This window comes from Globicephala melas, chromosome 7, assembly GCF_963455315.2.
Source record: "Globicephala melas chromosome 7, mGloMel1.2, whole genome shotgun sequence".
Classification (NCBI taxonomy): domain Eukaryota; kingdom Metazoa; phylum Chordata; class Mammalia; order Artiodactyla; family Delphinidae; genus Globicephala; species Globicephala melas.
The window spans coordinates 90,098,150-90,170,238 of NC_083320.1; positions in this window are offsets into that span (position 1 = coordinate 90,098,150).

Sequence of the window (72,089 nt, forward strand, 5' to 3'; positions counted from 1 at the left end):
ATACACATATATATTTACACACACACACACACACACACACACACATATATATCTCCTCTAGTGATTCATAGGGAGCCCAAACCGTTATAAGTAGGTAGATTTCTACTAATGGGTCATAATATAGACCAAATATTATTTATCTCTCTTTCTGTATCTGCTGGTCTATTCTTTATAACTCATTTTCCTTTATGCCCTTAAGGTTCAAAATATAATGCCAATAAGCAGCATTTTACAGCATTTTGCAGCTGTATTTTTGTATTTTGCAGCAATTTACAGGTTTCTAAATATTTTCTGGAATCCTGCCTAGCCCAACACATTTCCTTTCCTTATCGTTTGTCTTGAAATGTGTAGAAAACAATTAAGTGGATGAAATGATTATATATGTGCATATTTGTGTATGCATACACACATTTATCTTTCACTCAAAATAATAGGTGCTCATTAAATATGTTTGTCAAGGATGGAGGTAGAATTTGATAAACTGTGAGTATGGTGCAGTCACACTTAATGAATTTTAGTAAGAAAAGTGCTGTGTTCAAAACCGTGTGATAAAAGCTTTAAAGAACAAAAAACTAAATAAGATATAAGATCTTTTCTTCAAGGAACATAGAACCAGATAATACCAGGAAGCTTCAATAAGGGTCACAGCACTTGAGCTAGGTATTGAAAGAAGTTAGTTATTTTACCAAGTAAAAATCTCAACCCAGGTAAAGGAAAAAGTATAACTAAAGTCCTCAAAGCAAAAGAGCAGGTGCTGGTGGCAAGAAACGGATCCCAGAAAGAAGAGTTAAAGTCAGCAATGGGGGTGGGGCTAGAATTTTTAGGCTTTGGGGAATTTGGTATCAAAAAATTCCAAAGTTGTTCCAAAGTAACAGCTCTAGAAATGTGGAAACCGAAGTTTGAAACTGCACCTAATTTCTCATGTGTTTTGTATTTAAGCTGCAGTGACTTTGGGGCATGTGTTCATAGTCACCAGGGATATGAAAGTTTGGAGAGTCCAAGCAAAAGTTATTTTCTGCCTTAGGGATGTTTAGGTCTATGCTCAGCTCAGATAATTTAAGTGCTTAACTTTTACTGGTTCACTTAGTAGAAGTTGCTGTTAAAAAAAAAAAAAAAAAAAAAACGGAAAGAAAGAAAAAACCCACTGAATCTCAATTATTATATGACCTTTTGGGGATTTAAGAGATAGTCTTGTCACTGGGTTCAAAAGAATCCCTTGCCCTTTTAGGAAACTTTTTCTTCATAGAAGGAAAGGCTTCCCTCTCTTTATTCACAGTTGTGTGTTCTCTAATAAGTGTGCCTTTTCCTTTAGGGCTGACCTGCTTTCACTTCAGTGCATGTTGTTTTCAAAGAGCCATTTGATGTACAAGAAACTTTTTGCTTAAAAATAAAAAAGGAAGCCGGAAGAGTGAAATAGAAAGAAAGGGATGGAGGGAAAGAGAAAGAAATTGTTTTGTCATGTTTATTTTTGTATTTGAGGATGAGTGGAGAGATAAATATGAATGCAAACTTTTGCACTAAAATGCTCAAACTTCCAATTAAACTGCAAACTTCAGGTATGTATTATTTCATTCTTCTGTAATTCTGTGCCTCACTTTGACCAAGCCAGAAGGATATAAACAGGCAAATTCCGAAGAAACTATTCTTTCTTTTAAAATGCAACAAGAAAGGAAGAGAAATTATCTCTTTATTGTCTATTTATAAAATTCAAACCCTTTCACACAACCTTTGGAAATCCCCAGGTATGCCTGTGCCCCACCCAAATATATTTCCTGTATCTTGCTCTGTGAATCTGGCAACCCTGATTTCTGGTATCTCTGCTCCAGTAGGGTTGATATATTTATTGTAGATATATGGCTTGCTTTTGATATTGCCATGGCTACTGTATAAAACATTCTCAACTTCAAAAATATTCCCTCCATTTTTTTCTATTCATCTAATTCATCTACTCAAGACCTATCTTGTCCAGGAGACCTTCCTTATTTTACTTTCTCTCTGTAAACTAACTTTATTTTCCTACATAACAGAATTAATGAACTCCAGATTTCATATTCTATATACTATAAAGCATATTAAGTATTTTTAATTCATATTACATATTTATTTCTTTAATCAGATAATGTTTTAAGAACAGAAACAATGTCATGTCCCTCTCCCATCTCCCTTCCCTAGCCCCTATTTAGTTCATAACTTGTTATTTTAAATTGGTGTCCTTCCATGCTATTAACAGGAGAGAAACTGGTTAATACTTTTTAAAGGCTTAGAATCAACCAAACATAATTCAGACACAAATACACACAGACCACTGAGCTTACTCCAGGTCTCTATTTCCTTTGTGCTTTCAAATTCTTCACTTAGTGGGGCTTCCCTGGTGGCGCAGTGGTTAAGAGTCCACCTGCCGATGCAGGGGACACGGGTTCATGCCCCGGTCCGGGAAGATCCCACATGCCGTGGAGCGGCTGGGCCTGTGAGCCATGGCCGCTGAGCCTGCATGTCCGGAGCCGGTGCTCCGCAACGGGAGAGGCCACAACAGTAGAGGCCCGCGTACTGCCAAAAAAAAAAAAAAAAAAAATTCTTCACTTAGTGTATGAGTTTCATACCGTGATCCTTTGCAAAACTGTAATCAGGATTCACTTACATAGACACTTGTATCCTCTACCAAGGATAGTATATTAATCACTCCTCCCATCACTCTACACTGTGCTCTTTGCCAATAAACTTACAGGCAGCTTCAGAATCATTTTCAACACAGCAAAGTGCATTGTAAGGTAGGCTCCAATAATTAACTGAAATTGACTTGAGAAACAAAACCTATTTTTAATTTCTGCAAAACTGCCAGCTTCTTGAGGTCAAACACCATGCATGGTTTTTTTTGTTGTTGTTGTTGTTTTGTGGTATGCGGGCTTCTCACTGTTGTGGCCTCTCCCGTTGTGGAGCACAGGCTCCGGACACGCAGGCTCAGCGGCCACGGCTCACGGGCCCAGCCGCTCCGCGGCACGTGGGATCCTCCCGGTCCGGGGCACGAACCCGTGTCCCCTGCATCGGCAGGCGGACTCTCAACCACTGCGCCACCAGGGAAGCCCACCATGCATGTTTTATTCACCGTATCAGCCTGGATTGTATTTGGCTGCATATAAGAGACACTTAAGCAAGAGAAGCTTAAGCAAGAAAAGCTTTTTTTTCAGACAACAAAAAATCTGGAAGTAAGTAGTCCAGACATAGTCCAGATACTCAAGGAAGTAATGAAGAACCCAAGCTTCTTTTCATCTCTCTGTTGTGCTATCTTTGCCTTTTACCTTTATGATCACAATATGGCTGCTACAGCCCCAGGCACTGCATGCCAGTTCTAGGCAGGAAAATGGGGAAAGGACAAATGACAAAAGCATGGGCCAGCTGAATCTAAACCTTTAAGCGGAAAGACCCTTCCTGCAGACATTCACTTCCATCCTATTGACCACTACTATATCACACGGCCAACTGTAGTTGCTAAAAACCCTAAAAGATCAAGTTTTCTTTTGCTTTGATCTAAGCACATTACCCTAAACACATTCAGTTTTTGGTTAGTGAAAAAAACAGGAAAAAATCCATCTGGGTAGATAACCAATAGTTTATTTCACAATGCTGAACTTTGAGGGCATAGCACAGTGCCTGTTGCAAAGGACACGATCAAGAATATAATGAATGAATGAATCAGTAAATTATGAACACATATAGTGGTTATGGTACATTTAACAATAGGGTTTTTTTTGTTGTTTTTTTTTTATCCACACAAGGTTTATTGAATTGTGTCTCTAAGTTGTTATGGCTCAGATATCTAGAGCGCCAGGTATTTTATGTACCCTCTTCATTCTTCTTAAACAGTATTTATTATGGGATTTAAAAAAATTTTTTTAACATATTTATTAGAGCATAATTGCTTTACAATGGTGTGTTAGTTTCTGCTTTATAACAAAGTGAATCAGTTATACATATACATATATCCCCATATCCCCTCCCTCTTGTGTCTCCCTCCCTCCCACCCTCCCTATCCCACCTCTCTAGGTGGTCACAAAGCACAGAGCTGATCTCCCTGTGCTACGAGGCTGCTTCCCACTAGCTATCTGTTTTACCTAACAATAGGCTTTTAAATGTGTTTGTCTACAGTGTCTCAAAGCCCAATTAAAAGATCCCAAATGACAAGTACTTAAAAAGTTGTTTAAGACTTTATTTTTAGTCCATATAGCACAGTATCACACATGATTAGGCATTTTTTTTAAGTTTTCTGAATGATTATAATGGTGAAAATTCTAAAAGAAATTGTTTTCTTTCTCTTCAAACTCACCTCAGTAGCTCTAGACTGTATCTATTAGGAAAAGCATACTTTCTTTTTCTGTCCTGTGTTATGGATTCATTTCCAGTTAAAAGGACATACTTATTTCTTCACAGAAGTGTTTCAATCTATGTAATGATTACTTGTGTTTCAGGAAAGGACACTCATTATCTAAATGTGAAAGTATCGTTTACTCAGAGTAGGCAGGTGTAAATCTATTTGCTGATATGACACATCAAGATTCTTTAGTCTTGAACAGTTTCATTACTTTATGTTATCTCTTTGCAAGCAGGAATTTTTCCCATTGAAGGGAACTATGTCCCTACTACTAAGTACAAACTGATTTAATTTAGATTATTCTTTTAAAATTCTTTTAAAAAAGAAAATGAAAAAGAAGTTTTAAAAAGACATTGTTTTTAAAATAGAGAAGACATTTTCTCACATGCACACATATTCACAGCAAAGGAAGTTACAGTAAAAATAAAGCATAGAAAAATCCAAGATCTCTGGGAACAGATCCAGAAGGATAAGGCAAAAATCACGTGTTTTTGTATAAAAGTAAGAATAGGCAATGAATATAGAATTTACTGAGTAAGATAAAATAGAAAAGATAAGACAAAATTATTTCCCATGTCCCTCCACACTGGACCTCCAAGATACCAAAACTGCTGCCAGTGTATCTTTATCATTTTTTCATGTCAATCAACTAATGAATGTAGAGGACACGGGGTTCCATGGGTCTCTGTCACTCCTGAATACACAATTTCAAATGACATATATATCAGCAGGCACTGTTTCAAGTGATTTACGCATATCACCTCATTTAGCTCATATAACCTTGCGATGTAGGTATTTTGTTATCACCATTTTACAATTGAAGCACTGAGGCTTACGTCATTTGCCCATCTGCCAGATGGTGATGTGGCATGTAAACGCAGGAGTCTAGCTCTAGAATCAAGGCTCCCAACCACTATACTGCACTGCCTCGCCATACCTGCAATGATGCAATGCTCTTAGTCACCATATTTGAAAAGTCATTCTTCAGAGTGATTATTAATACTTTATGATAAAAAGTATAATATATATACTTTAAAGCATTATTAATACTTTAAGGCTAAGAAAGAAGAAAAACAAGGCAAAAGCAATAACAACAGGTGTTGGCTGTGGACTGTTTCTAAGGGTGAGCCATAAAGGATATCATGATTCCCAGGAAGCAGGGACGTTTAGAAATTCTCTTAATCATTTTTCAAGTATGTACTATCTACATTTCAATCAAATAGACACCAATTCCATTTACTGCATAATAAAAACTGGTCTCCCTGCTTTTCAAGTTTATAAAGCTTGAAAACACTACTCTATTCTTTGAATCCTAAGAGAATATTATGGCTAGTAGAAAGTCTAGAATGAATACTTTAGGACAGAATTGAGAGTGTGTGAATACTTGTATTACAAAAGAATAATATAAAAGGGTCTTTAACAATCACATTGCAGCTCTGAAGCTGTAAACTCAGTTTTTCTAACCCCAGATAAAGAGCAGGGGAAGTCTCTTTACCACCCCACTAAGTGTTTAGCCTCTACATTTTTGTGTGTGTGTGGGTATGTGTGTGCATTGAGTGAGGAGCCCTCCTCAAATTAATTAGAGACAGAGGAAAGTCTAATGACAGAAATATTCAGGCACACCTTCCTGGACATTAATAGTGAGGTGTAGACATGGAATGAACAATTGTCCTTGCACCACCTCAGTGCTGGAGAATTGACTAGTAATTAGTAGAATTAGAACTGATTGGCACAGGCCCTAGGTGGAAATGATGAACTACGGTTGCTCTTGTGAACTCTGATGAATCAGGGGTGAGCACTCAGCTACACGCAACCTGTTGGGCACTTAAAATAGCTCCATCACTAGATTCACCTTTCTGGACCACATCCCCTCTCCTTTCTTCAATAAATACTCTGGAATAAATTGTTATTTGGGCACCAAATAGAGCAAGCTTCTATAATCATTCGAAAGAGATGGATTCCAAGATCAAAAGAGTTTGAGAACTGCCTGGAATCAGGAATTACAAGTCTCCTGGTCACAAATCCACCAGAAAGAAGAAATGGAACTCCAGTTACCAGGAGTCTTTGTTTTTCTCCTTCATTACATAAATGCGACACGTAATTTTCTAGTGAGAATGTGTTGGGAGCTTTTATTCACTTCCACCAGACCACGGCAACATGAGAAGGAATTTTCTAAGGGGTGAATCTTGCTGTGTAAAAGGAAGACTCATGGTCATAAGTGAGTTAGGGAAATCAACTTGTGCCAGTTGGTCTTGGATTTTTCTGGTTCCAGCACAGGATGTCCCATATACCAGGTAACCCAGTTTCAGACAAACTGGGATGGTTGGTCACCATAAGGCTTGCTTATACACACTAACATGTATACACATACATCTCTCATACACACATACACACATCACATACACACACACACACACACACACACACACACACACACACACCAGAATCTTCCTTGCTTTCCCATCATTTCATTGACCATCATGCCATCACATAAAGTCTTTATAACGCTGTATTTCCTTCTTTTCCTAACACAATAAATCCTGGTGGATTATAAAACCAAAAGCCTGAATCAGTAGCAGTCCTCCCCCTCCAACAAAAGAAAACAAAGGCTTTCTTTCCTCAAGAGTAAGGAAAGCGTATTTTCAAATACTCCATAAGCAGCAGAGAGCAAAATAAAATTGCCTATTGAAGCAGGTTGAAAGTTTCTGTCCTATCATACACAAGGGAAGGTCCCCAGGAATATATGGAATCACGAGTACACACACCACAACTATATCCTTAAGAGACTTCCTATTAAAGAGTATGATGTTGACCATATTTAAAATTATGCTGCCAAACAAAAAATACACCATTGTTCTGAATTGTGCATCCAAATGTGACAGAGAGTTCTTTGAGACCCAAGAAACCCAGGGATCTCTATCTTCATTAGTTGATTGACATGAGAAAATGATAAACTAAAGATACACTGGTAGCAGTTCTGTCTTGGAGGTCCTGCTAGAAAGCTCCAGTGTTGGAGAGACCCAGGAAGTTATCTTATTTTCCAAATTAATATTTTAACATTAAAAAATAAAAGAAGAATTAAGACATGAACAGACTTTCTAGTTGCACAGACTTTTCATGTGACAGGATCAAATGAGCATAACTTCTGGTGTCAAATTACAGACAATACTGAGTCACTTAAGAAAACTGGAAAACAGAAGCTCCAGGTTAATTTTAGCAAAGGTAGGAATCCTCCTGCAAGTTGCCTAACACTAAGCCAGGGGCTTAAAACTAAAAAGACTACAGGGACCAAGACACCAGGGTCACAGCCAACTGGAAACTCCGTATCATATCTAAAAAAGAATATGTTCTACTCAGCCCCAGCTAATGGTTGCCATGGTCCAGTATGTCAAATTTTCTTTTCTTTCCTTTCTTTTTTTCTTTAACTGTTTTTACTGATTAATTCTATATAAAAAAAAATGTGAAAGTAAATTGAAATTGGTGATATTTCTAGTGTAGCTGAAAAATCCAGCTTTTTTGTGAAATCATCTGATATGTTAATTTTAGCAACTAATTCAACACTTGCAAAAATGTTGTGAATGTCAAAACACACCTGCAGGCTGTACCTGACCCAAAAGTCACTTTTGCTATTTCTGCTTCTAAGGCTTTATTAGTTTGATTAAATAGAATTAGAGGAGAAAGGAACCCAGTGGAACATCTAAGAGTATCCAAGGGCTCATGGAGAGTGATGGGGAAGCTAGAAAGATATACTCCACAATCAGCCTTCTCTTCTAGATTCTCTCAGATGATTCCAATGACTGATGTCTAGTGGTTACACACAATTTTATTATTAAACCATGGTTATACAACTGTAATAAATTAAATAATGATTTACTTCAACACAATACTTCATTTTACTGTTAAAACAACTCAAAGTTAGCAGCACACCTTAGAATATAACCCAGAGCTCTTGTCTTTCATTCCAGTACCATTTCCAATAATTTCCACAAAATTAGGATTATCACCTTCCTATACCAAAGTCTCATTTGAGGGACAAAGTAAGATAACATATATTGAAAATATTTATAAACTGCCAAGTGCTATGCAAATTGTAACTTACTGTGACACCAGGAAGATCAGAAATAATGTGGCTTGTCATCTAGAGCATTTGGATGGAAAAGCTTAAGTTAATGTTTTAGGAGAGAAAGTCCTCAAAGACAGCTATAAAATCAGGCATGAAGGTAACCGAGATGTGTAGCCTAAAAAAGAACCACTTTGGGAATTCCCTGGCGGTCCAGTGGTTAGGACTCCGTGCTTTCACTGCCTAGGCCCTGGGTTCAATCTTTGGTCAGGGAACTAAGATCCTGCAAGCCGTGCAGCATGGCCAAAAAATATAAAAAATAAATAAATAAAAGGACCACTTTGTAAGCCTCTGCAAATATGGACAATGACAATACTAAGAAAAAGAAGAGCACATAAATTTTCACACAGAAGTAACCAAAGGGCATTTTAGTAAGGAAGAGAATAATTAAAAATCATTGTCATTAGGGCTTCCCTGGTGGCGCAGTGGTTGAGAGTCCGCCTGCCGATGCAGGGGACACGGGTTCATGTCCCGGTCCAGGAGAATCCCACGTGCCTCAGAGCGGCTGGGCTCGTGAGCCATGACCACTGAGCCTGCGCGTCTGGAGCCTGTGCTCCGCAGCGGGAGAGGCCACAACAGTGAGAGGCCCACGTACCGCAAATAAAAAAAAAAGTCATTGTCATTAGAAGGCAGCCATACAGAAATTAAATTGCTCAGACTTAAATATGAGACAAGAACTCTCATGGTTTCATTTAATTCTCTATTACACCTCCTTTCATTACAACAACAAAACAAGACATTCAAACTTATTTCTAAATATCAGCGTTCAGGAGGGGAAACAAGCCAGGGCTCAGGAGCTCTCTGAAACAAAGCCACGGTCGTCCAACCACACTGCAGGTGAACTGTTTCCTTAACACATACATTTCTAATTCAATGAAATTACAAATTTTTTTTTATTTCTTCTTTTTTTTCTTATACAGCTGCACACTTTCGAAAACACAGGTGCAGCAGAAGAACAAAATAAATATGTAAATGGTATTTCTTTTGGTGAATGTTAGACACGGACCTAAATAATTTTCTTTACAATTGATACCTATATAATTATCACACCTATTTTTTTTCAAGCTGCACCATGCATCTGGATTTAATTAGATAAGCAAGAAAACAGCATCTGGAGAGAATGAGGCCAGCCTGTTCTTTGGTATATTAGAAACATTAAGAGTGAAAATTCCCTTTATGCCAATACACTACTTCAGAAACAAGACTTAAATGAAGTTATAAAATGTTCCACTCTGGCTGATATGACATTCATATCTTTCCAACGATGGCTATTATAACCCATAAAAGCCTCTATTATGAGTTTTCACAATTCTGTTTAAGTGCTCAAAAATGTCTTCCTTAGAAACTCAAGTCTGTGATCATGTCAGAGCCAAGTGTCACTGGCCTGTGGGTTGAAATAGGACCCCTCTGTTCAACTCTAATCCTGCCACCGGCTCCCAAACCTGCTCTCCATCTCTTGCCCTTCTCTTCACCGATTATCTTCTTCTTCTCCTTCTATTAGCAGGTTCCCCATCTCATTTTTGAAAAACACAGTACATAATTATTTTCAAATACTCACCATTAAAAAAATCTTCATCTCCCCCTTTGTTCTACCACCCTCTTCCTCCTCTCTTTCCTTGACAAGCTTTGGGAAAGACCAGCCAACACTCAATGTGTTCATTTCCTCTCCTCCGCTCCTCAGCCTGCGGCACCTGACTTCTGCTATCACCAAGCAACAAAACTTCTCCCGTAACATGGCTAATATTCTATGTATTGACCAAATTCAACAGTTAGTTTTCTGACATTTTTGAAAAATCTTGGTGGCATTTGAGACTATTTTTCTTGACAATCTTGATCGAGATAACACTATTCTGATTTTCCTCCCATTTGTCTTGCTATATTTTCTTCCTCGCACCAAATCTTAAATGTTGATATTCCTTAATATTCCATCCTTAGCCTTCTGCTTTTGTCACTTTACATATAGGCTGTTGACTCGGTAAAGTTTTCTCTAATTCATATCTCAACTTCTAACTAGATATCGTCACTTGAAGACATCCGAAGGATATAAACAAAACTTCCTTTCCTATTCAAACCTGATCTTCCTTTGCTTCCATATTCCATTTTTTTTGATGGAGGGCGGGTGGGATAGTATCAGCAGACACTCTCTCAAGAAAGAAAGATGAGCATTATTAAGGATTCTCCATTTTCTTTACATTCACTTGTTTATCCATTGATAACAATTTATTTTCTACCTATCTTTTGTTTCTGTCTCTTCTCCAATGAATTATCGTCATAATACCAATCATGTAAATTGAAACATACACCCCCCCCACCAAATCTTTCAACGGGTCACTTTATTTGAAAGATGAAGTTCAAACCCCTTGCTGTTACATAAAAGGCACTTTAGAATCAGGCACCTGCTCACGTTGCTAGGTAAATACCTGTCAGTTTCCCACGTGCACCCAAAAATTTAACTACATAAAACTGTTTGAAGGCTCCCAACCATAGCTTGGTCTCCCATGCCTTTATTCTTCCTTACTCATGGACTGGTCTTACCCCTTCTCCATCAGTGTATCTGTTTCAAGACTCAATTCAAAGCTCACCCCCTCAAAGAAATATTTTCTGATGTTCACTTACCCTCCTCAGAGCTCTCGTCACCTTCTAGTGTTAGAGCTGCCTATTATCATTCCGACAGTAGTTATAAAAAGTCTTTTCATGAATCCCGGCTACTGGGATCTTGAAAGCTGGTTTAGTTGCTATCTATCCTTGTAAAATCCTGGTTGTTCATCTCTTTCTTGAATATGAGCTACCTGGTCTCCTTGCAATAAATTTATTTTGGCTTAAGACAGGCAACCAGCAAAGGCTGTGTAGTATGACTGCATGACTGCACTAATGTTATTAGTGTGATCTTGAAGGTGATTGAACCTGTTTAAGATTTAAGTACAAGATAGTTAGCCCAGCTCCTGGGCACCTCAGCACCCAGCACGTGAGACGCTTGTGATTCTCCGGGCAGAGCACATTGCACACTTATCACATTGCATCTCATGGCAGGTTTTGTTGCCTGCCTCGTCTGCAGCCTAAGCTCCTCGTTGCCAGCAGTGCTCATTACGTAGTACATACTCATTCGATGTTTTGATGAGAAATATTCACGAAAAAACTGACTTTCTTAGTGTTTGTCTGTTTTGGGCTCTCCTGTACCTATTTCTCCCTCTTTATTGAAAAGTTTTCCTAAATTTCCATTAGACAATCATCTCTCCCAGATCCTGAGTCCACGTCATTTTATCCCACACCTCCGGCCCCAGGGAAGAGCCCTGATTGGATTAAAACTATGGAGTATCATTTCCCTGATTGCAGTGGTTAATTCATAGAGCAACACATAAAGAAACAAAGCAAATCAAATATGAAGAGACATTTATCAAGGAATTCTGGGGTCATTCACTTCCACAATGCTACCATTCCCTCCCTGGCTCTTTTGGTATGAAATAGGAAATTTAAAATTAAAAATTCATTGTGTTAACATCAAACAGGATGTCTGGAGCTGCCAGGGCCATGCAAGACCAAGAAGAGACGCAGAGAAACCAGATCATTTCTGAAATCTTTAGAGCTGTAAGATCAAGTTTTGCCTCAAACTAGTTTTTGTCTTAAAGTTTTGCCTCCAAACCAACTTATGAACTTTTCAGTTATGTGAACTGATGAATTTCTTTTATTTAAGCCACATTGAATTTTTTCCTCTTATCTGCAACATACAGAGACATGACTGATATAACTTATTCACTCATTGTCCTATCTCTGTAGTTTCTGGTAGACTCATTTTCTTTAGAAAATACCTCTGCCTTTAGCAAGTCACTAAACTCTGATCCTCAGCTTCCATATTAATTTGTTTAGTGGCCTGTATTTGACTCATATAAAGAACACTTTAATAAAACCTCTATTATATTGATATTCAGGGATACATTGCTACTTTCATATAGTCTGAGATGCATTCTTTCTCTCTTTATGGAATCGTATTTTCAAAGCTGGAAGGTTTCTTAGAGATTACTTTATTCAGTGATCTTATTTAATATACAAGGAAATTGAAAATCAGAATGTTAAGTATTTTTTCCAAAGCCATACAAAATGCCTCAGTTAAGAGAAAAATGTCTACCCATATTTATGCTAACTAATCAACTGTTTGGCTTGAGTACACTGGTTATTCCTTACAAACACCTAATTTATTTTTTCCACGCATTTCTCTACCTACATCAAAGAAAGCAATGCTATTTATCTGGAGCTTACAGTAGAAAAGGAATCTGAGCCCAGTGATGACAGCTAGAAATAGATGAGTGGGTGGTTCAAGCTTTCAGGAGATATTTCCAACACATACAGAATAGAAGCACCACAGCTGGATGCCATAGGTGTTACCCTGACCACGAACATATGCCACTCAGCCAGGTCCTGTTCATATGACATCTCATAAATACTCACAACTGTACTATGAAAAAAAGCACAAATTCAATATATAAACAAAACCCAGATGGGGCAAGAGAAGTATACAAGCACGTTTGAACTGTGATATATTCTCAAATTTCCAACTCTTTTACTAAACTTAGGTAAAACAAAAGAAAACTAGGTACTGACCAACTCTTCTTTATCAAAGAGTTAGGGTTGGGAAATGAGGCTTTCTACCAGTAGAAAGAAAGATCAGACTTTCCTGGGTCCTGAAATTGACAACATTGATGGGTTGTTGCCCTCTTGTACATTAGACTAAATGTACCAGAAATGTTGCCACTGAGACAAATTGTGGCCCATTCAATAGTGGTGTCTGTATTTCTTCTGTCATTCACTTCGAGCGCTGGCTAACATTTTTTCAGAGAATACTGAACATTGTATCAAGGGTACCATCAATTAGAGCCTTAATCATCATTTTGCAAGACTCTGCTTATAACTTCAGAGACTATTTCATACTTATTGCCTTTTCATGAAGACAGTGCTAAGATGACGCCTTGATGCCTGACCTGCAGGGAACACTGGCAAAGAAGCATCACATTACAGCAGACTTGAGAGGAGCAAAGCACACTGTGCCTAAAGTTCAATAGAAATTACAAGATGACATTTCCTGTCATTTAAAGCTGAAAAAACGGTAGGGGATCTATAAACAGAAAAACATCTATATACAGTGATAGTCACCCATGCTATAATGTACCAAATTCGCATCCCTGCCGTTTTCAAAACCTGTTAAAAGACATGAACTGTGAGAGATCAGAGAGCGTATACATGAAACCTTGGAGAATGTGACCAACAGATTGCACTGACACACACTAAATTCACACCAACCTCCTCTATGACAATCCACAGATGTGGCTCTCTCCACGCTGCTATATTAATTGTGGCTTCTCCACTCTCTCCACAATCCTTTCCTCACTTTACAATCCAGTCCCATTTATAATTTCAGCCAAATAATATTAACCTCAACATTCTGAAAGACAAAATTCTTTTCAATCAAGGAAAGACTCTAAAGTCTGCATGAAAATGTTTGAAAATATTTTGGTTCTAAATTTGGATCTCAACAACACAGCAAAGATCCTGTCTCCCAACAAGACAAATGTCTTCCAAAAATTTAAAGAGAAATAATGACAATCTTTTGTATTTGTTCACTACGTGACAGAGGCTGCTCCAGCAGAAGGCTCTATAATTGCTTTGACAATTAAAAACATACAAATACCAAGCTACTGAAAGAAGATTACCTAAATCCAGTAATTTGCTGTTCTACTTAGCATACAGACTGTTGAAGGGTAGGCGTATCACAAGAACATACCATTTGTCGTATAATGGTGGTGACATTTTCAGCCATTATTATTTCTATAGATAAAAGTCAACCAAATGTATTATGTCAAACACTAAGGTGGTGATGGTCTGAATTTTAAAATTATATTTAAATAAGAACTGGTGAAATGATCATGAAGAAATCCAATTTTTCCCCTTATTTTAACAGCACCATATTTGAGTTAACAAGCCAAGCTTAACATTTCATAGGTACTAACCTGTGAATTTATTTCTCATAGATGGTTAATATAAAATGTTTTCATTTCACATTTATCAAGCATCCATATAATTATACTATATGCTGAGCTTTTTGAAGATATGAAAGACAATTTTTAACATAATCTCAGTAATTCTCTAAGTTCACGCTGGTAAAATTTTAGAAAACTTGATGATTTTTTTCCTATCATTTTTGTTAACATCAGGATTTGGGGCTTACTTCCTAAGAGAGGTGTGTATTAACACAATAAAATATCTTGGAGATGATGCACTTATTATGATATCACCTATAGTATACAAGGAATATAATCAATTTCTCTTCATCAAAAGGAAGAACAGGACTTCCCTGGCGGTCCAGTGGTTAAGACTCCATGCTTCCACTTCAGGGGGCACGGGTTTGATCCCTGGTTGGGGAATTAAGATCCCACATGCTGCGCGGTGTGGCAAAAGAATAAAAAAGGAAGAACAATAATAGCTAACATCAATTACGACTTTGTCCTAAGTCAGACACTATACTGAGGACGTCACGTCACTTAAACCTCAACACAACCATATAAGGTGGTACTATAGTTATTCTCATTTTATAGGACTGTTAACTTAGACACAGAGATGTTACCTATCTTGTCAATAGTCACACGGGTGCTAAAAACTTAATCCAGATAAAGTTAACCCAATTACATTACGTCAAAGGAAGCATACACATATTCATTCATCCAATATTCTCAAACAACTTCTATGTTCTACACAGAACCTTTGGTGTCACTGCACCGGGCACTGAGGAAACACCATTTTAAACAAGACAAAGAGTTTCTGCTCCCACAGAGCTTAAGCTCTACGGGGAGAGAGACTGATAACTAGGTGATGTCGATACCAACCATGCTTTCATTTATTGTACTTATTATAATTGAAAGAGTTAGTTAACATTGTTATATCTGGCTTTTACAGTTGAAGATACTACAGCAAAAATCAGACCTTGCAAGCTCCCTTTTAAACATACTGTGGTGTATTTAAGGAAACTCTGTAACGGTATAACTTTTTGTTCTGCATAAAGTTTGGCTTCTGACACTGGAAATCTCAAAAGGGAGCCAAGGAAAAAAATATATGGGAACTTAGTCTGGAAATCCGTATGGATCTCTCCTGTTTTGCCTCTCGAAAAGCATTGGTTTCTATTGGGCAAATTTATTTCTGTGTTAATTTTTATAGCCATAATCTGGTTCTGTCACGTGATTTGTGAACAAAAGTGACTATGCAGAATTAATGTTGATTTGATTTTTTGGAAGTACGTGAAGAAGAGTTTTATCTGTTTCTTTGTTTTATTCTAAGCATGATTAGTTCAAGTCAGAGTTCAGGAATAAAAAGGGTCTCCAATGTTTGCAGCAAACCATTTTATAAGTCAGAGTTTTGGGAGACTTCCCTGGCGGTCCAGTGGGTAAGATTCCATGCCTCCACTGCAGGGGGCGTGAGTTCAATCCCTGGTAGGGGAACTAAGACCCTCATGCCACATGGTGTTGCCCTCCCCCCAAAAACAGTCAGAGTTTTGGGTATGCCTTTTCTCCATCCTGCATGCCAGATCTCCCTAATTCTGGTTCTCTGTCAGTCTATGCCTAGCATCAGGGCATCTACCACACATATTCTCTCATCTTCTCCATCCCATCAACCACCTGTGTATTCCATTCACCTGGAAGCATATTCAGTAACTATCAGTTACTTGACCAGGACAACACATTTACATTCCATCACAGACATCCAGGGCTTTAAGGCCAGGAACCAAAAACATTATTAATTCTAGCTCAGGAGAGAACCTGGAAGATAATTTGAAGCAGAAAAACCTCAAGTCTTTTTTTTTTTATGTTAGTAATACTCAAATCATCTTCTATGAATGTACACAGTAGTACGCTAGTGGCAGCTTATACCAATTTATGGGAGCCAACCTTTAAGCTTTCAGGAATACTGTTAGCCTGTTCTTAAATACAGCCATTATTAAAAGTAAATAAAAGCAAATGACATAAACTCATAATTGAGTAATTTATAAAAGCAAAATGAATACTCAAAATTCAAACTTCCTAAATACCTTACTATTATCTATACTCAAGATAAATAACATCTATTGTGTCTGTATAGTGTAAATACTATATACTGGTGTGCTACCATGCAATTCTTCCCAACGTTGGTAGTTTGAAACTGACCATGGTAGAAGGGTGTATTTATGCCCCCAAAATGGCAAATACTAAAAATCAGAGCTTTTTGTTTGTTTGTTTTTTCACAGAGTCTGTTGTTAAACGTTTACCATCACGCCACTGAATACAGGTTTCTTTTACCTAGACAGACACTTACTTTAGGTGGGGGAAGAGTCTGAAATTAAGTGCTAGAGGAACAAAAATCCTTGAAATAGATGTTTTAGTACCACCGGTTTTTAGTCACAAGAACCAGAACAATCACTCTATCAGGCAAATACAAGTAAGGAGTATTTTGGATAAGATTTTAGAAAAAGAAATGAATAACATTTGTTTTTTTTGCTGAGAACCTTACCTTGACCAACCCTCACTTTAAGAAACCAATCAACTAATACCCAGCACTAAGAGCTTCTGAGCCCAACCCATAAGCTATATAAGCCGTACATTCACTTCACATAACAAGGTGCCATCTCAGAACTGTGTGATCTTCACTCTTGCTGCGGTGAGTCAGTAAAACTCAGTTTGTTTACACCATAACAGGTGGGATTTTTGTTTTGTTTCTTTTGTTTTGATTTTAGAAGATGGCTTTCTAATCTCCAGTCTGTGGACGGGTTTTACTATGGAGATGTGTTACCATTAGTCCGTGGGAATTAAGGTCATAATCAAGATACAACCTGACAATTCAATCCCAGGTAGGACGTTTAGCCCCATATTGAATGTTGCCTTCAAAATTCCTCCCTGTCAATGCTGCACACTCCCCGTATCTGAAGGTTTCTTTCTTCTTTCTCTATTGGCAAATCAGAATGCTCCCGTTTTACACATTATCAAGACTTTCACTAATAAGATCCCTTTCCGGTTCCATAGAAGTTTATATGTCTGTTATTCCTTTAGCAGCCTCTGGTTTCACCGTGTATTAGCCATGGAGCAGGACCCAGCATACGGTCCCAGTTCCCAAAATCAAATACGCTTCACAAAGCATTATTGAATATTATAGATTCAAATTAAAAATTGGGGGTGGGAGGAAGGAGAATATTACAATGCATACCACATGGTGAAATAATCATTAGAAAGTTCTGTCTCCCGCAAAGGCCTAATTTCACTGAAAATCTCAGTCTTCATTGTTTTAAATTGACTCTTCTTTCATCCAATCATCAGATCTTTCTACCCCCACTGCCCTTCTTTATCCGTCCTTTATTATGCAGACATTTCAACTAAAAGGCCATTTCCTAAGAAAAAACTTAGTTATATCAACTGCCAAGAAAATACTTTCCCCATAGTTTACACAATATGACCTAGATCAGAGCTCCCCAAAATACGCCTTGTAAGATATAACTAAGGAACAAACTTATTCTATGGTTAATTCAGTTTGGGAAAAAATAGGTGCAAAAATTTTTTTAATGATAATCCTTTCACTTTTTTTACTGTAAATTTCTTGGAGTCTTTACTCTACTAATATACATGGTGAATCTCTAAGATAGAAAATTCTCAAATTTGACTTTAGAAGCCTGTTTTCTGTTTTTAAAGATCATATTTTGTGATACTTTTCTTGCACTAAATACACTTTAAGAAATGCAGTACTGACATTTCTAGGCTGAAGAGATAGCAAGGGAGCTCTGTGGACTCAGGTGCTCTCTCTGATACTGGAAATAATGGTTTCACTAACATTCCCCTTGACTGAATTATACCTTTGACCCCTTTCATAGGAGTGAAATTCACGTGGAACAACCTAACGCCCAGACAGGAGAAAGAGTGATGTGGCCTTAGAAAGGAGAAGGGAAATGGGAAGTAGGCAGTAACCAAAGAGGCTGGCCTGTTAATGAGAGAACAGCAGAACATGTAGATCAAAGGGATAGGGAGAGAGAGATTTTCAGAATTGTCTTTACTGTAAAAAAAAAAAAATCTGTGAGACTTTCAGCATTTCTAAAAATGAATACAGAAAAATATAACTTTAGACCAGTCCATTAAAAAAAAGCTTATAGTAAAGAAGTATATTATTCTTTATGGTTTCTGGAATACGATTTGAATTTCATTTTGACTATGATTCTGACAAAGAAGTAGGACCCTGCTTTATTTAGACTATTCAGAAACATTTTTGAGTGTGTGCAAAAACAATCATTGATGAGTATGCTTTACTTAGTGTATCACATTCAATGCTTGAAATAAAACATTTTATGAGGTTGATATTATTATTCTAATTTTAATTGAAGTAACTCAGAATCCGTTGTCTGGGTCACACAGCTACAACAGAGCAGGACCAAGATTCTGCCTGGCAGCACTAGGTAAGAGTCAAAAACTCTGGTGCTAAAGAACCTGACAGCAAGAGTATATAAGGCCGGCAATATTGTTTTAATTTCTAGGAAATTTTCTAAGTCTTATTTTTGAGCATGTGGTTGCTGTTGATTTTTCTTTGTTTACAGTTCCCAGGTTAACAGAATGGCATCAGAAACACTAATCTGCGTTTATTAAAATCTTTAAATTTTAAGAGCACAGGGAACACAAAGATATGGTCTACAGCTGGACAAAAAAATAAATGCATTAATTTTTTTAAGTACCAGAAAAATATAGTAATGTGTCAAAACAACAGTAAAAGAAATGACTACTACAGGAAACAAGCCAAAATAAAGCTCTGTAGTGGAAGAGACTGGGCATGCGTTGAGTCTGAAGAATCTGAAAAAGAGACAAATGGAGAAGAGAGAGGAGAATGTGGACAAAAATTAGAAAAAGAGAGTAATTTGGCACAAACCTATGTTTAACTGAAAAATGCATTCATAGCCATAAAGCTAATAAACGATGATCTTAGAGGAATCCCAAAGAAAGGAAACAATGATAGATCTGCTTGCATGAGGCTATCTGGGCCCCAGCTAGAACGTCAAATGCCTGTAACTGTCTTTTTCTCTTCTCATCCCCTGGGCTGCATATTTCCTGTTTTCTCCCCTTTATTAATTCTCTACCCTTCTGCAACTTGCTCTGTGGCAGAAAAGACTGACCTCAATGGACAATATATGCCAGGCTCCCCCCATGCTTGTGGCTTCTGGTTGAATTCAGCCAAGGCCCTGGAAGAGATCAGAAGGTGAGGAAAGAGAAGGAGGGCAAAGGTATGTACCCCTGGCTCCTTCCTTGAAGGCTGTGGTTTGGCAGTGACAGGGTTCCTTTGCCTAAGCCTACAGTTACCATAGTTGGTCACCTCCTACAAGTATGCTTTTCACTGGTAGGAAAATGAAAACCATTGAGCAAATCTGTGAACTTCTGTTAGAGCAATCTCTTTTTTTTACCCCTTTTCGCAATTGCCTCTACCATGTATACCCTTGAGTATGACTAGATCTAGATCAAGTAGAAAGTGAGGGTGAGGGAACAGCTGAAGGAAGAGAAATGGCACAGAAAAGAAGGATAATGGAAATAAATGAAAGCAGAATTGAAAGCCGAAAGTGCAATGTCACTGACTGACAAATGAGGTGGAGAAAACAGAAAAAGAAAAAATTTCCCATTCTGTAGCCTCTTTCCAACCCTGCTCTCCTGGCTTAGCACAAAGAATCATCAAGGCAAGAATGAATTTCAAAACCCTGAGCAAGGTGCCCCCGTTGAACGCCCACTTGAATGTCCATTTGTCTCTAACAGAAGACCCATCATTCATCTGGAAATGGAGGTTATCAGACTGCTAAGAGCAAGGAGAGTTATCAGGCCAACTGAAGCCCAGGATGCCCAGGAGGAAACGGAAAAGGAAAGACGGATACATGTGACAGACAGGTTAAAGGGAGGCAGTATAATTTTATGTCAAAGCCAGCCACTGTCTCAAACCTCCTTCACCCTCACCTGGCCTGACAATTACTCCTGTCCCTCTAAGCAAGAACACAAGTTTGACCTACAAACAGAATTCAACTCCTTCATTCTCAATTTTGTCTCCACACCTTCAATTTACAATATTTCAGAGACATTTTTAAACCTTACTACCATTCAAAATCATCAAGGAGATTTTGTTAAAATAACCAAACTTGAAATACTTAATATTTACCTCTTTTTAAAATCTGATGTCAAGTACAGGCCTGCAGTACCCCAATGGAAAGAAGAGTTATATTTAATTTTTTTTCCTGATCTTAAGCAACTCCACACTTTTTTTATGAATGGGTGTCTTCCCCTCTCGAAACCTCAAACAACCCTAAATCATGAAAATAAGAGAATTAGGCTAAGGAGGAAAGTTTAATGCTGGTGAGAAGTCTGGCAGAAATAGGACAAAATTGATCCAACTCCCACAAATGAAAGGGAATGAAGGACAGTGGAAACAAAGGGCACCTAGAAAAGCTCTGATCTGTGAGGAAAAAAATCACCAAACCAAAATAGTGGTAAAATATTACACTCCTGTGTTAAACCTCATCAGGGTTACTTGTTCCAAGCATTCATTTGTGTCCAGTTTTCCATATATCTGCATAATGTGTTGACAAGCCCCTAAGTCCAAGTATGAAATATCAAATCAAGTGCATTAATTAGTGAAGCTGTCTAGGGCTGCATCCAGAGCCAATATGGTTAGCTCTCAATTACCTGCTTTATTGGAGAGAAACAGCACCGTGTGGGATAATCCCCTAAGCATTTCTTCTTGGCTAGGGCATGTAATACATACTGGAGTTTTGTTGGATGATTTCTTATTTGTTTTTAACAATGGTTTCTTCCCAGTAATTTTTACTTACGTATAACGAAGTAATTCATCTTCCCAAAGCACAAGTTGGCTGACTGTTAGCAAGGGCATGAAAGCAGGGCCATGCTCAGAATTAGATATGGAGAACATCTGCTCAGATTTACCTACACCTCCTTCTAGTGCTACATTCTCCAGCTCATGAAGCTGAATATTCCCCCAGATTCTATAAGGGACACACTGTTACTTCCAGGACTTTCAAAGTCTCTCTAGGGTGGATGAGACCTAACTGTCTTCCCCGACAACTTCCAACCATTACGAACTGTCAAGGCAAGCATTAAAGTTATTCTTTAGTAAATATGCATTCAGTTTAAATCTTCTTTCAACTAATCTCTTTTTTCTCTTTCAGTTATATTAAGATATAACTGACATACGGTACCGCATAAGTTTAAGGTGCACAGCATAATGATTTGACTTACATACATTATGAAATGATTATCACAATAAGTTTAGCAAGCCTCCATCATCTCATATAGACATAAAATTGAACAAATAGAAAAAATATGTATTTTCCTTTGTGATGAGAACTCAGGATTTACTCTTAAATTTCATATATAACATACAGCAGAGTTAGTTATATTTAGCAGGTTGTACATGACATCCCTAGTACTTGTTTATCTTGTAACTGGAAGTTTGTGCCTTTTGACTGCCTTCATCCAATTCCCCCTCCCCTAATCCCCACCACTGCTAAACACAAATCTGATCTCCTTTTCTATGATTCTGTTTGATGTTTGTTTCTGAAGTATCATTGACTTACAACACTGTGTTAGTTCCTGTTATACAACATAGTGATTCAATATTTCCATACATTTCAAAATGATCACCATGGTAAGTCTAGATACCAACTGTCACCATACAAAAATACTACACAGTTACTGACTATATTCCCCACACTGTACAGTTCATACCCGTGACTCATTTATTTTACACCTGGAAGTTTGTATCTTTTAACCTCCCTTGCCTATTTCTTTCCTCCTGCCTCTCCCCTCCCTTCTGGCAGCCACCTGTTTGTTCTCTGTTATCTTTAACTCAACTCTTTTTATCTTCCTTATTCCTGAAGAGTACTAAGAGAATACAGTGTGCATTAAGATTTCTGCCAGGAAAGACTGATCTCGTCCAGACGTCCTTACAACAGGTGAATCCTCTACCTTGATATTCATGAAAAGCCATCTATCCCATACTTGTTCTGTCAATAATCATTAATATGATCCATGAGAATAAATGGCCCTTTCCAGGTAGAATATCAACATTTTAATATTGTAATAGGAACTTCCACAGATCAAGCCTTATCCAAAAGGGTGATAGGTTATATAATCTTATAGAGGAGATGACTGAAGGTGCTGTAGGGGGTTAAAATAAGTTTCTAAAATTATTTTTTTATTTTTATGTTTTCACTTTGTATACAGGGCTCTTCAGTACTCAGACAACTCTACATGTAGCTCCCCATTTCATCCATATGGTGGTCCAAGCAAGAGAAAAAAGGGGAAATTGGCTTGCACTCGAAGGGCAGATCTTTATTTCTCAATCATGGACAAGTGAGGCCTGATATTAAACAAACAGTGGACGAAGCTCAGTGATAAATATGGTAAATCTTTCTAGGGAACTGTTCTTATTTAAAGATTTTAGAGGTGAAGTAATTGACAAGTCATTTAAAATCTTGTTTATATATTAAAATATATACAAATGTTAAAGATAAAACTCGAGTTAAAACACAAACATAAAATGACTTTGCCCTGCTTTAAAAACTTTAATGGCTTCCTGATATTAAGGATAACGGCCAACGTGCGTAACATCACCTAGAGTCCCCTGAATGCCCTGTACACCTCTTCATCAGCTCCCAGCTCTTCCTCATGCTTATTCTTAGTCTTTAATTCCTAGGGCCTTTACACATGCTGTTTTTTTTGCCTGGAATATCTTCAGCCTCACTGTAAACTTATTCATACCACTTATTCATACCCATTCAGATCTCAGGTCAAACATCACCTACCCAGACACTTGAGACAGTGTGTCATCTGAGGCTAACTCAGACCTTTCTGTTACCTCTGCCAGAGCATTCTGTGCTGTCACTTCATAATATTTATCCCAGTTAGTAATAATAGAAATAATGATAAATTTACATACATATGTGCATATGTGTGTTTTTGACAATGTCTTTAATGTCTATATCCTCCACTAGGCAGAAAGCTTCTTGAAGGCAGGCGCCATGTTTGTTTAGATTACCTTTTTATCTTGTGGACTTACACTTAGTAAACACACAAATAGCTGTCAAATGAATAAATGTAAAGACACCAGAATGCACACCCATTCTTATTTCCCAAAAATCAAATCAAAGTGCATGTCCTATTAATAAGGGTTCAGAGGTATCTTTCTCTCATATAAGTTACATCCATGAGTCATACATCTCATGTCAGTGTAAAACTGACAGAGTGAGACCCACAAGTTCACTGTATTAATGCGGCTAGGGCTGCTGTAACAAAGTATCACAAACTGAGTGGCTTAAACAACATAAATTTATTGATACCAAGGTGTCAGGAGGACCACGCGCCATCTGAAGGATCTAGCGAATGATTCATTCAGGTCTCTCTCCTAGCTTCTGGCAGTTCCTTTACTTGTGGCAGCCTAACTCCTATCTTCACATGGTCTTCTCCCTGTATGCATGTCTTTCTCTTCATAGGGCATTCTATTTATAAGAACATCAGTCATATTGGAGTAGAGGCCCATCCGATACCATTATGACTTGTCTAAACTAATTACACCCATAACAATCTTCTTTTCAAATAAGGTCATATTCTGAGCTACTGGAGGTTAGGACTACAACACAGGAATTTTAGTGAGACACATTTCAACACATTACATCCACTGATAACCATTACACCCAGAACTTATCATAATGTTGAACATAAATTAAAGGAATTTCTTTTTCTTCTAGTTTACAATGTTTTTCTCCATGATTGAATTATGGATTTTATCTAAAGGGTTTTTTTTAATCTATTGAGATTTTGGTATGATTTTCACAGTTTTGTAGTAATGTAGCTAATTATATTGACTAACTTTCAAAGGTTAAATTAATCTCACATTTCTAGAATAAAAACAAGATATATCATCCATCATGGATTCCACTGGCTAATATTTAATGTAGAATTTTTGTATCTGATTATAGGAGAGACTGAAATAACACTTTCCTTTCTTGTAAAGCCAAGTTTTTTTTGTTTTCCTTTGTTTTTTAATTAAGAATATAAATCTGTTTATTATTCAACTGTATATATATATTTTTTAGCATCTTTATTGGAGTATAATTGCTTTACAATGGTGTGTTAGTTTCTGCTTTATAACAAAGTGACAGTTATACATATACATATGTTCCCATATCTCTTCCCTCTTGCATCTCCCTCCCTCACACCCTCCCTATCCCACCCCTCCAGGCAGTCACAAAGCACTGAGCTGATCCCCCTGTGCTATGTGGCTGCTTCCCACTAGCTATCTGTTTTACGTTTGGTAGTGTATATATGCCCAAGCCACTCTCTCACTTTGTCACAGCTTACCCTTCCCCCTCCCCATACCCTCAAGTCCATTCTCTAGTAGGTCTGTGTCTTTATTCCTGTCTTACCCTTAGGTTCTTCATGACATTTTTTTTTTCTTAGATTCCATATATATGTGTTAGGATACAGTATTTGTCTCTCTCTTTCTGACTTACTTCACTCTGTATGACAGACTCTAGGTCCATCCACCTCACTACAAATAATTCAATTTTGTTTCTTTTTATGTAAAGCCAAGTTTTGATATGAAGGTTACCCTAGCATTATAAAACAAATTGGAAATATTTTTCTTATTTATTCTCTGAAAGAGTTTGTGTAAATCTGGCATTCTTTCTACCTTAAGTAGTTGGCAAAACTCACCCATAAAGCCATGAATTTAAATTTAAATTCATAATTTAAATAGACATTTCTCCAAAGAAGACATACAGATGGCCAAGAAGCACATGAAAAGCTGCTCAACATCACTAATTATTAGAGAAATGCAAATCAAAACTATAATGAGGTATCACTTCACACCGGTTAGAATGGGCATCATCAGAAAATCTACAAACAACAAATTCTGGAGAGGGTGTGGAGAAAAGGGAACCCTCTCGCACGGCTGGTGGGAATGTAAATTGATTGATACGGCCACTATGGAGAACAGTATGGAGGTTCCTTAAAAAACTAAAAATAGAATTACCATGTGACCCAGCAATCCCACTACTGGGCATATACACAGAGAAAACCATAATTCAAGAAGACACGTGCACCCCAATATTCATTGCAGCACTATTTACAATAGCCAGGTCATGGAAGCCACCTAAATGCCCATCGACAGACAAACAGATAAAGAAGGTGTGGTACACATATACAATGGAATATTACTCAGCTATGAAAAGGAATGAAACTGGGTCATTTGTTAAGACGTGGATGGACCTAGAGAATGTCATACAGAGTGAAGTAAGTCAGAAAGAGAAAACCAAATATCATGGAATCTAGAAAAATGGTACAGATGAACCAGTTTGCAAGGCAGAAATAGAGACACAGATGTGGAGAACAAATGTATGGACACCAAGCGGGGAAAGCAGGGGGGATTGGGTGTGAAGTGGGATGAATTGGGAGATTGGGATTGACATATATAAACTAATTTGTATAGAATAGATAACTAATAAGAACCTGTTGTATAAAATAAAATAAAATAAAATTCCAAATATATATATATATATGAGTCATCATAACAGCACCACACCTTCCTCATAAGCCTGTGGTGGTGAATGGCACAAGTTGGTACATCCACCATCCTCCACAGATGCTCACTCTGATTATTATTGACATTGTATATCCTCAATTCTGAGATATATTTTTCCACTCATTCTCAAATCGGATCGTGTCTTACAATTGACAGACACACACAATGAAGTATTTTTTTCTTGAGAAATGTTACTAAATATTAGTGTGAATTTCAATAGATATTATCTTATAATTGAGAAAATGCTACATTTTTTATTATGTACACCTAAGTGTTTTTTTCAATGAGCATATACTCTGCATAATCAGAATAAACTAACAGAATTTTTAAAACATAAATAAGTTAAAATATAAAGAGTACAAAATAGATACATGAAGAGACTTTTATAAGCAATCTATAAATTTTTTCTAGAAACAGTATGAAATTGCTATTCAGTGGATAAAAATCAGTTTTTGCAAGCACACAGTGGCCTGGAAACATTCATGGGGAAAGAATTTTGCAAACATTACATATAATATGACTCATTTTTAAACCAAAATACTAACAATGAAGGGTTATGTTTTGCTTTTTTCTTCTGGCTTCTCTGTATTCTCTAGAATTAATATTTTTTACTCATTCAAAAATATTTATTGTTTGTCTCTTATGTACCTATCACGCAGATATTAAACTAATAATTTCTTTGTCAATGTTAAAATGAGTGAATAGACGAATAAAAGTGAACTTTTCAAAAAAAGAATAGCGCTCCTGGATGTGAGCTACTTCATCCATAAAATATAACTCTATTCTAGCAAGTTGTTTGGTAAATTTGTCCCACCTGCCCCTGCCTGGAGTCTTGGTCCTATCTTTGACAGGTCCTACATTTGATAGATCCTTCATAGGACCTGCTTACTTGCTCTAGTTCCCAATTTCGAATTAGCAGCTGAGGTCAGTTTTTTTCTATAATATTTATTTCTCAATGACTGTAATTATCTTTTATGTGTAAAGAAGGGATCAGCTTTCTCAGTGCTTCTTCCTGATTCTCAAAATGTTATGCCCACAATGGTCTCCCTCATCCCAAATCTGGCTCAGCTGCTTCCCACGTTGCCAAGAGAAAGTCAGTGGACCCAACATCTTTCAAAAACAAGCAAGTATAAACATGTTTTCTCGCCTGAACTTTAAATAATATGATTTTTGACTGCACGGTAAGCTAAAATCTTCTACATTGAAATATTTTCCTGATCTTCCTGTTGGTTCCATACAACAGATGTGGGTACGCCATTGTAGGAGACTCTGTTTCAGAGCCGAAGGTTGGTGAGAAATTTCCTTGTCTAGCAGACAACATACAGACATGCAAGTCTGCATCTTTCCTAAGTTTCAATCCATGTGACTGTAGCGTACCATGCCTAAGATAATTCTCTGAAATCTGTTATACCTAAAACATATGTTCTCACTTATGGAGAGTATAATTTGAAATGGCAAGGATCCTGTGCTTCCTCTCTGCATACCATTCTTTTTTCAATGGCATCATGGCATTTATTTCAAAGTGATTACAATACAGAACTTTCAAGAAATTCAGAGTTCAATTTAAATTAAAAGAAAGATATTCAGATGAAGAACATTCCCTGACCCTCAGCCTATAGCGCTTATAATTTCTACACAGCTAATTCACTTATATTCTCATTTATCAGTTTCTCCTGGGGCAAGTAAACAGAAAAGAATCATTGGTCATCTTCACCCCAATAATATTGGTTCCATCGCCAGCCTGAGACAGTTCTTGATCCACTGGTATTTTAAAAGGGATTACATAAAACTCTTTTATCACTTACTTTGTTTTATCTCTCTAATGGGTGCCACCTCAAATTTATACTCATGCCTCTCTGATAATGAGAAATATAGAACTGAAAGGGAACTTAAAAAGTACCTAACTGAGGACTTCCAAACTCAAATGCCCTAAGAGCAAGGTAGAAAATATAAATGTGTGAAGCAGCAAGTTAAAAAGAACAGAATAACAAGCCTGTGGAAACTTGAAGAACAAACTTCTCAGAAAGCATTACAAAAATTAATTAATGCTATTCTGGTCCCAAAATATCCACATTTGTTAACTAGATTATTCCCAAAGTTAACTTTTGATTTAATATAATCTCTCATTATAGCGTGGAGAAAATAATACCCAATGATGATAAGTGACAAAACCACCATAAGTTTAGTAAAATGACTATAAAATGAGAAGGCTTCATGAAGTGATTATTTTTTTAAAAGGCCAGCGAGACCTGTACTGTCTGGCCCCTTCTTACCTGTCCAGTCTCATCTCTGGCCACGTGTACCCACTCCCCACCCCTACCTTTGGCCACCCTGGCCTTCTTCTAACCCCATACTCTGTTCTTGTCACCTGCCTCTAAGGCACTCTCCATGCTACTTGTCTTAGGCGGTATCTTTTTTTTTTTTAATTTTCTAAATTATATGAGTTTAGGAAATTATGTGTGTATAGTAATCTGAGTGCATTGACAGTATAATTTTTCACCTCATCCTCCATCTACACCCTTAGTGATGTTACTTTACAGACCCTCTTGCTAAAGCACCAGTCTATTTCCCCACTCCTTGATTTTGGGTTGACATCAGTGAGTTCTTTCAGCCAATGGATATTTATTAATAGATGTGATTCAGGCCCAGGCTTAAAAATCGTTCTCATGCATTTCTGCTCCATCTTGTCCTCTGCTGGTACCACGAGAACATGCCCAGGCCAGCCTGCAAGATGAAAGATACACCAGTTTTCCCAGGAGAAAACCTCTTAGTGCAGCCCACAGCCAGCTGACTTGTGAACAAGTCCAGCCAACCTTAACTGCTCTGCCTTGCAGAGTCACAGCAGGCCACAGTTGCATAAGCAAGCATAGATCAGCTCCCAAAGAGCAGACCAGAGCAGACGAAGCCCACGGACTCAGTAACTAAATGATTTATTTATTGTTGCATGCCACTGGTATTTTGCAGTTGTTACTCAACATAATTGTGTAAATAGATAATAGATACACCCACTTCATAACTTCTGAATACTCCATCTGTGACTGCTTTTAGTTGAGTCATGTTGACAGAGGGGCATTCAGATAGGTCTGCGGCCAGGGAGATACAGGTGTAGCACAGACAGCCGGTGAACCCTTGCTTAGGTTGTGAATAATTGTGGAGCTCAGATGGCAGGTGTAATTTGTTCAGAAATGGCTCCTAATTGATAATTATATAAGATCAGAAGGCAAACAGACTCAAGACCCAGAGCAGGCTTGGAATATGGTCAGACTGATGCCAACCAAATGATGAGAAATCCTAGTCAAAGGCAGCACGATAAATAAAATAGAGAGAAACATGTTATTCCTATAGGTCGTATGAGCGACTGCTGATAATAACTGGTTATAACTACAATGAGCTAGAGCAAAAAACTCATTTTTATCAGATAAACTCAGGATAGGATTGCCAGATAAAATAAAGGATGCCAATTTTTTTTCATAGAGAGGCATTTTATTTTAAATATAGCAGTGTGTACATGTCAATCCCAAACTCCCAGGCTATCCCTCCCTCCCACCCTTCCCCCTGGTAACCATAAGTTCGTTCTCTAAGTCTAAGTCTGTTTCTGTTTTGTAAATAAGTTCAATCGTATCATTTTTTTTAGATTCTGCATGTAAGTGATATCATATGATATTTGTCTTTCTCTGTCTGACTTACTGCACTTAGTATGATAATCTTGAGGTCCCAGGGATGCCAAATTTAATTTGACTTTCAGATAAACAGCAATAAACAAAATGAGCCCCAAGTATTGCATGGGATATACTTATACTAAAAATTTTCTGTTCATCTGAAATTTAAATGTAACTGGGCAACCTATCTTTTTGTTTTTTGTGTTTTGGGTTTTTTTTGCCAAATTTGGCAACCCTAACCTGAGGTCCTCCTGAACGATGCTTACCTTGAAGCCTACTAGATCTCAAATGACCACATGTCATAACTCTATTTCTTCCAAAACACTAGCAGAGGCAGAGTTCTTCCCTGCAATCAGTCAGTGGATAATCTAATATATTCCAGATGAGGGCGTCAACTCCCACGTCTGGGTGTGTGTCAATATACTATTGTTGTAGTAGTGATGTCATGTGTTTGTTTCCAGGTTCTTTCCTTCTATTCCTGTGTCCCTTTCTCCACTCAGTATCTTGGGCATTCCTTGTATAAAGGAAGTGATGACAGCAGAAATGATGAAGGAAAACAGACAACGGAATGGAAAAGATTTAAATTACAAAAACAAAAGATTAAAGAGAAGTGACCAGAAAGAGAAAAGTTTTCTGCTGTCAAGAAAAAAAGGAAAAAGATCCCTCATGTCTGAGATAATAGGACAGTTGGATGGGTTACAGCAAAGTCAGAAATGAGCTGGTAGGTCCAGCAATGAGGGGATAAGGCCTGAGCAGACGCCACAGAGGAGCAAATTCAGAACCTATAGACAACTGGGTCCCCATGCCTCCAAGAGGCACACGGGTGATGACAGTGCTTACAGTATGTCATCTGTACCAAAGAGCTATGGGAGCTTTACTTCCTGTTGGCTTGAGAGAGAGCCTTCCTTTGGCATCATCACTGTTCATCAGTCAGGCTACCAAGCTGTTTGTGCCCTGAGATCCTGCTTGGCTTGCAACCAGCCTACCCCATGTGGGCAATTCCCTGAATTTCTGAGAGCTGTCTGCAGATTAGAGCTGGGTGCTCTAAACCTGGAGGAGAGCTAGTGATTTAGAAAGGAAAGTCCACCAGCACCTGTCTTAGGAGGAACTAAACAGAATTTAACAGAACTAGCTGGAGGTCACCCATCTGAAACAAGAACAGTGGTAAAATATATCCCAGTTACACAGGGTGCCCCCTTGGGATGCTTCAGATTTTCCAGGACCCCAAAGAATCCTGAAACTACAATTCAGTTTCTAAGACCTGGATTCAAATCCTGGCTCTGCCACTTACCATAGTTGTATGACTATGGGGAAGTTTATTCATCTCTCAAGTCTTAATGGCCTCATCTATAAAAAACAATTCAGTGGATAATAACCTCACTGAATTGTTAAATAAGATTTTATATATATATATATATATAAACAATTCATAGTTCAAACAATGCCTGGCATATTGAAAGTGCTCGACAAATGAGAACTAAAAATAAAACCAAAACCAGAGAGAAACAGACAGAGAAAGCTTGAGATCCTAATACTGTGGCCAGAATTGCATCAATGTAAACCTCATGCTTTTATACCAAAATAACACCTCATGTAGGTCAGTCTTCTCAAACAGTTTTCTCCACGGTGTTTTCTTTCTCTAAAGGTAACCGAGTGGAGCCTGAGACCAGCACTTGTGGTATAACTGTAAGGAAGTCTCTTGTCTTGACATTGTCTTTTTTTCAGTATTAACATTCAATAACCATTCAAGAAACGTTGATGACATGACTTTTTCGTGTACATTTTTAAAAGGGACAAAATGCATCACACGTGGTCACTTTCTCTGAAGGGTTCACAGGCCTGTGGAAGTAACAGATGGGTCCACAGGTAACAGGTCCTTGGTCCTACTTGTCCACTATAAACCATGGTGGAAAACATGCCCACCACCACTGCGACCCCCTTCAAGATTCAGAAGTGTGGTGGGGATCCTGACGCTAAACGCTTTGCAATACGTGGGACATTTCCAAATAAGCAAGGATCACACACCCCAAATGCCAACTGCGCTCCCTGTGAGAAACACCAAGAAAGCAAGCATTTCAGGAAGTGCTGTGGAACAAGCACTGTCGTAGGATTCAGACAAGCATAACTGTACATCTAACTGTGTGACCTAGACCAAGTTACCTTAACTTCTCTGAGCTTTGTCTGATTCCCACCATGAATATAATAATACCCATCTCCTAGGATTGATGTGAAAAATTAAGACGATCTATGCCAAACATTTTCTAAAATATCAGTGACTACGTAAGACTCCATAAATGATGGCTATTATTAATAGTTTCATCATGATAAAGTTACATAAAATAAACTAAGGAAAAAATATAATCTGTATAAATGAAAATCTTCTCAGAGGAGGAAAATTAGAAGGCAGAAAAAATAGCTTGTTAATTGGAAAGCACAAAGTAAATATAAGATCCCATATTGTAATTGTAAGAGAGACATAAACAGAAATATTCGAATGTGTATTCAACTCTCTGCCTGCAAGTCATCCTTCAACCAGCATTGTTAAGAGAAAAACATTAATAAAGGTCTTTGCATTTATAATGGGAAGCATGTAAATTCTATGAATACACATAATAGGTATTCTTATTGTCTTTTTTTTTTTAACCTCCTCTATCCGTCCTTTTGGAGACATGTTTATGGATTTCAGTTTCTTTTGTCAGCTAATGAAATCCTCTACTCTCTGTTTTGGACTTCTTGAAATAAGAAATTCCTCCTGGACCCTTGAGAAAAAAACGTAAAATAGATTCCAAAAACATTTCCATTGTCAGTTATGTACTGAGAAAGGGTAGATTAATCCCCACGGACCTCATAGTTGACAAAGTCCTCACTTAATGTGTTTAGCTACAGTGCTACGAGGAATTTAATAACAACACTCTGGGTGCCTCATTGCTGTTATAGGACATAATTACCACCCTGGGGTATTGAAGGTAATCAGATACACGGGGTCTCCTCTCACCTCAGGGAAGAGGAATGGGCAAGTGTGATTATCTTTCTATAATACTTACAGCTATTATGTCTCATTTTTTAAATTCACCTCAATGAAATGACACTGTTTTGGTTTTCCTTAATTGACTATTATTTCCCTAGTCTCTCCTTTTTTGTTTTGTTTTGTTTTCACTATGAAGAAAGCCAATTTGCTGTTCACAAACTTTATTGTGAAAAAGATAATCATGGTGAGGACAAGGAACAGGAGGAAGTCGCCTACGCTGCTGGTGGGAGACCAAGTGTTAAAACAATTTTGGAAACACTTTCAGATCATCTAGTAAAGTTATGATATGCATATCCACTCCAGTTTTTTCATATCCTAAAAAATTGGGTGTACGTGTATTCCAAGAGACAAAAATAAGAATAAGGATAGTAGTTTTATTTATAATATCCCCACATTGGGTAAAAAATGTCCATAAAGAATAGAATAGATAAATTGTAATTATATTCATAATTTGGAATGCTAGGTTGAACCCAAAAGGAATATTGCAGACATATGCAACAATGCAGATTCCCAAATATACAATTTTGAATAAGAGAAACTGAACACTCAAGAATATATACCATCTGATTCCATTCATACAGTGTTCAAAAACATGCAAAAGTAAACTACATTTGACCCTTCAACAACACAGGTTTGAACTGCAGGGGTCCACTTATACGTGGATTTTCTTCAATAGTAAATACTACTTACTGCACGATTTGTGATTGGTTGGTTGAAGCCCCAGATACATGGATATCTGGATACATGGATACAGGGGAACCTCACATACAGAGGGCCAATTAGAAGTTATAGTTTGATTTTTGACTGCTTGGAGGGTCAATGCCCCTAAACCCCTGTTTGTTCAAGGGTCAACCGCATAGTGTTGAGGCTTGCATTCTCAGGTTTTAAACTCTCAGAAGAGAAAGGGTAAGATAACTATGGAAGTCAAAATAGTTCCCCATTTTGGGGAAGAGGAGATCTGTGACTGGGAAGAGATCCGCTGGGGACAGGGTTTGGGGGCACCACTGATGTTTAATTTCTGGACTTAGTATTCAATATATTAACTTGTTGGTCAGTATATAATCCATTAAGTTATATGGTTATGTTGTATTCACTTTCCTATATGTGTTTTATAGTTCACAATAAAAGGGTTTAAAAAGAAATCTTTTTTGTTTATTTTTGTTAAACAATTTTCCCTAAACAGAGGAAAAAGGATTGACAATTACGGGGTTCTTACTAAGCCCTTCATATGCATAATCTCTTCCAATTTTAGTAATAACTCAGTAAGTGAGTTATCCTCCCCATTGTACAGATAGGGAAAGCAGTTCAGGGAGGTCCAGGAACTTGCCCGAGGCCACATAACCAGTGACGGTAGATCCAGTAACTGAACTCAAATGTCTGACCCAAAGTCCATGCTTTTTATACTCCATCACGCTGATTATATCCACACTCAGAATTGCTTTATGAATAGAAATTCTGGATATTTAATTGGGAGCCTAACTAAACACACACTCAGGATCTGTGCATTGATGCACAAACATCTTCAAATATTTTAAATGAAATCTAAGAGACAATTATTTAAAAATATACATAGCTAATTCTGCTCTAAAGCCAGACCATTCTATTGTGTAAATGTGTTATTTACTAGGCTAAATTATGTATTGTTCCTTCGTTCCTGTTTAAATGGTAAAACAATGTTGTCAGTCATTGGCTCACACAAAGAGGGTTCAAGAAGGAAGAGCACAAAGTCAAAATCCCAACTATAATTCCAAGGTCGTTTCTCTTTTTAGTTATTGGTCACAGAAATGAAAGAAACAAAGACAGAAGGAAAGTGCTGACCTAAATCAAATTGACTGCCAGCTATTTTTACAGCAAAGATGAATTTATTCAGGATCAGCAGAGAATTGCAATTTGGGGTCTGCAATCATGGTGAGCCATGTGCAAGTCCCCAGACAGCAAGGCAAGAGGAAAGCTTTTATAGAGAGGAAAAGGAATTTGGAAAGGCTATTGTAAACAAAGAGTTCATGGCTCTTCAGTGGCTGAGTTCTTGCCAGGAAAGGAGTCTTTCTTCTTCCTGTTGTTGGGTGCTGCTATCATCACAGGGCCTGAGAGCTCCCCATTTTGGTCTCCAGACTCTATTTAACTGAGGTTTCTGTTTATTGATTTTTTTTACAAAAGGTAATAAAATCTTGTACCCTTCTAAGGCTAGGAGAGGATGCAAAAGAAGACTTCATTCATTTATTCCATTCATATTTATTGAGTGCTTACTGTCACAATTTTTTCTAGGCACTGGGGATAAGATGATGAAAAGATACACAGGGTGTTGATGATTATGTTCTATGGAGAGAATGAAAATGAACAAGTAAACAAATGAGGTATCTTCAGAGAGTAATAGAGGAAGGCTCTAAAGCAAACAAGAGGTAATAGGATGGAGAGAAATTAGTGTCACAATGAAGGTGGGGTCAGTAACGTAATCCAAGGACTCAATCAACAGGTGATATATAAGCCAAGGCCAGAAATAAGGCAGCCACACAACCATAAAAATCAGGAAAAGATACTTCAGGCAGAGGTAACAGCAAATACAAATTCCTACGTTCGAACTGTACTTGGCATTTTCAAAAACAAACGAGCACAGTATGACTGAGGCATAATCAGTGTGAGGCTGTTAGCAGTTAGGATTTGATTCAGCTTCAGATAATAAAAATTCTAAAGTAACTAGCTTAAATAGAGATTATTAATCTAGAATTAGAAAGGCAGCTTCACAAAGCCAGGTTCTTTTTATATTGTGGCTTCATCATCCACCTTATGATCTAAAATGGCCACGTGAGCTCTATCCCTCACGACTGAATTCCAGCTATGGGCAGATAGAAGGGATGAAAAAGAACTCTCTTCTTTTTTTTTTTTTTTTTTTAACATCTTTATTGGGGTATAATTGCTTTACAATGGTGTGTTAGTTTCTGCTTTATAACAAAGTGAATCAGTTATACATATACATATGTTCCCATATCTCTTCCCTCTTGCGTCTCCCTCCCTCCCACCCTCCCTATCCCACCCCTCCAGGCTGTCACAAAGCACCGAGCCAATATCCCTGTGCCATGCGGCTGCTTCCCACTAGCTATCTATCTTACTACGTTTGTTAGTGTGTATATGTCCATGATCTCTTCTTTTAAGGATGCTTCCTGGAAGCCAACACAACACTTTCATACATATCTCACTGACCAGAAAAAAAGTCAGGCAGATAATCCAACTGCAAAGGAGGCTGGGAAGCTTTCCCAGCAGGAAGCTAAAAACCTGTTTTGCTTTGTTTTGTTTTTTTTTTTTACTCAGGAAGAAAAAGGAAACATATAGTTTTGATAACAAGCATTTTTGTCACAGGAGAAGAAGTAGGAGTTGAGTATGGAGAGGTGGATATGGGTAACTCATTTAGGGAGTTGTAAGCCATAGTAATTGGAATTTTACACTTGGAAGCTAGGACCACACAGTCCTAGGATAATGCCTTGCTTGAATAGAGGGGTTGCTAGAGAGAGCATCTCACCTATGTACTCTGCATATAATCACTTCTTCAAGCTTATCTCAGGGACTGATGATGCTTTTAGGGTGCTCACCATAACTTGAAGTCATTTGACTCTTCATTTCTTTATCTCCACCTTTTTCAAATTAGTCACCATGTCCTGTCAATTCAAGATAGTGTCTCTTGCACAAAGAATGGAAAAGCTTGACAGAATAGTAAAATTTTGAGTCCAACTCTGGTAACCTTCAACCATGGAAGAGAAAGGACAAATAGAGCATTGTGCTGTGGGTGTAAAAAGATATGTTGACGTTCTAACCCCCAGTACCTGTGATGGGACCTTATTTGGAAATAGGATATTAAAGATGTAATGAAGTTAAGATGAGGTCATACTGGATTAGAGTGGGCCCCAAATCCAATTACTATTGTCCTTATAAGAAGGTCAGATAGATGACACAGAGACACACAGGAAGAATACCATGTGATGACAGAGGCAGAGATTGGAGTGATGTAGCTGCCAGCCTAGGACGGCCAAGGATTGATAGTCACACCAGAATCTGGGAAGACACAAGGAAAGATTCTCCTTCAGAGACTCCAGAAGGAACCAACCTTGCTGACACCTTTATGTCGGACTTCTCCAGAACTGTGGGAAAACACATTTCTGTTGTTTAGGCCACTCACCCAGTTGGTGGTACTTTGTTATGACAACACTAGCAAATTAATACAGATTCTGTTCCCATGAAGTGGGTGCCCCTATAACAAACATCTAAAAAGGTGGATGTGGCTTTGGAACAGAGTAATGATTAGAAGCTGGAAGAGGTATGAGATGAATGTAAAAAAAAAAGCTAAATTCCGTTGAAGAGACTGTTGGCAGAAATATGTTAATATGTTTAATGCACATGTGCAATATAGTAAAGGTACCTCTGGTGAGACCTCACCAGAAGTGAGCATGGTACTGGAATAAGGAGCATGGTATTGGAAACTGCAGGAAAAGTATAGCCAGGTTTCTCTTTGCTGCTTATAGTAAAATGTGAGAGGAGAAAGATAATGGAAGAAAAAAATGTTTAAGCAAAAAGGAAACAAAACTTGAAGATTTAGAAAATTATCAACCTAACCATATTGCAAAAAAAATGAGAAAGTGTGTTCTGGAGAGAACACCAAGGGTGTGGCTGAACACCTTTTGATAAAAAGATTAGTATGAGTGTGACTCATAGATTGATCCAATCAATTATCTCAGCAGAAACTCTGCCAGCTTATTTTGAAGGGGACAGAGAAAGGACAAAATGAAGGAAGGCTGTCATATTTCTGAGATTCTACAGGACAGGACATCGAGCTATCAGCTATTAACATGTGCTATCCTTCAAGAATAGAGAACACTGACCTCAAAGGTGATTCAGAGGTCAGCAGGGCTGTCATTGCCACCGTGAGCCCAGAGGGCATAGGTCCATCAGACAAATCTGTCTCCTCCTCAGTTTAGGGGTAAGGTGGGGTACCACCTCAGTTTCAGCAGGCTAGGCTGCCACCATTCAGGGCCTCAAGGGAAAGACTGCCATCCAGAGCTACAGGGGTAATGCTGTTACCCCGGCGGGCCCAGAAAACAGAGCACTGAGCCAAAGAGAAATATTTTCAAGCCTTTAATCTAATGAAATTTGCCATTGTGTTTTGGGCCTGTCTGAAACCTATGACGACCTCTTTCTTCTTTCCAATTTCTCCCTTTTAAAATTGAAATGTCTATCCTATGCCTGTCCCTGAAATTGTATTTTGGAAGCAAATAAATTGTCTGGCTTCAAAGGTTCAAAGGTGGAGAGGAATTTTGCCTCAGGATGAATCATACCTCAGATCTCACCTATATCTGATTTAGATGATGTACAGATGACATTTTGGACTTAGAGTTGATGGTGGAATGGATTAAGACTTTTGGGCTGATGGGATGGGGACGAATGTATTTTGCATGTGAGAATGATGAATTTTGAAGGTCCAGAGGGTGGAGTGTTATGGACTAATTTTCGTCCACCCAAAATTCATATGCTGAAGCCCTACTCCTCAGTACCTCAGAATACAATTGCATTTGGCAACATATACAGACACACCAAGAGCTCCCACACAGAGGAAAGGCCATTTGAAAATACAGAGAGAAAGCAGCCATCTGCAAGTCATGGAGAGAGGTCTAAGAAGAAACCAAACCTGCTGACACCTTGTTCTTGGTCTACCAGCCTCCAGAACTGTGAGAAGACAAATTGCTGTTGTTTAAGCCACCCAGCCTGTGGTATTTTGTCATGACAGCCCTAGCAAACTAATACAGGATTTGAGAGAAATCTAGGCTGAGAATCAGATTCTATATTCTACTTTATTATTTGGTAAGATCTTCCAAGTTATCTCTTAGCTCTAATGGAAGGGCCTAGCAATTCAGAAGAATAATCTGTGTGTGTAAGCTTGAGTGGATCCTTTTCTGCATCACAAAAAGAAATCCTCATCACAATAGTTTCTGGTCAGGATCCGCTCAGCAGTGGCTTTGAAGGGAAATCATACAGTATATTCAATCCGAGTTCTCCATTCAAAGCACTCTAGGTCTGAAAAACATTAACACTGTAAACGGTGGATGAAAGAGGAATCCAGAGCTGCTGAAACAGAGAGGCAGACATGCAGGTCCAGCTCAGGCCCTTCAGAAGCTAGTTTATTGGCCCTGCATTTAAAATCTTGACGGAAATGTTAACACTCCACTCAAGTTGTTTAACCTCCATCATGAAGATCACTGGGAAAACTTAAGTGACTACCAAGAGTTTTCCAGAAGTGGTCCTCCAAAAGGAGGCTAATTCACTTTGGTTTTAAATGCTGTGAAATGTCCAGGCCTACTTCTCATGTTAAAAGGACAGTAACACTCACCCTAAGTTCAATTACAACCATGATTGGAATCATGCCCCCGGGTACATACAAGATACATAATATCTCTCACACAACATTAAAGTTCACCATTACTGATAGAAGCAGGAAAAATTAACGATTAGCTACAACTTGACATGTTCTTTGTTCTCTCATCCCCATCACCCTCCACAATACACAAAGTATGTTGACACGTCCAGTCTTTGTTTTCATAATTATACCTCTCGAAACTGCTCTTTCCATCTCACCTACTAACAACTTTCATCCAAGCCCTCATCATATTGCATCTAATTATGATTCTGATCTAATTGGTTTTGAAAAAAATATTATTCCCTCAAATACCTTTTCATTCATTTTCCTATTGCTTTTTATCCATCAGTTGAGTTTTGCAGACCCTATCTCCCCACATTTCCAATAACAAAGTCAATACATTCTATGTTTGGAAAGCGATACCACTTTTTCCTTTCAGTTACTGACATGTTTTATCCGTAATGCCTCTGGGGACTAGAACAGGACTGCGTAAGTGCCACCTATGGTGGCTGGGGCCAATGTTCTGAGGTCCAGTAAGAACAAATGTTAGTTAGTGAGAGTGAACCTTCATTGAGCACTTAATCTGTGCCAGAAAGTATGCTTGGCATTTCACATACATTCACTTGTAGTTTTTATAAGAAATCTATGAGCTAAGTCCTACTGTAATTCCTATTTTACAGATCAGAAAATCAAGATCCAGAGAAAATAAATAAATTGCCCCATTCACAAAATATCCTCAAATTCAAGCCTTTTATTTGAGCTTATTTACTTGAGCCTTTTATTGAAACTTGTACTCTCTGGTTCAAAATTTAAAACTTTCACAAGCAGACAATGGAACAGGAATTTTCCCAGGCAAATATCATATGTCCTCGTAAATCTTTAAGATCACGTGGTTAGCTACACAGGGAAGACGTAGGTAAGAGCCCTGGTCTAGGAGTAAGGAAATGTCTTCTGATTAGAAATCTGTTGCTGTGTTACTATGGGCAAGTCCCTTCTCCTTGCTGGGCTTCAGCACCTTTATCTGTGAAATTAGGGTATTAAACTACAGTATCACTAAGGCACTCTTCAGTGATTCTTATTCTCCCCTCCTCCAGTAATATATATATCCTCTGCTACTACTAAATCTATGTTAATTTGTACATGTCCGTGCGTGTGTGTCTGTGTGTGTGTGTATGGGGGGTGGGGGGATTTTAAGAGAGAAAGAGGAAATTTTTTTTATAACGAGAAGCAGAAAGCTGGACTAATGATGTGTAAAAAATATATTCGTTCCTTTTCCTCCCATAATGGTGTGTAATTATTAGTATCTTAGTGCCTTAAGGTTGTTGAGAGCCTGCATCAACATCTCTACAATGATTTTGGCCACCCAGTCATGATCCCAAGATGGATGCAGCAGTAAGTAGGGGTAGGAGGGAAACATTTTTGGGGAATCCCCTGTCAAGCCTTCAGTTAACATCTTCTTGGGTACCACTAGGTTATATGCTTATTCCTAAACCTGGAGTTGGGTTTGGCTTCCTTGAAATCAAGGAGTTGCTGAATAATCCTGTAACAAAATAGTAAGGCAGTGGCTTTGGGGAGGTATGCCTCAACCAAACATATGACACAGTCTATATTCTCACATACACAGCTGCCAGAGAAGTATTTCTCCAACACATACATGGAAAGGTCACTTGTTTTAAAGCCATTCTATGGTTACTAGTAAAGAATCAACTCTTAGAGAAACACAGAATACTTTTTTATGATGTAGCTCCCTTCTTTCCAATTTTATCTTGGGAACCAATGGAAACATTCTCCTCAGTTTTCTAAACATTCCATATGAATTCCAATCTCTGTTCCTTTGCTCACCCCATTGCTTTCCTGGAATGCTCAACTTTCTCATTTATCAAACTTTTACTGAGCATGTTCTGTATGCCAGGTACACAGTAGGTACTAGGGCATGCACGTATCAATGAAAAAAAAGATTCTTTTCTTCGGATTCAACAGTCCAATTGCAAAAACATGCATATACATAATCAATTATAAAAAGTAACACAAGTCATTAGAATAGAATAAACACAGTTTCCTCTGAAGTTACTTCAGTTCTATGCAAACTTCTGACTCAACTTAAGTCCCAACTTCTCTAAAAAGTCACTGATCTCAGTTTAGAGTGATCTCCTTTTCCAGCTGGACTTTGTAGTATATTTGTGCTAGAAAATTCATGTAACATTTCATATATAAGTTACACAAATATAACTTTTCCCATTTTAAAAATACGGGCTTCGTAGCTCTTCTAAATTTTATCTTTTTAAAGTACAGAGATCTTATCTTAAATTTCTTTATTTCTCTAGAACTCATATATCACTCATTTTTTCATTCGCTCAATTTATCACTCACTTATTTAGTTGTTCCTATGAACACAGCAAGATGCCAGGTACTGGGCCGAGGTGACAGGAAGGAAAACACAAAAATAGTGAAGACACAGTCCCCAGCCTTAATGACATTTTAATCCAGCAGGGAAGAGGAGGCAGACAAATAACCATAATACAAAGCAGTTTTTAATAAGTACAGAAATAGAAATACAGAACTGCATCCTACAGAAATGCAAGATAAGAAAAAGGTGCAAGAAATAAAACAGTTTGAACACCTGGGAAATGACTGTAAAAGTGTCCCGAAGTGCCTTGTGGGTAGCCCAATCAGGATCCCACAGCTGAAGAGCTACTTCTGTTATCAGGCAACAGGAAAAAGGCTTCCAGGGACTCTTACCTTCAGACAATTGAGGAAATTGAGGCATTTCCTCAGGACCTCAATGAGAATCCTACTACTGAAGATCTAGTTCAGTCATCAGGCAATAGCAAAGAGGCTTTCACGAATTCTTTCTTTCCAACACTTGAGGGCACTGAGGAGTTTCTCCAGGACATCAATGAGACATACGACACAAGAACCCCAGCTGCACCAGAGCCAGAGCTCTATGTACCACTGACTGCCCGTGATGAGGACAGCCAAAAGGAGTCAATCCAGAACGAGGTGACCTCCTCTCAAGAGAGAAACCCTACAGTGGCATCCCAGATGACAGATGGCAGTGACATCCCAAAGACATTGATCACTGATTGCCAAGCAACAGACGCCAATGCAAACAAGATGACAATTCCCATCGAGGGTAGCCAGATGAAGACCCTCAATGACAACCAGAGCCTCTATGGAGGCAAAATAACTTTCAGTGAGGACCAGACCCTCTATGGGGGTCAGATGAAGAGCCCCAGTGAATGCCAGACCCTCAATGAAGCCCAGATGACCTTCAGTGGGGACCAGACCCTCTATCAGGGTCAGATAAAGACACTCTGATGAAGACACTCCCCATGGAGTCTGTATGATGCCACATTTCGCGTCATCATTGCCATATCCTGGATTTCTGTACATTTCTGGTTCCCATTTGATCCAAGGACAACCTCTAGAAAAGCAGAATTGGAATCTCAAGATTCAGAGATGTACATTGCAGAAGAATTCTGACATTCTGAAGCCCTATATTTGCACATACCAGGACTGTGGGAAATCGTATTCAAAATCTTCCCACCTGCCAGTGTGAGTGCCAACACACTGGTGAGTGAAGACTGAAGGATGGGAGTGTCAGGAAAATAACTAAAGATTTCTGCCTTTACAAAACTTTGGGATCATTTGAGATCATTGCCACCTCCCTCTCAGTCTAGGACCCAGAAGACCCTAGAAAGTGTTGGCAAATCTGAAAGGGTATAAAAAACAGTCCTAAGAACAGACTCTAGTTCTGGGCCAGAGGCTACAGCCTTTTGTGGTTGACTGCCTGGGATGATGGAAAAAGTGGAGGGATTTGTTTGACCTCTTAGGATGGTCTTGACCCTACCTCTCCTGGGACTTCTCTTCATGAACTCCTGTAGGCCAACAGATAACCCCCTTCCTCAAACTTCTTTACTCATCAATGACCTGCGTCTTCCCCTCCTGGTTTTCTTTTTCTCTTCCTCTCCCTCCTTCACAGTTTTCCTCTCAGCCTTCTAGCCCATCCTGCCCTCCTTCTCTTCCTTTCCTATGCACCTCTTCCAGTCTCCTGTCTGTCTCTCCCTGTCCCACCGCAACAGGCCCAACCCCTTTTTCTTCTCCATTCATTTCCAACTTCCCTGTCCCACGTTATCCTGAAGCATGACAAGTCTCCCCTTCTTTCGCGGGTCCAGGAGGAAAGCCCTACAAATGCAACGTGAAGGGATGCACGTGGGCATTCTCCCATTTGGATGAGCTCAACAGACACAAGAGAAAGCACACTGGAGAGCGACCCTACCTGTGTACCAAATGCAAAAGTAACTCTGCATGATCTGATCACTTAGAGCAGCATCAGAGGGTCCACAAATAAGTTTCTTCCACAATGACAAACCCATCAGCCTATGAGGAAATGAGCTGAGCTGCATGATTCTCCCTGCAAGGCTTTGCTCGGTACCTAGCTCTGTGCCAGCACATAGTAGATGCTTAATATTCGCTGTAAACTTTTAAGGTTTTCATTTATTTTTTTCTGAAACATACAAAAACACATGTATGCATTTCAGCAGAATCAGAAGCACTCTTCAGTCACTTTCCTGTGCGTGGTGAATGTTTTCATCGTCAGTGTGCTATGTATGAATCCTTGTAGATCACTGCCTGTGCATTTATTCTATGTGGACATCTAAAGATGTTTATATGTAGACGATTGTAGTGTATACATAGTTCAGATGTGTAAAAAATGTAGTATTTCATATCTGAGCTCATGTTTCTTTGGAGGTCTATTTCTATGGCATTAAGAGGAGAGGGACACTTGGTCACTTCTAGTTTCACGTGGTCTCAGAATAAACGAAACTAATTTGGATGAACTTAATCTATTAAAAAAAGAAAGAAAGAAACTGTGAAACAAGCTAGGGAAGGCTTAACATAGGAAAGATAAGTCGATAGCAAACCGTGAAGGGATGTGGGAATTTGAGCTTTAATCAGTGGACTTTAGACTGGGGGTAAAGGCCAGGGAGGGTGATCAAAGGTTTTCAGCCAGGCAGTAACATGGTCAGTTAAAATGATTAATCCAGTAGTGGTGGGACACGGGTAGAAGTGGGATGGAAGAGACCACCACTAGAGAGGGATTTAGGAGGTTCCTGCAGCAAATTAAATGGAAGGGAAAGAAACTTATTCAGTTCCCTGGCCAAGCCCCCTTTGACACCTGTAACATAGATGGTGTGTGTTATTTTCATTTAGCAGAAGTTACAAAAAGAGAAGAGCAGGTGGGGATGTTGGATTCCATGACTGGACATGGGCAACATGGAACCAGAGAATCTGAGATGAATTCCATCTCTTACTGGTAGTTGTGACATCTTCCCTACACCAAAATATTTCCCCTGTCCACTGTCTCTGTTTCTAAAAATACACAATTTGCTCTTCCTCCTTTACTTCCTTTATTCCCTGTTAACTCTCTCCTTCTACTTTTCTGGATCCTACATAAAAATCTCATGCAATTGCCCTTTTCACATACTATTCAGCTGGGGATCATATTGCTTAATCATGCTAAGCTACGTTCTAAAGTACAATCTTCTTAGGAATTACAGTCACATAATATCGATCACAGCAAGGAAACATCATGTCCCCAACAGTGATGACCAAGAACCTACACAGTGAAGGAAAATCTTATTCAAAACCCAGAAAACAACAAGTTCATAAGAAGGCTAGTGATGTCAATTAAAAGTTCATTCATCAGCACATACAATTGCCTTTATTCTTTGATCTTCCAGGGCTCTGAAAATCTGGCTTAAACCACAGCACTTGTCAGCTCCAGGACACAGGGATTTGACAGCTCCCAAGTCCATTACAGCTTTGTCTCAGATCAATGAGATGACCTTAAAAGAAACCCACTTTCCAGTGCTCCAGTTTCCTTGCAGACAAAATGGGAATGATATCAAGTTTTCATACTTGACTAGAAGCACGAGGGCAAAGCCCACTGAGGACACAAGGTGTTAAATAACAAACAAACAGAATGGAATATGTAATTCAATCAATCATACCCCGACACTGACTGTGCCCATTTATTATTACTTTTCAATTTCTAAAGTGATGGCAAAATGGAATTTCCACTAATTTTTCAAGAACTTGAATCTGATTCTTATAATCCTGGGCTTTATGTTGCTGATATATTGTAGATATAATTTTTGTGTGCTCCAAGAGGCTTTCTGCTTGCAGGGCATTGCTGTAAGTTGTGGATAATTTATTTTCTCCTGCTATTATATTGTGTAAATTACCATGTTGGCAATATTTTAGCCTTTCACACTTTGAATCAGTGCCCAGAATAATTCTAACAAGATTTTGATTCTCTGGAAGCAACCTCACGGAAGAAAGCCCTTCAAAACGCCTGCGTATTCATTTAAACTACAGCTGCGAGAAGAATCTCCTCCAGGTCAATTACAAGGTGCATCTGAATGGTAAGTGATACTTATCTCATCTTCCTGCTGATCTCTACATCCTCCTTTGCTGCCAGAAACAATTGCCAGTGGAGCACACATTTCCCAGCCTTTCCATCTTCGATGGAAAGATGCAAGTTCTAGAACTGGAACCAAATTTGAAGCCCACCAGAAACCTCAAAAAGGAATTTGATTCCAGAGGTCCAGCCATATAATCAAGTCTGTGGTTTCATTTCATCACCCAAAGAAGATATTTTGGTTTTCAGCCAGGAAATGCCTCATTTCTTAATATTAGGAGTAATCAGGAAGCGTCAAAAATGGGCGTTAGACTGCCGGGTGAAGACAGACAGGTGCAGAAACAGACACAGTGCCATGTGATCATGGAAGGCTCAGTAAGGACACGGTCTCCACACAATTTTTGCTTGGATTCTGAACAGAGCCTCACATAGCAATAGGAAATGAGGAAACAAAAAGCTTCTATATTTTTTTACCTCCCCCAATCCCACCACTACCCCAGTTTAATAGGAAAAAAGTTTCTAGAACTCACTAGAACCCCAGGGACTCAATCCTGCCTCTACCAAAATCTGCAAGCTCAGATGCAGGGCAGAGAAAAATGTACTCCCTCCGTAGATTTCTAGCATGTTTCAACCCTGACTACCTGATTGTCTTGGGAAGGTATTCTTTCCTAATATTCTTGACAGTAACAAGGTAGTATGTTGTTAGTGCTAACTAACTCCATAAGGTTCTTATAAGAATTCAATGAGCAAATAAATGCCTGTGTTCCTTGCCCAGCATATGCCACAATAAAAATTTTCAACTGTCACCATCCATAAGGTACCATCATCATTGACATAATCTTAATAATAGGGATCGTCTAACAATATAGGGAAACAGGTTACATCTCAATATCGGTAGTTGTTTTTTCCTTAAGAACCTCCTGCTCCAAGTCAGGATTGAGTATGGGCACTAGGGAAGGACAGGCCCAGCTATAGGGAAATTAATGGATTCATTTCCCCTCACACGCTCCTCAAAAATGCATATTAACTTTTATTTATTTTAGCTAAGCTGTCCTTTTATCTATTTATGCCTCTATCTAAAACTGCAAAAGTAGTCTGAGAAAGGGAAAAAAAGGCCCTTAGAAATACTTTTAAATTTCTTCCAGTTTATCAATGAACTTAATAAGCTCCCCAGATACATCTTACAAAGTAAAGAAGCCTTCAAAAATATTATAGTGATTTTGTTTTCTCCAGGGGTACAGAGCATTCTAGGTAACTGGTAAGATACATCATCATCAATTTTACAAGTGTCCAGTTAACAGTGAAAGGAAAAATTACAAGAGAAAACACTTTCTTTTTGATGCCTTTTAATATATTTGGATGGAGTTCCATTGCCAGATTTTTCACTGGAGCAGAGTTTTCACCTCAAATTGCAGCTGAATGATGACAATCCCACATGTTCTTCCTCTAACTGCCTGGCAGACCAAGCAGTTTTTGACAGAGCCAGGAACTTGCCAAGATTTTTGATCAAAAGAATAATTCGCTAAATTGAGATCACTGTCACTCTTTTTGCTATCTTTACTCATTTAGTGAGTGCTACCGTAAGAAGGGTTCTGCCATGTGCACCAGGAATAGGAAACAAGTGAAAGAGCTTGAGTTTTGCCATCAAACTCATAAATCTCCTCTGAACAGCAAAGAAACATCAGACTCTAGGACAGAAGAAGCATAAAACCTGAAGCACAGATCCACAGTCACGAACAATATCTAAGGTGGAGTACCCCTTAATGGTCATCTAGTTCATGTGACTGTTCTTAATGTTCAGTTGGCTTTCTGCAGACCAGATTTCAAAAATTCCTTATCCCAAACTTGTAACAGGCAGGAATGGCTTTCTGTTTCACAACCGTCCAGGCAGGGCATAGTTTTATTTACTAGGGCGGCATTTCTCTAATTGCAGTCCAAGGACCCCTTGCACAAGTCCCATCACAGCTGCTTGCTTAAAACCCAGATTTGGGGGCTCCACTTCTAAATCATCTCAATCAGAATCCCTGTAACAGGTCCTGAAAATCTGAGTTTTTAATGAACTATCTAGGTCAATCAGAGGAAAGCATGTACTTGCAATGAGAACTGGCATCGTGACCCAGAAACATCAAACCTACAGGTATTCATTATGTATAGAATCATTTCCAAGGCAGTATTGGGGGATTCCAAGAAAAAGAGGTCATGCCCAGCCCCCCTCAAGCAACTTAAATGCAATCTGATATGAATAACTACAAAATAACAAAACTGCTTAGCCCTGAAAGAGGTGAAAGCAAAGTGAGGGTCTTCACTAAGGAAGTGGCCGGTTGCCTGGTGAAGAGCTGCGTCACCTGTTCCCTGCTGAGACTGTTGCCTGCTGTGCTTTTCTAGTGAAATTGAAGAGCTGTACCACTAGCCTCTGTAGGCAATGGAGAGCTGCAAAAGTGAGGCTGTTTTCCCCTTAAATGTCCTGGAATTCATGTTTGTCACATCCACAAGAAAAGGAATGAGGGTTAGGCTCCTGTGGAATGTTAAAACTTTTCCACAAGGAGATGTGGCTGTCTGGATAGCATAGACGCCAAGCACCATCTTCTGCTCGTACCACCCTGCAAGCCTGCCCCACGTCTCCAGGGTCTGGAGCAGAGGCCCATCTACAGCTTCAAGCAATGTAGAGCTGAGCGTACAATTTAGATGAAGTGCGGCGTAGATAAAACAAGTCTATCGAAACGGATTCTGCTGCCTTCTAGCAGACGCTCTAATCAGTTTTTAAGCTGTTCTATATTAACGAACTACATGGACATCATCTCTTAGAGCTTACCTTCTAAGAAAAAATTCCAACATTTAATATGACTGATTCATAAAATTATGATTTCCTGGAGCAGGAAAGAAATACAGTCAGCCCTACATATCCACAGTTTCTGCATCTGTGGATTCAATCAACCAAGAATCAAAAATGTTGAGAAAAAAATTTCCGGAAAGATCAAAAAAAGGCAAAACTTGAATTACATTGTGTTTACACCTATATACATAGCATTTACATTGTATTAGATATTACAAGTAATCTAGAGGTGATTTAAAGTACATGGGAAGATGTGTAACTTATATGCAAATACACCATTTTATATAAGGGACTTGAGCATCTGTGGATTTTGGTATCCTGCAGGGGGTCCTGGAACCATTCTCCCACAGATACCAAGGGATGACAGTATAGGAAATTGTTCATAGCTTCAAATATAGGCTTTAAACCAGACGCTAGCTTGTCTGAGCTCATTATTTCATACACATTAGATGATCCAGAAAATTGGGTTTGATACATTTTTATTTGGATTGACGGATGGATTATGGGGACAAGAACTGCAAAGCACACTTGGACTCCAGAAATGGTGGCAAATACTTGTCCCCACATTATTCACTAATAAAACACCTGGCAGTATTCAGTAATAAAACACCTGCCCCAGGCAGGTGTTTTCCCAAACATTGATCACTGAGCCCAGTGAGAGAAAAACTGAGTTCCTTCTCTCTGGAACATAGGGAAGTAGCTGAGGATAATATTTCTGCTTCATGGATTCTTAGAGGTGGTATCAGTAAATGTTTAGGTAGGTATCTGATCCAGCATTCTGTAGGCAACACAGGAGTTAATGTACGTCTGTATTCCGTGCACGGGTTTTCATATCTATAGATCAGAACATAAAAACTAAGCTGGGATCCCAGAGCTCAGTGGGAGCTGCAGGGGCAGTCTGACATGCGGAGACGAACACTGTCTGTCCCTGCCAGAGCAGTTTCTCACTGAGCCAAGCTCCCATCATCAAGTGTCATTATCTGTAGGAAATGAGGCAACAATTCTGTAAAAAGGGGATATTTTGAACCATGTCTGCAAAAATGTAAAATACGAAGAAAAATCTTTCCAAATAAACACATCTTCAGCATAAGTAAAAACTGAATAATAAGACTGATCCTGGGATTGATACTGAGAGGAAGACAGAAAATGAGAAAGGGCTAGATCCTGCTGGGGAACCCCTTTTGCAGATTAAGCTGGAGGGTCAGAGTCTTTTCTCCCCACCTCTGAACCATGGTTTCCATGACATCCACTGCACTCAGGAGCATAAATCCTACCCAAAAGGAGACGATCATAAGGTTGCTACCTGAAGCCACTACAAGTACTGCATTTTCTAATTAGCTTGAATGATAAGCAGAAAACACCATGGTGTGGGAAGACTTAGACTAATAAATATGCCCATAGCTCTTGACACGATCCAAATCTTGAAATTATTTGGTCAAGTTCACACAAGAACACTTTTTTCAGTCAGACTGAGACTGCAACTGTATTCCATTTCTCTAAATTTTAAGAGCATTAGTGTTGATTAGTCTAATATCTCATATAGTCTTTACATTAGGATACAGACACCCAGCAAAAAGATGCGTGCACCAGTGACTTACAATCTTTTAATACAAATACAGATTATCTTTCCTATCTGAAGGTCCTAGTAGCCCACCACCCCTACTTTCATCTAGGAATTTTTTCGGTAGTAGTAAGGTGAATAGCCTGGAGCTATCTGTGTTCTCCTTCTCTATGCCCCTGATTGCCAACGGCAGGAGTAGTGAGCTGCTGCCTGTGTTAAATGGTGTGCCTTCTGGCTAGGGAACAAAGTTTACCTAAGTGGTCAAGGCAGAGATCAAACGTGCAAATGAGTCCTAGCTTAGTAGTGAAGCTGCCATAACTAAAATAAGCAGCCAACATAAAGAATCCTATGAAAAGTATGTGAGTGTATTAAAAACCAACGTCGTTATTAAATACCTACTCGCAGAGGCCATCATGCTGTTCACTGTCAAGTAATTAAACAGGCACTAACATTAGGGGTGATTTTCAGCTCATGTCAGAGGCATTCCTCTCATTAAAGTCTGCCTAATCACTACATCATTGCCCAAAAAAGTGAAATTCAAACTTGCTGAAGGCATTAAGAAATCTATTTCCATCTTGCCTAATTATCAGAGGTGTAAATGTGTCTGATTTCAGGATTAGAGGAACAGAATCCCCATGACAATTATATACAGCAAATTTCTTTTGATAACTGTGAAGGAAGTTTCCCAAATCTAGGGGAAAAAAATATTTGTTAACATCTGTATTCAAAGTGTTGGGAGTTCATTTATGCAAGGTTTGCACGTAAGTCCTGAGCACATCTTGTTGCTTTATCCCAACCAAGACTACTCAATTTTTTAATCTTTCATTTCCTTTAAGACTCCTCAGTTTTCTTGGTTAAAGAAATGGTTTCTGAATGTAACGTTTCTTAAGCTCAATTTCACCACACACGGCAAGCAGAATACCTATTTCAGAAGCTTTTAAATTTCCCCAAAATGGCAAACAAGTTCATCACACTTGGTTTGCTGTTTAGTTCTGCATAACTTTTTGTTAAGAAACATAGTAGAAGATTACAAAGTGTAAAGTCTTCTAGTAATTTAGCAATGAACTGCATTTACTGAACCATAAACGTCTAACAATCCATCATTCAGCAAGAACTTAAATCCCTCACCTCTGTGCATCCTAATCCTAGGCATTAGAGGGCAACCAACAATCCTAAACTGCCCCTCTTTTTCAAGATACTATGAGAGTAAAAAGTAATGTATCAAAATATTTTTGGCACCCTAGGTCAGAGAGGTTTTTATATATTTTATACTTATTTTCCACCAATTTCTCTTCTCTTCCCAACCTTGCCCTCCATATTTAAATATTTAGCTAGGCATACATGTTTATGACTTTTCACTTTATATATAAGAGGTGACAGCATTAAGAAGAAGAAAAATACATTTCTTCTTAGTTTTACGATTTTCTTTTTTTTTTTTTTTTTGCAGAAGATTCGTACACAGACAAAAGGTTTCGCCAAAATATCACAGGTAAGAATAAGCCTGAACTGCTCCCAACCCTCATCTATTCAGATTAGAATAGAATCCCCAGGACTAGGACGGGGAGAAAGAGACTGAAGGGAACTAACAAGAGCATAAATATTGATGCATCTCAAAAAACAGGATCCTATACCCTGCACAAAAAATAGAAAAATACTAGGAAGGCTTATGGGATCAGAAAGCAAAAGACCTGTACCTCACTTCTCAGTTAAAGACACAGGGCTCCTTCCCAGATAAAGACCTGGAAGATGAATGGTCACCTGCTATGATACACAGGCAGACAGGGCCTTCCACAGCCTTACCAGGATTTCTTCTCTTTTCATGGTGCAAGAGCACAGGATGGAGGCCATATGCCCAAAGGTGACATAGAGACAGCAGAGGGAGCAATGGCCTTGTGAGGGCCACATTCATAAGATACAGAGACATCTCCCAAGAACCCTAATTAGATGGGAAGCGTAACTGAATATGCCACCCCACAATATGACTGAAGGAGTTCAAGACTTAACCACCCCCAAATATGCTGCTTCGGTATATTGATTATTTTGAGCTGCAGACACTTGAAAAACAGCAAATGCAGGAAGAGGATTTTTCTGAACTCTCCTTATCTGCCTAAGGACAGATCCTTCGAAAAGAACTCAATTGTCATAAATCTCTCCACCCTGGGAGTTTTATCAACCAGGGAAGATTGATTTTTAACACAAGAGAGGAGATGTTGAAACCACACCTGGACAAACTTTGTCACAAACTATCATCCTTCCCATCTGTTCTTCTAAGGACCCATTCACCCTCCCTAAAACTCCAATACTCTCCCCTTTCCCTACTAAGATACGATTTAAGCCTCAATTCTAAGCCACCTTGGGGAGTTACTCATTTTTTTTCTGGGTATCTCCCATGGAGACGTGAGGTATACATATATGTAAATAAACTTCTGCTTGTTTTTCTCTTGTTAATCTGTATTTTATTACAGGAGTCTCAGCAAAGAACTCAGAAGTCTAGAGAAAAAAATATTTTTCCTTCCCTACAATTGAATGCTCAAGGGCTCAATGAGGCACAGAGTATCTTAGCGGACTCGAGTTTTGACACAGAGCAATGAGGATCTAATGGCCCAACCAAAGTATTTTCCCAAGGCTTTGGCATCAAGTCCTCTAGAATTTGGACTAAACTGTAGGGAAAGAGACAGTATAACTCCTCACTGGGATTGTGTGTTGACCAGCCCAGTGAGATGATCAAAAGGGAAATTCGCTAGTTATAAGTGATGAAGAAAGTTGTACTTCTCTCCTATCTTAAAACTGTAGGTTGATATTCATAGTCAGCACTCTGGCATAAAAATCATTAGCACATAATCAGATCCTGCCTTACAGGTAGTAAGAACTCTGGGATCTATCTCACTTTTATGGAAGGCCACCTACATAACGACATTGTGTTAAGAGTTAAACATAAGACACTCTTTAAGAGTGATCTGGGGGCTTCCCTGGTGGTGCAGTGGTTGAGAGTCTGCCTGCCGATGCAGGGGACACGGGTTCGTGCCCCGGTCCGGGAAGATCCCACATGCCGCAAAGCGGCTGGGCCCGTGAGCCATGGCCGCTGAGCCTGCGCGTCCAGAGCCTGTGCTCCACAAACGGGAGAGCCCACAACAGTGAGAGGCCCGCGTACCGCAAAAAAAAAAAAGAGTGATCTGGGAGCGTTCACAAAGAAGAATAAAGCAGAGCTGGCCAATGGAGGGCAGGTAATGTTCATCCAAGCTGGTTGTCAAGGAAGGGAAATTAGAGAGGAACAGAAAGGGCAAAGAAAGGAAGAAAAAAGTGGGATTGGCATTACATGCCACAGAGTCAGGAGAGTGGCCAGCTAGGAATAGAATGTGTATGACGTAGAATAAAACGAAAATAATTGACAGTAAGGTCACATGGGCTTGAACAACATTGCATTTTGCATGACCATATGAGAACAGCAGTGAAAGACTCAGTCTATGTTAAGAATCTCTTAAATATGATCATTTCCAACATTAATAAGCAATTTTAAAGAAAGGGTTTTCTGAGAATAATTGGCACACCAGATGGTCTTCTCCTTATCCCAAGTGTCTGTCTGGCTGCAGGTACAGATAATAAACTGCAGAGTGAAACAGCATAATAGGCAAGGAGGGAGACTTCCGAGGAGGGTCTTTCATCACCAGCACTTCGAGAGAATGGCATTTACATGCGATTGATTTTCAGTGGTGAAATTATGCTTGTGATGTTCTGTTGTAAATACTGACAGCATTAAAAGGAATGTCTAAAAGACGAGCACTAAAATGTCACCAGAAAAAAGCTGACCAGTATTTATGCTAAGTTCCTCAAACTGCAACCCTTTTTTACATAAGTAGTGATGCCTCATGAAACAAAGCAGGTAAGTCTCTAGAGCTATGAAGTGAAAGAAAATAAGTATGCCTACCTTCTCTGTCATGTAGGAAGATACCCACTGCCTCTCATCATAATGACACAGGGGTTTTTCCCCCTCTCCTTTGAGGATTTTCAGATAGGAAAGCTTACATCTCTCCCATATTGAACTCAGAGGATGAATAGACAAAATAAATCACCATAAAAATAAAGGGCTATTAGATATATTAATAGATTCCTGCTATTGAATAGGGTATCAATTCTCGATAGGACTTTGCCATTTAAGCTTGAAACATGTTTATCTATTTAATGACAGATTAGACTGGCCACTTGATAGTGATGGGAGGAAAAAGAAATCAGAGTCTACTGCTTCTCTGTTAGTTGTGGTAAAACAGAGGCTAAACAGCACAATCTGAGAATTTTCATTCAGCTGAATTTCTGGAAGCTTTTAGTTGAGAACTTTATCATTTTCTGCCTTGACATCTAGCAGTTTCATTAGGGACTATTGTTAGCCTGTGTGCTAATTCAAAAAAATAAAGGCTGCAGTCTTTTGATCTCCAATATATTTCTTAGAATTATATGCAATTATCGTGAAAGAAGAAACTGAAGAATTGGCCATGGAATTCATTTTAAGAATATTATTACTCACATAGTACACTTATTAATTTAGATCAAAATATTTTATTGGATTACTAATTATATTACAGAACATTATATGATATTTTTGAGTTTGTGCTAAAATATCCTTGGAATGAACCATAATTCTAGGATTAATAGACTTATAGGTTTTGAAAAAAAAAAGGTTTTCTTTGAAATATTGCAATTAGTGCTTTGCACTGCTACCAAATTATACTTTCTTTTTCCAGTTATTCTAAGAAATGTAATTTAGAGTGCTTTGTGCGGAATCTTATTATAACTTTGAATTTTGACTGACATTTTCCATCAAAAGATAAATTTATTGAGAAACACCAAATGTGGTAAATTCTGAAGCTGTTACAGAGAGTTAAATACCTTCTGCTATGTTCAAAAACAAGCATATGCATAAAGGTACATTTGCCATCTCATATAAGAGTCTGGGAATCTCAGTAAGAATCACAATCAACCATTTATCTGGATTCAGCCAAGTAGTAAAGCTACTTTGAGTTGAGGATTTATGCCAAAGTGATGGAAGAGTTTATTAAAGCAGAATAATTGGCAGAAAATAGGCCCCCTCTTCAAAAGCCCTCAGAAAACTTTTGAGCTAAGAAACAGTTCAGTGTTCAGTTCCTGAGTATCTATTAGACTGTGGCTTCCTAACATGAAGAAGGTAGATGAAATCAATGAAAAACCAATCAAGCAAGTTGCTGGCCTCAGGGAGGGAGTGGCCATGACTTGGCCAAGGTCACCTGAGACAGACTAAGTTTTGAGCACAGGCCTCCTAACTCCAACCTCAGGTCTACACACTATGAGTCTCCTGATTTCCTCAGAAAAGAAAATGGTGGGATTTTGTTCACTTGTTTATTTGTTTAGTTGTCTATGTATTTGCATATATGCCACGCTGGCAGGCTGGATCTGTATAAACTGGCTACTTCTTGGGAAAGGAGTTGAGAGCACAGGTTGGAGCTCAGGGTGGCCTCATAAAAGGAACCTGAGGTGAAGCCTAAAGCGCAAGGTTTAAAAGCAGGATCAATAAACGTTCATGCCAGTGTGAAAGAGTACGAAGTACACTAGAAAGGGAACAGAGATATGCAGGTTTCAGTTGCAAAATGAAGGCTCTAGTCTCTTATGACTAGATGTCTTTGGGCGAATAATTTAACCCCTAGATCCTGACCATGTAAAAAAACAGGAATCAGGCTAAAATCACTGTATATTGCAGAAGATCTTTTACATTTGTTCTATTTAGGAAAAAAACAAAACACGATTTTGACTTTTCTTCATTTTTTCATCAGTTAAATCCTTCAGATGTTTTGATTCATCCTTAGCCTAATTAAGGTATTGTGCCTCATAAATACTAAGTTCTCAATGCGTGCTTGTTCAATGAATAAAGTTATTCCTGAACAAATGAATAAGCGAAAGATTCCATAACATAGGGTATCATTTCATAATTAATAATGAAATCAATAGTAATCAGATTGATTACTTACGCTCACCACTGTTTCTTCATGACATACCTTACAGGTTTGTCTGAATATAAATGGGATATAGCTATTCTTCCCAAACTCCATTCAATCCTGAACTTCCTTTTGCCACTTATTTTAAACACTGTCATGTTCTGGGGCTGCAATCTATTTGTACCATTGGTAAAATCAGTGTCTCCCATACTCTGTCAGCTTCTGAAAGGTAGAAAAGGCATCTCTGTAGATATTCCTTAAGCACTTAGCCATAAATTTGCTTGTTTGAGAAGTAGGCAATTGGATGATTGCTGATGAGTTCATCCTATTGTCCCTAAAATTCCCAACCTGAACTGGCTAGTTACTAAACTAAAAATATTTCTAATCCTTCGCTATGAGATTATCCTAAAAGTAACTGAATTGACAGGATTCACCCCAACATGCAGTGAAGACAGAACAGTCCACTTGATCATGGTCAGCGTGCTTCTCCCTTATCTCATGCTCTGGGCCCAGTTCCCAGGCCCCATTACAGAAAAATTTCCACTGATGAAATGTATACTCAGTAAAAGGTTAAAGTTAAGAAAAATGTAAAGCACAGGAACTTACTGCCATCTTGTGGAATGTGTTATATTCTGAGACATATTTTCTCTTTTATTTTCTGGAATGTCGTTTTCCATTACCATTAGTTACAAAATGACTAAAGAGTTCCCCAGCAACTAAGCATAGCTAATATCTATCTACAAAATAAGACATGAGAAAATTCATGCATTTTGCAACAAGGAGATTTTTGATTCCTATAGTGGAACGTTTGTTGTTTTTCCTCACCGTCTCTTGTTTCCAGTCAGTTACTTATCTAATTTCTTTGTTGAGTGGATTTATCATTTAATTTAGTATATTTTACTTTCCATTCTGAATTCACAAAAATTCAGAATGGAAGAGAGGCAAAGAGGGAACAAAGCACACATTCTATTCTGGGAAGTCTCAGGGCAGTCCAGGCATCCAGAGCAGTGGCGGAGGGTAGGTCCTTACTACACAGAGTTTGGGTCTAAGACTGACTGGCATCACCTGAGAGCTTTTAGAAACGCAGAAATCTGGGCCCCATCCCAGACCTTCTGAATCAGAATTTGCATTTTTATGAGATCCCCAATTGATTCACATGCACAGTAAAATTCGAGAAGCACAGGCACAGGCCGCCATATTTCATTCCACTTACTTATGGCACCGACACGCACGCACATGCACACACACAAGGTTGCTCAGTGTTGTGAGAAAAGCCAAGCATCGAGACACCTGGATTCAAGTCCATGTTACTTAATTTTGTGCATCTCAGTTCAAGCCCCAGTAATTTAATTTTTACAGGCCTGAGATTTTTATTTGTAATATAGAGGAAGGTGTTCGTAAGACGATTGTAATCTCCCTTCTCGTTCTAAAATTCTCTGATTTACTACTTATACATCAGTGATTCTTTGGTTAAATTTCCATGCATCACTTATTCATGCATCAGCAAGTTGTTTGTCTCAATAATTCTGATTTCAACACAATGATTAAGTTTTCAATTCATAGCTTGAGAACTGTTTTGTCCCAGCAGAAATGTTTCATCTAGTAAGCAAAGCATGTTTAAAATTTGAAATTATTTAGCAACATTTTAAAAAATTAAAGACTTCACCACAAACCTCTGAGTTTTCTGATTCTCTCTTGTAAAAAATCAGAAAACCTGTCAATGCTGAGCTCACAACTCCACACGGAATCAGTAACTTACAGCAGAATCTCAGTTTGCCCCAGCTCCCACACAGCTCTTTTCATTCACTTTAATGCCCGGCCCCTTTGGGCCTTGGGATCAGTAACCTCTGGCTCAAATGGTATTCTCTGTCGAATCTTTTAACATGTCCAAAAGCTATAACAGAAAGACTCAATGAAAACTTGTGCTCCTTCACAAACTCTAATCTCCATCGCTGGATAGTATATTTCTCTGACGTATTAATACTCTTCTTATGTGCCACAGTTCCCTTTTATGACTATTAAGTATTCACAGGACTAAGTTGAGAATTGGCCTGTCCACATGGGCACAATTTACTAATTTACCTACCTCTTAGCCAACTTTTACATGGCCACATGTATAAAAACACAGAGAATTCAATTCCCTTCCTATTCAAAGGTAACCACTAAGTACATTTAAACAAGCAGAAGTAGCATCATTGCCATCTCTAGAGAAAAAAAATAAAAACCTGTGATCATAGGATTTTTCATGCAACGAATATTTGTTGAACAATGTGCAGGGCGACAGTACAGTTTTGAACAAGACAGAACAATTCCTGCCCTCGTAGGACTTAAAGTCTTCCATGGGAGACATACAGTTGAATAGGTATTAATTCCAGGAATGTGCGATGGTGATTATGACAGAGGATGCCACGTGGCTGATGACGGAGGATGGGAGCTGGGAGTGTTCAGGGTACCCTAACAGCCCTTAAGTTGGGACCTAAAGGCAACTAGCAGCCATGCAGTGAACAAGGTGGGAAGGAGAAGGTTCCCGGGAGGGAGGGAACAGCACGCACAAAGCTCACGGGAAAGAGAGAGCGTGGCAAGAAGCACCAGAATGGAAGATAAGCAAGGTGGCTGGAACGAAAAGAAAGAGGAGGAAGGCCGACATGAAATGAACCTGAAAAGACAGGGCAGCTTCTAGACATTGGATGTTCTCCCAGAAGCAGTGGGAGGCCACCGATAGGGCTGAAGTGAATGGTCAACTTTGGGCTTTGAAAGTATCACTCTGACTTAAGTATACATCTAGGAGCTTGGATAGCCACAGAAATTACAGGCATCCAGGGACTTCCCTGGTGGTCCAGTGGCTAAGACTCCATGCTTCCAGTGCAGGGGGTGCGGGTTCGATCCCTAGTCTGGGAACTAAGATCACACATGCTGCACGGGGCGGCCAATAAAAAAAAAAAAAGGAAATTACAGGCGCATCCAATAAATTAATAAATGCACCACCATCACATTCACAATATATGTTGCCTAACTGATTAAATATATTATTAGTTCATCGTGCCCTAGAAGCACTGTGGCATAGTGATGGGACATATGTTTCATATTTTACAACCTAGTTTTCTTTCAACCCTGTCATGAGTCTCTGAGAGCGTATGTATAACCTCATTTGGGAGGAATGCTGAAAGCCTAAATGTGAGCCCTGTTGACTGTGAGGCAAGCCAAGCCCAACAGCTTCCTGGGTCCACTGAGACAGGTCCTGGCTGCGTGGATGAGCCCGTGGTACAGCCCGCGACACTTATTCATGGGTGCACACGAGGTTGAACACATTATCCCTTGACCTCCGGGCTGAAAGCCAGTCTTGTACAAGGTTGAGCCTGCTGTTTCAAAGCAGGCCACAGCTGGGTGACTCATTTAGGGAACCACTTCAGTGTTTTTAAAGCATTCCTTCTGTTCAACCTCCTTTTTTTTATCCCACTTAATGCAACATCTCAGCACTGCTTGGGCACCCTGCTGCTGGACATTCACTGCATATTTCAGTCTAAGCAGTGGTGGATTTTGATTACCAATAACTTAGAGAAATGTGAAATCTCCAAAATTAATTTAGCCTCATTTTTTCAAAGCTGCACACATTTTGCCCACCTTCCCCCAGCCCCAAATTTTCCTTCGTTATCCAATCGTACAGCCACTTGAAAAGGTAGCAGTTGCTTCCCTGTTTTCATGCCATTATTACCACGTGCTAGCGGTTTTTATGCCAATTACCTGCCGTCAGAGCCTTCCCCTAGTCCAATTGTGAAAGGGATGCTTCTACAACCACAAAAATACTTTTCTCTGCTTCAGCTCTATACATCTGAAGCAGAAAACTCACCTTAAGTGATGAAAAGCGTGGTGTGCAAAGCGAGTCTCTGGGTGCCTGTGGAGAGATTCACATCCCAGGTAAATAATTCTTCAGGTCCCCTGGTCAGGACTTATCAGCCAGAGTCCCTTCCAGGCAGGTAGGAGTTGAAAAGCAGCCAAAAGCGGTTGGGTGCAGTGTAGCTTCAAAAGGCAGGCAGATAACTAGATGTATATGCCTCGAGGCAGGTCCTCGACAAGAGGAAACCTACCAGACAGGCAACAGTTCTTACCTGCCTAGAAAATAAGCTGGAAGCCACAGGGGCTGAAGATCCAAGTCAGGAAACTCCTTCAGCTCATCCTGGAAGGCAGGTCAGCACGAGGCCAGCAGGACCACTGGGCATGGAACTACAGAAGCCCTCCCTAAGGCTCCTTTCAACATTGTCTTTCAATGTACCGATGTTTCTGGAAGAAAAATAATTTATTTTAATGAAGTACTAACTCAGACTCTGAGGTAGTGCTGAACTGTCTTGCTCTGAAAAGATAAAGGCGAGGGTGTAAGTGTGTGTATGCTTTTATTATGTGGGGAATAAATGCAGCTGATAGATCTGTGCATGTATTTATGAATATTCTATTTATACACATGGTTGTATCATCTACATGCAACCCAGTTAATTATTCTTATCATCTGATCTTGAGTTCACAGCCTATGATTTCAGGAGAACTTATTTTTAAGAATATAGAAATCAAGTATGAGAAAGGAGACAGAGCTGGCAGATTTTTTAAAACAGACACAACAATAACAACTTACAGGTTCCTGAGTTTCTGCAGGTGAAATGGATCAGAGATAACAGTGATTATAAGAGATCCTAAGTCTGTCTTGTGAATCCCAGTTGGAACTGCCCACAGTTAGGTTTTTCTGTGAAGTCAATTTAGAAATTTGGAAGTCTCAAATAAAGAGACCAAGAAAGAGCTGATCAGATAATTGTGACTGACTTAATGCCCAATGAGATAGACACAGTGAAGGTTAAATCAATTGCTGGGTGCAGTGTTGCTCTAAATTTCATGCCTTCAAGACAAATTCAGGAATGTAAATCTGTTTGCACTACGCAGTGTATTTCATAGGACTTTTTGGCTACCCAAACTTTTCTGAAGCTAATGGAATCCCAGCCCCTAAGTGCTATCAATGTCCCAAACTAGACCTATCTCTGCCACTGCTAGAAGCAACAACCATTTCTAAGAGCCTGTCTATGACTATCAGCCTGGGAGGTGACTGCTTCTATAGAGAAAGAGGAGAAAGATCAGAGGAACCAAGGCCTGTGTGATCTTTGATAAAGCCCTGGACAAATCTAGGCAAGTCCTCTCCACTCAGACATGTGAGGAGGATGCTGGAACACCCAGGAGAAAGTCAAGTCTGAGAAGCAAAGAAGTATAAAGAGATGGACACAGATGGGAAATACCTTCCTAGCCCAACTATGCTTAAAAGCAACTTCTCCCAATGTACATGATAAAGTATGATATGAATAAGCAGTGTTATCACACAAGGAAATCAGATCATTGGGTGTTTCAGGATGAAACTGTGAGAAAAGAATTACAAAAGGTATATAGTCCAGACCATTCAACACTGGATTATGGAGACAATACATAGAAAAGGCACTGATTCAAAACACATATGCAGTAAATAGCTCCTATCACATTCTGAGCACATCATTCATCCATCCAAGAAATGTTTATTAAGCATCAGCTAAGTGTTAGACTCCATTCTTAGCACTGGGGAATGCAGTGAAAAAGATAAAATCCACAGTCTTAAAGTACACATGTTCTAGTAAGAGAGACAGAGAAAAACATATATACGAATACATAATATGAGAGCAGACTGAGATAGGGCTTTTGAGGTAAGATCAATCAGGATAAGGGTTAGGCAGAGGAAGAACAGGTGACAATGGTAAGTAATAGCTCTTCTACAAGGGGGTTCAGGAAGATCTTTCTCAATGACACAACTGTCGGTTCACAACCTCAAGAGTTCCCTGGGGGGTGAAATTCAAAACTGGCCCACGTACATGGAGGGCGAGGAAAGACAGAAGTAAGAGGCAGACCACTCCAGATCTGTAGCTGGCAGGGTTAATAAGGAAAGGAAATCACATACAAGGCTTGTCATGGGTGGGCACAAGACAAGTTGATCTCTATACCCACACCCCAGAATCTTTAGAAGTTCATATAGAGGGGCTTCCCTGGTGGCGCAGTGGTTGAGAATCTGCCTGCCAATGCAGGGGACACGGGTTCGAGCCTTGGTCTGGGAGGACCCCACATGCCGCAGAGCGGCTGGGCCCATGAGCCACAACTACTGAGCCTGCGTGTCTGGAGCCTGTGCTCCGCAACGAGAGGCTGCGATAGTGAGAGGCCCGCGCGCCACGATGAAGAGTGGCCCCTGCTCGCCACAACTAGAGAAAGCCCTCGCACAGAAATGAAGACCCAACACAGCAAAAATAAATAAATATATTAATAAAATCCTACCCCCAACATCTTCTTAAAAAAAATAATAAAATAAAAGTTCATATAGAGGCTTTCAGTCATATATACCATTCACATGGTCTCAACAACACATTACTCCTTAAAGGCTACATCCTTGAAACAGTTTCTAGTGTGAGAACGGTGGGCAGAACATACTTTCCAGAGATAGGAGAGGGAGTGAAGAGCCTCCAATTGCCCAGTTCCAGCAGTTACATCCTCTCAATGACCTCCTCCAACAATAATGGAGCAAGCCCAGTGAATAACTAGAGGAAAATAGTCCTAGGAAGCGAGAATAATGAGGGTCAAGCTCAGAGAGTCTGACAAGCTTGGAAAGCCCAAGGAACAGGAGCAAGCCACCGTGGGCAAAGGGAGAGCGGCAGGGGATGAAATGAGATAGGTGGGGCAAGCGCCAGCCTAAGGGGGGCTTCCGAGGCCACGGTACAAAGTTTGGACTTTTTAAAGTATATAATTGGAAACTATTGGAGGGTAAGGGGCAGAGGAGTGGGGAGTGACATGATTTGATATTTGTTTTTACAAGATTATTCCATCTCCTGTATGGGAAACAGACTATATCCCAGAAAGAACGGAAGCAGAGACCAGTTAGGATGCTCTTACAATAGCCCTGGAAGGAGACAATGGCGGATGGAAATAGACTGATAGTGTAAGTAGGGGGGTTTCGATTGTACCTTTAATTTCTCAACACCTGAGAAAGTTGACAGAATCATTATACTTCAAAAATTGCTATACCAATGATCCCAACACAGGCCTTTATATTCCATCAATTATTTCGCTGCTTTGAAGTAACATTTACCCTACTACTAAGTTCCCCAAATGCCTGATGATAAGAATCACTAGGGACTTAAGTACACAGTCTGTACCCTCCGCTGGAGTTTCTGACTCTGTAAGCTTGGTTGGGTCCAGAAATCTGTTTAACAAATTCTCCAGGAGATTTTAACAATAGGCACACTGACGAGCACTGGTTACATAACTGAATTTCTTCATTCTCCACACTGACATAGATGACTCCACCTCCCAGTGAAAAATTCAGTCCTTAGGACTAAGGGTATTGAGGATATCACCAAAGACATTGCCTCCAATTCTGGATGCAGTTCAGAATTACACAAAGGCCTTTATAAAAATGCTTTTGGATCAACAGATCAGAGGTGGGCATGTAGTCTCACTTCTCCTATAGATTTCTTCTATTTCCACTTGCTACTGTCGTGGTTCAGATTCTTATTATTTGTACTTATTTTCATTTTTAAAATTCTATCATGAATTGTATTGCCAGCTTAATCTTCGTAGTACCCTCTACTGAAAATAATTGTCTCCTACTTAGAAACTGTCCCTGTATTGCATTTTCAATAAATCCCCAAAACTTTGGTTCAACGTTCAACAAAACCTGCAATGCATGACTGCATTCCTGCATAACTTTGTAGTCTTCTCTGTTCCTATTCCCTTAAGAATCTCCGTTCTGACATTTTTTTGCCAGCTGTAACAAAAAGGAGTTCACATTTTCTATTGTTGCTCAACATCCTTCTTTTCTTTTTTCTGGAATTCTGCCTATTAAAGCTTCCCCCCTTCTTCAAGGCTAAGCATGGGCCACTGGCTCCCATTAACTGTCTCTGAACATTCAACCAGAAATGATTTCTCCTTTACCTCAACCCTTATGGAATGACTGTTTGAGGCATTTCTAAGGCTTATAAGGTGCGATATTGTGGCTGTGCATTTAATTTACATTGCTGAGTGACGACAAGTATTTTTTTTTCCAGGAGGGTATATCATAGTCAATATACATTTATTTGTATCACCCAATTTGCTTTACATAGATCAGGAATTTAGGCCCTCCATGGTGTTATCAGAAACCAGAGGGAGCTGTCTAAAGCGAAAACCTAGAGTGTCTCAGGAGCTCCCCATCACATACTGGATCTATCTGTCCTCCTTAGCCTGACATGCAAGGTGCATCAGGACTGGGGTCTTGCCTACCTGCTCAATCTCATCTCTTTTTATTCATCTTCTTTTACTCGATGTTCCAGCAAAATCACACTGCTTTTGTATTCCCCAACACAACAAAAGGGGTCTTTATTCATGCTTGCACAGTCCTTTTCCATGAAATTCCTCTTACACTTCTTCATCCCGTGAACTCTTTTCCATTCTACAGCACTCAGCTCAGTAGCCCCCCTCGCCACCAACTCCAACCCTTGCACTACCGAGTTAGAGCACTCCCATCTTTCTCATAGAATTTACGAAGAACTGTGTAAAGAAATTCTCTTTATCAATTTCCCTGCCAATAAGCTTCTTAAAGTCAAGAGATTTGGATTTTTTTAAATATTCAGTATCTGACAAAAATCTGGCTCTCTATCAATAAATATATCACTGCATAAGTATGCAGTGAACTAGATGAATATGAAAGAATAAACACACTGACAATGTTTCCTAAGTTTGTTTTCATCCTTCTTATTCCCCAGGTGATTCTGATGTGTAGCCATGGTGAGATGCACTGCCTTAGGCCAAATATAATTGGCAGTAAGTAAAAATCAACTGAATTCTGTGGTTGGACAACAGCGGAATCGTAATAAAAAGCAAAAATGTCTAAACCTTAAAGCCTAGTCAAAACTAAAGTTAAAGAGTTAAGCAACTTTGTTAATAGGCTAGAGGTGTGAAACCTTCCAAAACAAAGTTGTCTGGCTTGAACTGTGCCTACATAGTCTATAGATTGACCTAACTCACTGAAAAATTCATCTCATTTTCACTTTTTTCAGCCTCAATAGGACACAGCTGCACTGATGTTCGTCTCAATTGGTGGAGTGAAGAAGCTTCATCTTTATTCAGTGTGAAGCAACTGCCAAGATAAATGGCCTTTGAGAGGTAATAAGTTCATGAGCATCACCTGTGTTGTGCAAAACACTATTTGATTTTTCTTAAAGTTTAAACCTATTGGAAAGAACATATGAATTACGTATGCAGCTTGCGGGTGAAAAGTTTTGCTGCAGGGTGATGAAGTGCACCATCAAGGTGATACATTCTGAACATTGCCTTCTAATGACACAAGGGAATCACAGAGCAAATGGAAGGGAGGAAATTATGACCCACTGGCCGGAATTGGTAACACAGGATTTGTAACACAGGAATGCCACATGAATATGCTCTATACTTATCTTGGAGAATAAGATTTGGGGCAAATAAAACAAATACCAAAGTACAGATTTCTCTGTATATAAACGTACTCCGCAAACCAGGCCATGATGGAAATTTGTGATATATTTGGGAAACTATTCTCAAGAGAAGAAGCAATGTGGCTTATAGACTATTACCTAGCCTAGTTTTGAGAGAGTGTGTGTGTGTGTGTGTGTGTGTGTGTGCGTGCGCGCGCGTACTTGGCCTTTTTCTCTGCCCTTCCACAGCTGTCTCACCCTTCTTCCTTATGTTCAAATTGTAACTTTCTCCCTTTCTTCCTAATCAATTTGATTCAAGAGCTGCTTGTGTGACTACTAGCAGAGCCTCTGTGCCGTGCTCCAGAGGAGGTGCTCTCAGCTCTTCTCTGTCAAACGGGTGGCATATGCTCAGTGTAATATGCTACCCAGGGAAGGCACACAGTGTCTAGGAATTAGGAAGCCATTTTCCTAGATTCATCAACGTTTGACCTTTTAATAGAAGACAGCGTTTACTTTAAGGTGGTATCATATGAGAAACTGAGAATGAAACACTTGAGCCCTTTCACCTGGAAAAAAATGTGGGATGAAAATAAACTGACAGAAAGAGAAAGACAAATACCATATGGTATCACTTATATGTGGAATTTAAAATGTGACACAAATGAACTTATCTATGAGACAGAAACAGAGTCACAGGTACAGAGAACAGACTTCTGGATGCCAAGCGGGAGGAGAGGCCGGGGAGGGATGGATTGGGAGTTTGGGATTAGTAGATGCAAACTATTATATATAAAATGGATAAACAACAAGGTCCAACTGTATAGCACAGGGAACTATATTCAATATCCTGTAATAAACCATAAAGAAGGGGGAGGCTTCAAGATAGAGGAAGAGTAAGACGCGAAAATCACCTTCCTCCCCACAAATACATCAGAAATACATCTACACGTGGAACTGCTCCTATAGAACACCCACTGAACGCTGGCAGAAGACCTCAGACCTCCCAAAAGGCAAGAAACTCCACACATACCTGGGTAGGGCAAAAAAAAAAAGAAAAAACACAGACAAAAGTATAGGGACAGGACCTGCACCAGTGGGAGGGAGCTGTGAAGGAGGAAAGATTTCCACACGCTAGGAAGCCCCTTCGCGGGCGGAGACTGCGGGTGGCGGAGAGGGGGGGAGCTTCGAAGCCACGGAGGAGAGCACAGCAACAGGGGTGCAGAGGGCAAAGCGGAGAGATTCCCGCACAAAGGACCGGTGCCGACCAGCACTCACCAGCTTGAGAGGCCTCTCTGCTCACCCGCCGGGGCGGGCGGGGCTGGGAGCTGAGGCTTGGGCTTCGGAGCTTAGATCCCAGGAAGAGGACTGGGGTTGGCAGCGTGAACACAGCCTGAAGGGGTTAGTGCGCCACAGCTAGCCGGGAGGAAGTCCAGGAAAAGGTCTGGAGCTGCCGAAGAGGCAAGAGACTTTTTCTTCCCTCTTTGTTTCCTGGTGCGCGAGGAGAGGGGATTCAGAGCTCCGCTTAAAGGAGCTCCAGAGACGGGCGCAAGCCGCGGCTAAAAGCGTGGACCCCAGAGACGGGCATGAGACGCTAAGCCTGCTGCTGTAGCCACCAAAAAGCCTGTGAGCAAACACAGGTCACTATCGACGCCTCCCCTCCTGGGAGCCTGTGCAGCCCGCCACTGCCAGGGTCCCGTGATCCAGAGACAACTTCCCCGGGAGAACGCACGTCCCGATTCACGCTGCTGCAACGTCACGCCGACCTCTGCTGCCACAGGCCCCACCCCGCCCCGCCCCGCACTCCTTGCCCCTCCCTCCCCGCGGCCTGAGTGAGCCAGAGCCCGCCAATCAGCGGCTCCTTTAACCCCGTCCTGTCTGAGCGAAGAACAGACGCCCTATGGCGACCTACACGCAGAGGCGGGGCCACATCCAAAGCTGAACGCTGGCAGCTGTGCGAACAAAGAAGCGAAAGAGAAATCACTCCCAGCAGCCTCAGGAGGAGCGGATTAAATCTCCACAATCAACTTGATGTACCTGCATCTGTGGAATACCTGAATAGACAACGAATCAAACCAAATTGAGGAGGTGGACTTAGAGAGCAACGATATATATTTTTTTCCCCTTTTTTTCTTTTTGTGAGTGTCTATATGTATCCTTCTGTGTGTGCTTTTGTCTGTAGAGCCTTGTTTTTACCATTTCTCCTAGGGTTCTGTCTGTCTGGGGGTTTTTTGTTTGTTTTTTGTAGTTTTTAGCACTTGTTATCATTCGTGGATTTGTTTTTCGGTTTGGTTGCTCTCTTCTTTCTATCTTTCTTTTTTAAAATTATTTTAAAATATATTTTTTAATAATTATTTTTTATTTTAATAACTTTATTTTATTTTTTTATCTTATTTTACATTATTCTTTCTTTCTTTCTTTCTTTTCTCCCTTTTATTCTGAGTCGTGTGGAGGACAGGCTCTTTGTGCTCCAGCCAGGAGTCAGGGCTGTGCCACTGAGGTGGGAGAGCCAACTTCAGGACACAGGTCCACAAGAGACCTCCCAGCTCCACGTAATATCAAACTGCAAAAATCTCCCAGAGATTTCAATCTCAACACCAAGACACAGCTCCACTCCACGACCAGCAAGCTACAGTGCTGGACACCCTATGCCAAACAACTAGCAAGACAGGATCACAGCCCCACCCATTAGCACAGAAGCTGCCTAAAATAATAATAATGCCACAGACACCCCAAGACACACCACCAGACGTGGAACTGCCCACCAGAAAGACAAGATACAGCCTCATTCATCCACCAGAACACAGGCACTAGTCCCCTTCACCAGGAAGCCTACATAACCCACTGAACGAACCATAGCCACTGGGGGCAGACACCAAAAACAATGGGAACTACGAACCTGCAGCCTGCGAAAAGGAGACCCCAAACACAGTAAGATAAGCAAAATGAGAAACACACAGCAGATGAAGGAGCAAGGTAAAAACCCACAAGACCTAACAAATGAAGAGGAAATAGGCAGTCTACCTGAAAAACAATTCAGAATAATGATAGTAAAGATGATCCAAAATCTTGGAAATAAAACGGAAAAAATACAAGAAACATTTAAGAAGGACCTAGAAGAACTAAAGAGCAAACAAACAATGATGAACAGCACAATAAATGAAATAAAAAATTGTCTAGAAGGGATCAATGGCAGAATAACTGAGGCAGAAGAATGGATAAGTGACCTGGAAGTTAAAATAGTGGAAATAACTACTGCAGAGCAGAATAAAGAAAAAAGAATGAAAAGAATTAAGGGCAGTCCCAGAGACCTCTGGGACAATATTAAACACACCAACATTCGAATTATAGGGGTTCCAGAAAAAGAAGAGAAAAAGAAACGGACTGAGAAAATATTTGAGGAGATTATAGTTGAAAACTTCCCTAATATGGGAAAGGAAATAGTTAATCAAGTCCAGGAAGCACAGAGAGTCCCATACAGGATAAATCCAAGGAGAAATATGGCAAGACACATATTAGTCAAACTATCAAAAATTAAATACAAAGAAAAAATACTAAAAGCAGCAAGGGAAAAAACAACAAATAACACACAAGGGAATCCTCATAAGGTTAACAGCTGATTTTTCAGCAGAAACTCTGCAAGCCAGAAGGGAGTGGCAGGACATATTTAAAGTGATGAAGGAGAAAAACCTAAAACCAAGATTACTCTGCCCAGCAAGGATCTAATTCAGATTTGAGGGAGAAATTAAAACCTTTACAGACAAGAAAAAGCTAAGCGAATATAGCACCACCAAAGGAGCTTTACAACAAATGCTAAAGGAACTTCTCTAGCCAGGAGAAACAAGACAAGGAAAAGACCTACAATAACAAACCCAAAACAATTAAGAAAATGGTAACAGGAACAAACATATCAATAATTACCTTAAATGTAAATTGATTAAATGCTTCAACCAAAAGACATAGACTGGCTGAATGGGTATGAAAACAGGACCTGTATATATGTTGTCTACAAGAGACCCACCTCAGACCTAGGGACAGGTACAGACTGAAAGTGAGGGGATGGAAAAAGATATTCCATGCAAATGGAAATCAAAAGAAAGCTGGAGTAGCAATTCTCATATCAGACAGAATAGACTTTAAAACAAAGACTATTACAAGAGACAAAGAAGGACACTACATAATGATCAAGGGATCAATCCAAGAAGAAGATATAACAATTGTAAATATTTATGCACCCAACATAGGAGCACCTTAATATATAAGGCAAATACTAACAGCCATAAAAGGGGAAATCAACAGTAACACAATCATAGTAGGGGACTTTAACACCCCACTTTCACCAATGGACAGATCATCCAAAATGAAAATAAATAAGGAAACACAAGCTTTAAATGATACATTAAACAAGATGGACTTAATTGATATTTATAGGACATTCCATACTTTATAAAAAGAATAATTCATAATGATCAAGTGGGATTTATCTCAAGATGCAAGGTTGTTTTAACGTTCAAAAATCAATCATTGGGATTCTCTACATTAACAACAGAGTAGAAAAAGCCTAAGTTATTCAATTGATACAAAAAAAAGTATTTGACAACATTTAACAAATATGATAAAAACTCTCATCACGTACGTACGATAACATCTTTAATCTATTAAACAACATCTATGAAAAACCTAGAGCTAAATTATACTTAATGTTGAAACATTGAATTGTTTCCCCCTAGGATCCAGTGAGCAAAGCAAGAATTTCTGCTCTCACCACTTCTATTCATCATTGTACAGGAACACTATAGCAATTAAAAAGGCATAAAGATTGGAAAGCAAGAAGCAAAACTTCCCTTATTTGCATAAACTTGATTCTTTACACAGATAATCATAAAATGTCTACTAAACAAATTAATACTTAAAATTAGAGAGGTCACAGACTGCAAAATACAGTATTTATTTCTATTATTATATACTAACAATAAATTGGAAAAAAATTTTTAAGATTTTTTTTCATGTGGACCATTTTTAAAGTCTGTATTGAATTTGTTCCAATATTGCTTCTGTTTTATGTTTTGGCCGGGAGGCATGTGGGATCTTAGCTCCCGGACAAGGGATCAAACATGCACCCCCTGCATTGGAAGGCGAAGTCTTAACCACTGGACCACCAGGGAAATCCCAAGCTGGAAAAACTTTTTAAATACCACTTACAATTGCACACAAAAAAATAAAATACTGTTTACAATAGCATCATATCATTATTACAAGTATCAGTAGGAATTATTTTAATAAAAATCTGCAAGATTTACAATAAATGTATAAGAATATTGAGAGAAATTTTTAAAGACCTAAACAAATCGATTGAAGCTCTCGGTATTGCTAAGATTTTATTTCTGTCCAAATTGATCTGTAAACTCAAAACAATTTTTGGCACAATCCCACCAGGACTTTTTCTACAAAATGACCAGCTGATTTTAATTTTTATGGAACATCAAAGGAACTCAGAAATAGAAACCACCTGGAAAAAGTCGATGGAAAGACACTAGCTGATTTCAAGAATTACTCTGAAGCTCTGATAATTAATACATGTGGTATAAGAATATGGATAGGAAAATAGATCAGTGGGCTAGAATAGATTCTAGATCTGGAGTCACATACGTATGGTCAATTGATTTCAATAGAACTTTTAAGATAATATTGAGGAAAACAGTCTTTTCAACAGATGATGCTAAAACAACTGGATATTCATATGGAGAAAAATTGCACCCTATGGCCTACCTCACAGTATACATCAAAGTTAATTCCAAATGAGCCAAAGACCTAAATGTGGAAACTAACAATCTAAAGTATCTAGATGAAAACACAAGAAATTTTCTTTGCTCAGAAACTGCAACTATTTCTCAGAAAAAAAACTAACCACATTGATAAAATAAACTTCATCAAAATTTAAAACTATTGCTCTTCAAAAAGCAAACCACATATTGGGATAAAACATTCTTAATATATATGTATGACAAAGAACTTGTATCCAAAATATATTTTTAAAAACCTCTTAGAATTCAGTAATGAGAAATAAGCAACCCATTTAAAAATGAGCAAAAGACTTGAACAGATAATGCATTAAAAATAATCAAATGGCCAATAACCATAGTAAAAGATGCTCAAAAGCATTAGTCATTGGAGATATGCAAATTCGAACAATGAAACACATACTAAAATGGATAAAATGTAAAAGACTGACCATGCCAAGTGCTGGAACAGATATGGAATAACTAGAATTCTCCTGTGTTTGTGGTAGGCATGTGAACTGGTAAACCATGTGGAAACTGGTGTTAAAAGATTAACTGGGCCATATTAAAAAGTTTAAGAGTTTATCTGAGCAAAAAATTGATTTAAATCAGGCAGCAACAAACCAGAAGTGGTTAGGGGTGCTCTAGGAGAGCTCAGGGAGAGACTTCTATAGAGAAAAGGCAGAAGCAAAGTAAGGCAATGACTGATTGGATATAGCTTAAAGCCTAGCTAGCTGTTTGTGGTTGGTCATCCTTAGCATTTTTATTTCATAACGTTAAGGTATTTACAGGCTTAGATTTTGGTTTGCCTACACGGGTTGCCAAAGCACTAGAGCCGTCTCCTTATTTAATTAATTTAGAAATTTTCC